This window comes from Quercus lobata, chromosome 1, assembly GCF_001633185.2.
Source record: "Quercus lobata isolate SW786 chromosome 1, ValleyOak3.0 Primary Assembly, whole genome shotgun sequence".
NCBI lineage: Eukaryota > Viridiplantae > Streptophyta > Magnoliopsida > Fagales > Fagaceae > Quercus > Quercus lobata.
Genome location: NC_044904.1, coordinates 49,693,963 through 49,754,910, shown reverse-complemented (window position 1 = coordinate 49,754,910; position 60,948 = coordinate 49,693,963). Strand labels below are relative to the sequence as shown.

The 60,948-nt window shown below is 35.7% G+C and overlaps 1 protein-coding gene and 1 long non-coding RNA gene across 3 annotated transcripts; one reads left to right on the top strand and one right to left on the bottom strand.

The window, feature by feature from the left end:
• Positions 1–6,169: 6,169 nt before the first annotated feature.
• LOC115991635 (thioredoxin F-type, chloroplastic-like) lies at positions 6,170–13,063 on the bottom strand. Of its 2 annotated transcripts, none has more exons than XM_031115471.1 (3): positions 12,671–13,063; positions 6,618–6,717; positions 6,170–6,499 (listed from the first exon to the last, which is right to left on the bottom strand). In XM_031115471.1, the coding sequence occupies exons 1-3, from the start codon at positions 12,967–12,969 to the stop codon at positions 6,362–6,364; spliced, it is 537 nt and encodes a 178-aa protein (XP_030971331.1). In that variant the 5' UTR covers positions 12,970–13,063; the 3' UTR covers positions 6,170–6,361. The 2 variants fall into 2 exon arrangements, with proteins under 2 accessions (XP_030971331.1, XP_030971341.1); XM_031115481.1 differs by having other exon boundaries at positions 6,170–6,496; positions 12,671–13,062.
• On the top strand, positions 6,724–11,415 carry LOC115991641. The gene is made up of 2 exons (XR_004092262.1): positions 6,724–9,277; positions 9,393–11,415. It is a non-coding gene; the product is annotated as an uncharacterized LOC115991641 (long non-coding RNA).
• Positions 13,064–60,948: the final 47,885 nt, after the last annotated feature.

Sequence of the window (60,948 nt, the reverse complement as noted above, 5' to 3'; positions counted from 1 at the left end):
TTAAATGCTCCATGTGGCGCCTTGTCCCCCACGTCTTACGGTGAGATGGAGATCCTACAGCTAATATTTTTCCTCGAAATTTGGGGCAGGGTAACTCCCGCCCAACTCCGCCTCCTATATAAGGCGCTTAGGGGATTCATTTGTCCCACTTTCCAAATCTTTAAACTTTCAAAAAGCTCCTGAAGTGACCCTTACCATTATTTTCGTAAGTTCCCTTATTCTTAAGTTCTCTTATCCTTGACCAGTCTCCTCAACCTTCTATTTTTTGTTTCTTTCTTCACAAAAATTTCTTTCCTTTCTCCTTAGTTTGCTTAGATGGGTAGGTTTGCTCATTTTGTAAATACCTCCGCAGGTATGGAGGGGTTTAGGGCCCTGTATCACATTCCCCGGGGTGTCTCTTTGCGGTATTGCCTTCTAGGTGAGTGGCATGCCCTCAGAAAGGAATGGGAGATCGTTATTCCCATTATTGGCTTCATAGAAGGGGGAATGAGGCTCCCCATGGGTAGAGTGACCATGGACTACTTAATCGCCCATAGGATCTGCCTTCACCAATGCGCACCCAACCTATTTAAAGTCTTAGGTAGTGTAGACGCTCTTAACGAGCAAATGAGATTGGGCCTTACCTGGCACGACGTTGTCTGGATGTACGAGTGCTATCTGCTTGCAAACTCTAGCTATTATCTTCAGTCTAGGTCTTCTGATGTTAGGTTTATCTCTTATTTCCCCAAATCCAACAAGGGCATGAAAGATGACTTTCTAATCGTTTTGGGTGAATGACATGACGGTCTTCACTACCCAACCTAGAAGAGAGCACAGGGATGACTCATTTTTCTAACTGTGGTTTTGCTTCTCGGCTATTTTCCGCAAATAAAAGATATGTGACTCCTAATCTCAACTTTGTCAACATTCCAAATCTCAACAGGGTGCTAAGATCCGAGGTGTTTGTGAGCAAAGACAGACAACTGAGAGTTGTCCACCTTATCCTCGACTTTAAACCCCTATCTGATAAGTTTCAGGATGTGGGCAACGCGATCAGAGCGGGTGATCCTCGGCTGGCTCGGATTGACATTTCGATGCCAGGATTCCTACCCCGAGAAGGCACCATGCAAATCGAGCTATCTTCCCATCGTTTTCCTTGTGAAGAAGCAGTTCTGAGAGAAAAGACAGCTTCCTCGCGCTTGTTACTCGAGGCAGAGATAGACCAATTTCAGCTCAAGGAAGGGAGAGAGGAGCAGGGAGAGCCTATGATTCAGGTCTCGGATTCGAAAGACGAGCTTGACAGATTTTCAAGTGTTCGTACTTTCGGATTCATTGTTGCACGTATAGCCAGCGATTCAGAGGAAGAAGAAGAAGAAGAAATGCCGTTGGAGAGGAAAAGGGGTTTCCGTGAACTCCTTGCGGGCAAGGCCAAGGGGTCGGCGCCCAAAGACGCCTCGGGGTCTCAACTCCCTCCTCCTCTTCTTCCTCCTTCTCCTTCTTCAGTTAACCCTTTCATGCTTGCCAATCTGAAGAAGAGGAAGAAGGACAAGGAGGTGGAGTTGGTCCCTTACAATGAAAAGGTTCCTCCAAATCTTCCAAAGAGGGCTAAGGGCAAAGGGAAGGCCTCATCGGCTGAGAGTAAGGAGGATCGACATGTGGCTGAGGAGCACCCTTCGAATCCTACATGAAACCCTCAGTTGGAGCTAGACGGCGCAACCATACCATGGAACTTCATCATCAGGGAGTTCTAGAGAGGAAATGCCCACTACCTTGCTAACGCTCTAGAGTAGCCCCTCCTGTTGCCGAAGGACATGGCTACTTTGAAGAACGTGAGGCAACAAGATCTCTTCCTGTCCCTGAAGAGGGACTTGGCCTTGGTAAGTTTCTCGACACGCTTTACTAACTTCATGCTAGGTTATCGTTTTTGTGCAAGCCATCTAGGAGGTATTTATGGTCGAGGAGTGGGTGAAAGATGCACGAAACGAGGCTAAGCTTGCGAACAATCTTCGCAAAGAGACTAGCAAAACTTTAGGCGCCGCCGAGTAAAAGAATAATGAGCTTGGTACGAAGCTGGCTGCTGAGCAGAGGGGTAGGAAGAGCGCTGAAGCTGGCCTTAAGAATGCTCAGGATCAAGTTGAGGAGCAACGTAAGAAGCTCCACTACGTTGAGATAGAGCTAGCTACAGCCAAACAGGAGGTCGTGGATCTGAAGGCAAAGTTGGAGAAGGCCAAGGAGGCTGCTCGGGCAGCTAAGGCAACTGTGGATGCTTTGGAGCAGAAGTTCTATGATCTCGGGGTGTAGGAGACCGAGGCCCGCCTGACTGAGGAGTTGGTTGAGGTTTGCAGGGACTACTGCTAGGAGGTGTGGACCAAGGCGTTAAACCTGGCTGGAGTTCCTACTGCCTCAGAATGGAGGAGGACTGAAAATGTTTATTACCTTCCAGACTTCCGAGAAGCTCCCACGGCATTTCTGGGCCCCGAAGTAGATGCGGCCCCTGCAACAACTGCTCCTGAGCAGCTTCCAAGCACCCAAGCCTCTCTTCCCCCTTTTGAGACCTCCAAAGGGCCTGATAAGGCTGGTGACCAAGGCTAGGGGGTGGAAGTGGCTAAGGGCAAGGAGGCTGACTAGGGTAAAGTTCAACCAGAGGATAAGGGCAAAGGCAAGGAAGCTAAAGCTCTGCTAGAGGCCAAGGGCCTAGAGGCTAACCGAGGCAAGGAAGCTGCTCCCAAGACAAAGGAGTCTAAGCCGGTCAAGCCTTAAGTCATGGCCCAGGAGAAGAAGGCCAGCTCGGGCAAGGCTGCTAATCCTTTTGTCTCCCAGCCAGCCTGTAAAAAAGACCCTCCTCTAGCCAAGGCTTAGCTATAGATTTTTCTCCTTTTTTTTTTTTTTTTTACTTTTCTTTTGTTGTGGTAGTTTGCCACAGTTTATGATGTATCTTTCCTTTTGTTCAATGAAAAGACAATAACTTTTGCTTTTATGAACTTTTGTTTTTCCTGCAATATTTATCTCTGATTGACTGTAGTTATTGTTTTGTCTTTTGCTGAGGTTAGATTGATTATGCTTCTAAGGGTGAACACCCATACTAATAGTAATGAATTGTTGTTAATTCAAATAAATTAAGCCTATGTAAAAAATGAGAAAAATAACTATTTGTTGGTACTAAAAACTGTATAATCAATAGGAATGTCTAAGTCCTTAGAGACAAACAAAACACTTAGTAGAAAAATGGGGTGTTTGAGGTCTCTCATTTTAAGAGTACCTTATGAATGTACCTTTAGAATCCTTTAACCAAAACCCAGGGTAAGTCCTTGTTTTCACATGATGATGCATATGCCGAGGTCCCATCCTTGGTGAATTTGTGAAACATTAATTTACCCAAGGCATATGGTCCAAGGGGCCAGGCATAACCGATGTTCTGTTTAACACATGGATATTTGCTCAAGAAATATTAATTTACCCAAGGTATGTGGTCCGAGGAACCAGGCATGACCAATATTCTATTTAATATCCAAACAAGTAATCAAGAATATTAATTTACCTAAGGTATATTATCAAATTATAGACACCCTATTTTGCAACTCTCATTTAACCTCATTTACATTACATCTTGCATCCTATTGCATATTAAATCATATGGATAAACTATAATTTACTAATTTTGACCATTCAATTCCTAATTGAATTGCATGATATAAATCTTGAACTTTCAATTTCTAATTGCATTACATGATATAAATTTTGAACTCATAAAGACTAAAACGACAATTCACGAGCCTTAATTAAACAATTGGATAGAAAGATATTAAATAAAAAAGTTTTAGTGGTGAAGTAAACTTGCAAGAATTAGGTCCCAACGAGCATTATCGAAAAAAGATATATTGATCATAGATACCAACGTTATCAAATATATCTATATATATTTATTTATTTATTGATTATAGATACCGGCAAGAGCGAATTTCAATTTTTTTCTATCATTTTGCTTTCTTATAAGTCCATGTTATCTAATTTACAAGGTTCAAATATGTAAGTTTTAACCCCTTTTTTTCCCCAAAAGAAGCGTGAGCAGATCAAAATAAAAAACAATGAACATAAATTTTTTTTTTTTTTTTGGATAGGTAAGAAAGAAATGTTATTGATAATAAACAGAAAAAAGAATATAGAGTGTTCACAATAATGAACAAATAACAACACAAAAACAAAGAAACAAATGAATCAAGAAACCAAGCTAAGAGACAAAATAAATTTAGTAAGAGAAGAATAGTCCAAGAGACCCCAACACCAAGACCAATCAAAAGGAGTCCACTGGCACATATCAATCAACTGAGCCAGAGAAGCCTCAGTATCCTCGAAAGTACACCAACTACGTTCAGTCTAAACAATCCACTACAAACAGCCCGAAACCAAATTCCAAATATTAAAATTATGTTTCCAAGCCATTGTTGCCAACTAAAAAATAAGTTAGTAACAGAACCTAGCTTGACCTAATGAATCCCAAACAGCCAAAGCATATGCACCCACAAAGATTGAGTTAACTGACAAAAAAGAAGAAGGTGATTCACAGATTTCTCATTAGAACAACACATACAACATTGATTTGCGAAAGGGCGACCTCGAAGTATAAAATTATCCAATATAAGAATCTGGCCATGAGTTGCTGTCCACATAAAAAAGGCCACCATTTTAGAAACCTTCACTTTCCTAATGCCCTTCTAGGGAAAAATGGAAGTAGAAGCCTCCCAAATCTTATGGTGGAACAACCAAGTATCAAACTTCCCACTACCATCAAGGCCTCGACAAAGACTGTCACTTTTATCACCCCCAAGAATCCAAGATTGAATCAAGTGAAGAAAGGAGAAAGAAGCCGCTAACTCCCAATCATTGAACTCCCTAAAAAAATGTAAGTTCCACACTCTAACATTTCCATCCCCTAGAATACACAAAACATCATAAATACAAGCTTTCTTATTGGCTGAACATGCAAACAACTCAGGGTAAAGAGTTTTGAGAGAAGTATCCCCAATCCACTTATCATGCCAAAAAAGAATACAAAAACCATCACCCACCACAAAAGACAAGTGCTTGGAAAAGCTTTCCCATCCTTCTTTGATGCTTCGCAATAAACCACACCTATGGGTCCTTCTACAAACTTTAGTACTCCACCCCCCTTTCCCTTCCCCATATTTCATGGCAATCACCCTCTGCCAAAGATGATTAGCTTCGTGACCATACCTCCATAGTCATTTCCCTAATAAAGCCTAATTAAAAGACACCAATTTCCGAATCCCCAATCCACCCAACTCAAAAGGTAAGCAAACTTTTTCCCAAGCCACCAAGGAGTATTTGAAACACTCCTCTAAGGATTCCTTCAAAAAATTCCTCTAAATTTGTTCTAATCTAGCGGCCACAGTTTTAGGAACCATAAATAGACAAAGATAATAAGTTGGAAGACTAGAAATTGTAATTTTTAATAAAGTGAGTCTACCACCCTTTGATAATTGGACAGTTTAGTCCTACACCCGTACTCATAAACATTGGGTGATGTACTACCGAAAGAGCAAACCAAATAAATTGAAGAACCATTAGAGCATCTCCAGCAGATTAGACAAATTTTTGTACTGTTTGGAGAATGAACAGTGACTTTTATCTTTTAACTTCCCACTTTTTCAAATACATTTTCCAACAGATTCTCTATCCCATTCTCTATCTCATTTAAATATTATTTTTTCATTCATTATTTATTCTTTTTTTAACAACTACACATTTTCCAAAATTTTTTTAATCAATACCTGATTATTATAATAGAAAAAAAAAACATTTGAAGAATAAACATTAACCCATCAGACTTGATGAGCAACTGTTCATGAGCCAAAAAATATTCCGGGTATAAAGAGTCCATTGGAGACCTATTTTGTGGGTTTATTCTTTATAATAGAGAGAATTTTGTGTTTAGCTTTCTTGTTGGAGATGCTCTTAAAGATGTTTTTGGTGATAACCTGATATAGCTAAATCCACTCTGCTAATTTTTCTAACCAGAAAGTTATTCCTACAGCTACAAAGAGAATAAAATAAAGTTATTAAACTTGCATTTTTATTCAAATATCTTCCTCCACTTGGCAAGCATATCAATTTTTTTATATCAGTATTTTTTTTTTGTTGAGAATATATTAATATTAGTACATCTTTCAAATATAAAATAAGGACCATTTTGGTCCATTCTCTTTTCTGAAAGCAGAATGTGATTACATTTCTCCTTTCAATACTAATTTCATAATAAAAAGAAAATATATCATCAATACATACAAGTACAATTAATTGTTTGAAGCGGAAGCAGTTCTATGTATTATGAACATTTTACTGGGAAGAGAAGAGAAATGGGTTACTAGCTAGATCTAACAGCATCGATTGCAAGGACTAGATCATCAAATTTGGCCCCTGTGACTTCTTTTACAACCTTGCTGTCCTTGAGAATCTTGAAAGTAGGAACAACTTTTATCCCAAGCTCCTTTGCCAATGGCTGCTAGCAATTAAAAGATATACCACATAAGATAGAGTGTGGATCTATGTAAGTGGATGTGTGTATGCTCTAGGTTAAACCAATGTATTGTAAACTACATGAGTTCATGGTAACTACAGACCTTATTTTCTTGGTTGCAATCAAGCTTTAGAAATACAACGTCAAGATACTTCTGAGACAGTTCCTGAAACTTTGGAGCCATCACCTTGCATGGACCACACCTGCAGAAGTTTGGATAGAGTTAGAAATAAAGGGAAAGTTATTTACTAAAATTTATTTATAGATTGAGAACTGGACAAGAGGGACATAAAAGCTCTATAACCAATGAGGTTTCAATATTGAGACACGTTAAATAACTCCGGTTGTTGTGCAGAAGAGAACCATCAAGCTTGTTTCAATTGGGTCTCTCAGTGGATCAGATCATGATCCATGTATATCCATAGTACAGAACCAAGGAAAATGTACTCAGTTTAAACTCATTTATATTTACACAAACTACACGCAATTTAAAGTTTTTTTTTTTTGAGAAGCCAGTATAAAAGTACTGCGTCTCTGTATTCAAGGAAATACCATGTCAGATTAGTTTATCAGTGTTGATATAATTTTGAAGAAGGTATAAGCAAACCTCTTTTACTCCTTTTTGAGCCGCTGATGACCCCTTGTTTCCAATGCAGATTAATTTGGATGAACATTACTAGTTCATCTGTACAGGATCCATTCATAATAACTAGTTGGAAACCCATGCAATGCACGTGAAAATTTTGACTAAAGTATGTTAGTCTCAAGATTTGCATAAAAAGTATAATTATATTATATTGGTCTCAAACTGAAACAATAAATACTAAAAGAAGACTTAAAAATAAAAATAAAAATAGTGTTCATCTAACTAAAATTTTTTGTAGTCCTCTCTAGTTTCTATCATATGGGATACCAAATGTATTTTTGCATCATAGATTATATGCAAAATATTTATGGCTAGAATTCTATAAATTGTTTAGATTTTCAGAAGGGACAAATGCTATTAGAATCTATGATCGTAGTATCTCAATTGTTTGTCAATATCTAAATTTATGATCATCTTTATGCTTATGATGGACCTACCACTTTCATGAATTTGTGAAAAATAAAATAAAATAAAACACACACCAGTAATTCGAAGGCATCACAAACAGTTTGGTCCAACTTCTTGTGAATTTCTTAATCGGCTGTAGGAAGTCATTAACAAATTGGTTTTCATACCTAGTACCATAGCATCACAGACGCCTCAAAATTTAATATGAATACAGTTGAATGCAATATGACTATTGGTGACTATGCCATATTGCATACCATTTGACATTTTCTGTAACACAGCAAGAGAAACATTCGTTATCTTAGTAGATAATCTTTCCAATGTGTAGCACATTGATAAGATTGAATATTATCTTCTATTTGGGAAATTCTAATATACCACTCAAAATGAGAGAGAGAGAGAGAGGTTAGGCCATACATTTCCTTTTTTATTTTTATTTTTTAGAGTGATTGTGTATCTTCCTTGACTATACATCTCTATTAGTTTATGCAGAATGGATGAATTAAGACTTGAAAAATGAGCAAGAACGTTGGTTTGGTCAAATCGGATCACTGAATCCAGTCTACAAACCATTGTTTGCAAAAAAGTTAAAGAGTGTGTGTAGTCTGAAGGGAAGCTTAGAGGAAGAGAATTTCTAAGTGAGTTAAGGTCTTGGCTTTCAAGTTTCATCAATACGTGGGGAGGAGAAAGAGAGTTTGTAAGTGGGTTAGCTTTCATCTACACATGGGAAATGATCATGCTTAGGTCATAATATGTAAGGGAATAAGTGGGCTTGGGCTTTTCATAAAGTTTGGTTTGATTTGGCCTAATTTTCAACAACAGCTCGTCTTTTAGATGATAGTAAAAAGAAGTTAACTTGATCTTTTGGGTAACAATAAAAAAATTTAATGAGAAAAGATTAAAGAAGCTAAATACAAATTAGAGTGCCATATGGCAAAACCTCATGTGGGAGACCTCATGTTCTCCCATATGAGGTTTCTGCTTATATATATATATATATATATATATATATATGTATATATTTTGATAAATAACGATATTTCATAAATCAAAAGCCCCATGTACACCAGGAGTGTGCATGGAAAGGATTACATCAAGATCGGAAATTACAATGATCAAGCATAACAAAAAAATTAGAGCAAGAAAAAGAAGTGAAAATAGAACACCAAGCAAATAAAGAGTGGAGGAGGAGAGATTTAATCTCAAGAATCGACCGTTCCGTCCCCTCAAAGCATCTACTGTTCCTTTCCCACCAAAGACACCATAACACACAATGTAGGGCAGCCTGCCATAAGTCTATACTGCGCTGTCTACCAAATGGACCCTGCCAAGATGCAAATAAACTTGCAACACTTTGAGGCATCACCCAAATCACACCAAAAAGGTTTCAAACCATAGACCATAGCTTGAAGGCAATGGGACAATGAAGAAGAAGATGGTTTACTGACTCCCCACTTTTTTTACACATATAACACCAATCCATGATGGGTACAACCTTATTCCACAATCTATCAAGGGTCAAAATCTTGCATAAGGTGGCAGTCCAAGAAAAGAAAGCAACTCTAGGAGGGATGTTTGAGTGCCACACAGGTTTCCACAGAAAGAGGTTGTCAGGGGTCAAGAAGAGGGATAAATAGAACTCACTAACCTTAAAGCCCTTATTCTTTGTCGACTTACAGCAAAGTTTGTCTTGCCCCTCACCAGTAAAGGTCATAGAGGTTGTTAGGGGTCAAGAAGAGGGATAAATAGAACTCACTAACCTTAAAGCCCTTATTCTTTGTCGACTTCCAGCAAAGGTTGTCTTGCCCCTCCTCACCAGTAAAGGTCATAGAGTGTATAAGGTTCCAAAAAATATCAAATTGTTCTATCTCCCAATCTTGGGGCTCTCTATAGAATCGAAGATCCCAAAGTAGTCTCTAATTAGGAAAAGACATGACATCCGCAAGATAGAAATCCTTCCCAAAATAGTTTCTGCTTATGTAACCAAATGCGAATTATACCTTTCATAAATCAGGCATGAGTTTAGACAAATTTCCACAACAACAAAGCTGCCCCAAAATTTGGGATCGTCAATGGATTCTCAACAGATTAACTTTGGAGAATTACAACACTAAACTGTATTCTAGCCTATGAAGATGATAATGATTACACCAGGAACAGGAGGTATGATTTATAATCAAGGTTTCTAAAAAACACTCATCAATGTAAATAGCAGAAAGCGGTGTAGAGAGCACCAGTTAGTTAATAGGATAAGGCTACTCTAATCTTCCAACAGAAAATACCACTTTCTTAGCAAGTGTAGTTAGTGCAAAACATAGAGGCTATCTGGAGCCTTCATCAATCTGTAAAGACTAACAAGCAATTCAGTCACACAAAACAGGCTGAAAACTAGGGAAAATGGGTTAGAACATAGATTGTGACAATCCAATAACCTAAGCTTTCCAAGACATACAATATGGCAAATCCTATAATCTAAATAAAATTACACAGTGATTGCAAACTTAGCTAGTTTTCACATCTTAGTCTTTGAGCACTCCAGGATTCAGACAACAGAACACGGACAAACAGAAAAGCAGGACACACTACCTTGTTTCTGTTATCAGGTACAAGTAGAGATAAGAAAAAAATCATAATATAGGCAGACAACGATTTTTTTAGGTTGAAGAAACTTTTACAATTCAATCCTCATAAAATTCTAAGAGGAAAATTGGAAATTGTGATGTTACATGTGTCATGAGAATTTGTTATTCTTTTAAGCAAAGAAATTTTTGATTACCAAAAAGAAGAATCTTCTTCAAACTATATGTCCTTAGGCATGACCATACGTAACATACAAATCACGTTTGGAAAGGGTGGACAATTATCTATAGCTTCAGCTGACGTGGTAAAACTGCTTATTAAAGTGGGAAAATCAACCACTATCATTACCCTCTAAAGAGGCCGTTTGATATTAAAAAACTCCATGGTAAGGTTCTTAACATATAGAGAGAAAAAAAATGATAAAGTTTGAGAGCACCTCCAATCTTTAAGCAATATCAAGAACTAGTATAATTTCCCAGCAGAAAAAACTAAGCAGCATAGATTGCACAATTACAATTCACATGGAACATATTCAGGTCCAAAGGCAGTTCAGGTCCAAAAGGGAATTAGGTAAACTTAGTTTGAAGTAACCTACTGAATAGGTGATTGAGTTTGGATCGAAGATTACTTGTAAAAATCATGAATGAAATCTAGCATTCCCTTCTGATACTGTCAACCTCCACTGATCTTCAAGTATGCCAATTAATTTAACTTCCAACATTTGATCCTAAATGTGACAATAACTTTATCTTTGCTCAAACCGAATTCTATAATTAAGTACATGGAGTAATACACTAGCTTCTCCATCTAGAACATAGATCTAAATCCAAAAAACTAAACTCAACAATAACAACCAAGCCTTTTAGTGTCAAAATTTTGGAGTCATCTATCGATCCTCAATAGACTAGTCAGAGTTGGCCATGTGTATTCTTTGCTATCATTCTATTCTATTGAAGTTATAATCCCAAACCCTTTTCTACCCAACACCAAGACACCCAAAAACTGAAGCTGAAGATCAAAATCCAGACAAAATTCATAGAGTAAAAATCAAATTCAAATCCAAATAAATCAAAGTTTCAAATAGGTCACTTGATTCCTGGTTAAACTCTTAGCAAAAAATGCATTCTAACAATACACGCGAATACACCCCTTATATTGCTTCCCATTTTCTTTCCATTTCTCTCCTCTAATTTTCTCGAGAGTGATGCTAATTGCTAAGTATACTACAAATATTATTACATAAACCTTATAAATTGATGTGTATGTGTCACCAGACACAAAAAAGCAATTCAAACATTTATTTATTATGTTGCTAAAATGGTACTATTGGCATTCATTACCTTTAGAAAATTGGTGGTAACTTTAGCTTTTTCCTTTTCTAAGAAATTAATCCACAAACAAACAAAAAATCATACCAAAAAAAAAACATTAATATTTCCTCCTTAAGAAGAAAAATCCGTCTTTTCCTTTCCCTTCCCATCGTTTTTCAGTCTTTTCAGCAACCAAGTAGAAACTCATAACAAACTCAGTTTCAGAAACTCCCAAGCCAAGTTTAGAACATCAAAATCAACTGAAAATTACACTTACAAAACAGCCATGAATCGAGGGGAACAGATATTCTTATTGATAATATTAAAGAGTACATATAGAAAATAGATATTCTTTAATATTATCAATAAGAATATTTATTTTGTTCCTCAAGTCGTATTTTTTTTTTTTTTTGGGCACTTAAGTCCTATTAATACCCCCTCAAAAAAAAAAAAAAAAAAAGTCATATTAATAGGCAGTGACCGAGCCAAACCCTTTTTTCGCAAAGTGTAAATTAGTGCGAGGAGCCGTAAAATTTAGAGTGTACTACAAACATGCTCATTCACATTTTACTTTTTCTTTCCTTTCACCCAAACTAAAAAAACTTTAAAAGAAAAAAATATATATTATTTTTCTTCACCAACCCAACTAACATACCAAAATTATTCTCTGATGACTATCAATAAAGTATTTATTCAGAAAAAAAAAAAAAAAAAATATTAACTCTAGGGGAAGTTTGACATAATTATTTGACTTATGTATGTTGTTACTTTTAAGCATAAAATAGGGGTGCACAAGAGGTAGAGAGTCAAGCCACTTCAACTTTAAATCCATATTTTTATTAATTTTTGCATGCAGTGGATTGTTTTGAGCCTCCTTACTTATAACCAACTTATTTTTTTAAAGAAATAACAATAAAAATATATATAAGTAAACACTTTTTTTCTTAACTATAATTCTACTCAACTTATTCCCACTAAATATGTCCCTATGAAACAATTATTTTTTATTTTTTTTCTAGAAACCACTATGAAACAAATTGAAATAAAAAATTGCATGCACAAATTTTCACAAAATATTTTACATAATAAAAATACTAATTTTAATAATAAGTGCAAGTGACAGTGAATATGTGATCACACCACTGACTCATTTGTTTATTTATTTTAGAAAAAAAAAGGAGTACAGGTATGTAAATAAGAAGAAGAATATACCATTGGGTGTACATATCGAGGACGACGGTCTTGTCGTCGGCGGCCTTAACGAGGGGCCAGAAGGTGTCCTTGTCGACCTCGGTAACTTGTCCCACTTTGACTGTGGGTCCCACAATGTCCAAGCTCGACCTCACTCTCGTCACCACTCTTCTGCTCCTGCTCCTACTCCTACTCACGGTGCTCTTTGGGTATGAGAGTCTGTCGGAGGAAACCACGATCGTGTGCTTCGCGGAGTAGTGGAGAAGAGGTTGTTGCGGGGACCGAATGGGTGGAGCTGAGAGAGAGAGGTTCAGAGCCATTTTGAGAGTTAGAGTGAGAGAGAGAGAGAGAGTGTGGTGGAGAATTGCGCACAGAGTGTTCAGCGGGGTGTGTTACCCCCTTTTTTTTTTTGGCTAAGAAAAAAAGCGATGGCATGGATACAAAGACGGATTCGACCTTGTGCTACCGTTGGATTGTGAAATTTGATGGTATTTTTATTTATTTGTTTTTTTGTCACTTAAAAAAATATATGTATGTCGGTTTGAACGGAATGGAGGAAATGAGAATACAGGAGAGATGGCCAAAACATAGTTTATTTTTATTCAATTTTACTTTACTTCGTTTCACTCTTCATTTCTTCTCTTTTCAATCCAAATAGACCCTAAAAGACATAAATATCCCCTGCCTTATCTATATATATATATATATATATATAAAACCGAAGCTTTTGGAGCTTCCACAATTTTCCACGTCAGCACATCATTTTAAAAAAAATAATAATAACAAATAATAAAACAAAAAAAAAAAAAAAATAAAACCATAACCACACGAATACCTTTCCCTTACACGATACCGGACAACAAACTCCATAACCACGCGAATACCTTTCCCTTTCCTCCATGGCCACACGAATAGCTTTCCATTTCACGATACCGGACCTTCTGCCTTCTCCGATTCTCTGCCACGAATACCTTTCCCTTTCCTCCATGGCCACACAAATAGCTTTCCCTTTCACGATACCGGACCTTCTGCCTTCTCCGATTCTCTGCCATTTCCTTTCCACGGCAAGACCCAACGATCCGACCCAACAGACCGATCCTCTGCCTCTCCCTTTCCACGGCAAGACCCAACAGCCCGATACCGATCCGACCCAACAGACCGATCCTCTGCCTCTTCCTTTCCACGGCAAGCCCATGGCCACAGATCCCACCATACCCATATCCAATTCGCTCAGTTTCCACTCTTCCCCAGCCCAATGTCGGTCGGCAATGCAACCGACCCAGCCCGTCGAGACCGGCCCAAAGGTATTATCTTATAAACCTAATATATATATTAATTTTTTTTTTCTGAATCCGAACTCTATATAGATTAGGACTCTATAACTATATATATAAACCTGTCAAGATGCTTTTTTTTTTCACGGCTATTCAATTTCTAGGTATGTTTTTTTTTTTTTTTTTTTTCACGGCTATTCAATTTGTGTGGAAACTGAGCTATAGATTATTTTTTTACCCCAGCCTATTTTGTATTCTATAATTGATTGAATTGTAGTTTTTGTGCACACATAATCAATTTAATTTTTTTTTTTGAATTTTAGTTATATGTTTTTGTGTTAAAATTAGTGATTGAATTGTTTTTGTGTGGAAACTGAGCCACGGGTTTGAATTTGTTTAGTGGAAACTGAGCGAGGTGGAGTTATCTACTTGCTTCCTGATAATCTTAGCGAAATTGGTGTGGAGTACGTTGAGGTTAGTTATTCATTACATTGTTCATACTGAATTTTTTTTACATTGTGTTATCATAGTATATTGTAGTGTTCTGTTCACAAATTTGGTTGCATCTTTTGTAGTACCAAATATCAATCCTTATATTTTTAATATAAGAATTCCTAAATAGTGTTCATATGGTTGCTGTTTTAATGAGTTTTATGGTTGCTGTTTATTATGGTCTTTTTTTTGTTTTTGTTTTTTTACCCAGTAGATACACATTGCATTAACAGTAAACACAAGGAAAGGTTGGAAACACATAAACCGGAAAACCAATTCTTGTGCTGCTGCAAACTTCAAAATTGAAACATTACAGGATTCTGCAAAAACAATTTGCAGGAGTAAGCTTATCATTAGAGTTAGTTAGGTAGCTTAATGCGTGTAAGCTGAATTTTAATTCTGTTATGCTACATCTGATGGCTGTTAGGAAGTTTGTTATTTTATTATTTTATCTTTCCCGCCAGTCTGTTGCTTCATATGTAAAACAGAGCAATGTAATTCATTATTAGCTTAATACAATCAGTTTTCCAATTCACTCTCTCAAACTTGATACAAATCATCCCAGACCAGTTTGGGCATAGCAATCAAACAGTTATTCTGAACCTCTCTAATGAGAGAGGAAAAAACATTGGTACTTAGGAAGCAACACTGTATAGGTGCCTGCAATATAAGCTACCAGTAATGCTCTGATAGACCAATTTATGAGGAGAGGTACGTCGTGCCACTTCTCTGTGAAAAACGGCTTCCGTAATCGTTGCTGAAGCCAAAAGTGGACGAATACTGAGGTAGTGGATAGACCAAAAGCTAAAGTATTGGCTATTAATATCTTTTTGGAAAAAATTATTGCTTTATGCAGATTGGAATTTTAAGCCATGTTTTCTTAACGTCACAACTAATAAATTATTGCATGGATTCTTGACTATATCTATCCCCATTTGGATTGTTCCTCCTTTTTTATTATTTTTTAATTTGCTTCTTCCTTTACAGCGGCTCAGCTTTCTCACACACAAACCTCCTTGACCAACGCAATCATTAAACCTACATTAGTATCTGTAGGAGCGTTTCTAGGTTGTTTGTATGTGATCCTCATATCTGTAGGCCCATACCCATTTTCTTTTGGTGAACTTATACAAACCGAGCATTTGGTTGACTTTTATTGACTCAGCTAAGGACTAATCTAATTAATTAGCAGTAATTTACACAATCATGGTCAATTTTTTTTTTTTTTTTTGAGGGGAAAATCATCGTGATCAAATTAAATTCAAGTTTTGATTTATGAGAATTTATTCTAACTTTCTATATGAGGATATATATATATATATATATATATATATATATTTGGGTGAGAATCTTCTATCTGAGAATTTAGCTCAATTACTATGTGGATCCGTAATTTTTATAAAATTACGGATTAGGATCCTCTATAGTTTAATGTAATTTCATCATAATGTAAATAAACTGGACTGGGCTGTAATTAATCAAAAGGCCAGTCATACTCTACTGGCTACTGAGCTCACTTTTAAAATGAATTTCACAAAACTTATGCAGGTCGGTCATTACAATCAAAGGCCCTTAACATAATGAAAGGTATCATAAGATTTTGTTAAGTGAGATGCATTTATGTCGCATTCAAATAATTTCTAGCATCATCTACATTAAAAAATTACATGATCTCCCTAAAGGTTTTTTTAAATTACATGATATTCCTTCTTATTTCAAATTGATCAATATCCTTTGAATTGAAAATTATTATTGACTAATCACCCTCAATGCTCTAAAAATCAATGCTTTGAAATTATTTTAACGAGTTACTTATAAAGAATTAAATAAAATGTCTGTTTTTTTTTTTTTCATAAGAGTTGTTATCCTTATTTTCTATTATTTCTAATTTAAAAAAATTATGCTCTCTCTTACAGGAAGTAGGGTGCTTCAAAAACTCTGAGTTTACTTTTAATATAACAAAAAACCAAAACTTAATTACTGAATGATGAACAATGAGTTCATGAGAGATAAGTGCAATTGTCAAACCGGTTGGTAACAAATTTTCTTGAGAGGTGAGAAAGTCGAAGATAAAATTAGCATTTAATATTTACTACTTTACTTCAGTGTACAATTTGAAAAATGTTACTTTTGTTAGGAGCCCAATGAAGTCATCCTTCCCGTGCGAATAGAAAATCTGAAAGGAAAACAATTTGTTTTCCAAATATAACTAAATAACTATAATCTCAACTATGGATGGGAATTCTTCACTATCAAGAAACTTTTTGACTCTTGAAGAAATTGACAAAGCAATTCAGCTTGATAAAATGACAGAAGTAAGTATTATTTAATTTAGCAAAATTACAAATATGATATTTAAGATGTATATGTTCTAATACATTCTTCAACCTGTTTTATTGCTAGGTTTACATCAGTGATACTTCAAATGAATGTAGCAACAACTTATCAATTGAAAAAGATGGTGATTGTACAAAATTTCAAAAACTTGATGTTCAAACCAATGTGCAACTCACACCAACATCTGTACTCAAGGAAAACAAAAGAGCATATTCAGGGACTACTACAAAGCAACAAAGGAAGAAGATACAAAAAACACTTTAAAGTTGTCTTCCAATCTCTAAGATTTTCTATGCACAATTTGGTTTTAAAGAATTTGTGATTTTGACACTAGAGATGTATTGGAACAAAAGAAATTTTTTTGCTTTTATGCACAATTTGGTTTTAAATTGAAATATAGAGGAATTAAACTCTTATATTTAGTTATTTGAGGATTTCTTTTAGTATAGCGTTAACTGTTTGTCTATATACATTTAATTTCTAAATATTGTAGTATTCTCTTTACATTTAAAAAACTCATGAGACTCAATTTGAATTGTAACTTATCATGTTTAAATAATTTATTTTGGATTTTAACTAATTAATATTTGCATTGGTATGTTGTTGAGATTCAATAGTTGTGTCTTTAAAATCAAGAGGAATTCAAAAACAATATCTAAACTTCAATGTTTTTTAAATATAATGAATGCATTGAATATTTAGTGGAAGACATCAAATAAATGAAATTGAAAAATAAGAATGTGCTACCAGAGAATCGATGCTGAATTCCAATAGCTAATGTCACATCATTTGGAAAAAATTGGTAGCTTTCCCGTGCATCGCACGGGTTAGCGACTAGTTATTACTAATTTTTTGGTTTGGGTTTCCCCTTTAAGATTTGGGTTTATTAAAATAGAAAAAAAGAGAAGCTTTTCTTCCTATTCCAAATTCAAAAATACCGTACCAAATAATTCAATCAATTAAAATTTTAAGAGTAATGAAAAGCACCCAATTTTTTCTTTTCTTTTATAGAAAATTGTTAAAATTATAAGTTGTAATTAGTGTGACATCATCCTTAGAGTCTATTTGGCATCAACTTTAGTTTTTAGTTTTTATGTGCAACTTTTTCAAGGTACAAATATATTTTTACACACTTTTAGCAAACATTTCTAGCAAAAAGATAGATAAACTGTTCCCAAACGGATACTTATTCTGACTGACAATCTATCTATCTAAGTCGGATCCCTAAAATTGGTGAATGCACAAAATAGTGATACGTGTTCCTTTAACAATGCATAAAACAGTGATACATATCACTATTTGTAACTTCCTCCATTTATTAGGTATGATTTGGAAAAATAATGTTATGTGGCAAACAATTATTGGTACACATGTCAATCTTTTTGCCATGTGCTAACAATAAATAAAATTAAAAAAAAAAAAAAAAGGTTCTTAAATGAACACTATAAATTCCACAATTATATATTATAAATATCCTCTATAAGAATTTTTAAAATAATCCATCATTTTTTTTTTCTCTCGGTTTCTTTTTTTATTGGGTAAAATTGTTTTTTAGGGAAAAGACATCAAAGCTTTCTTAATGCATAACAGATATATCAACCTAAATTACAGGTTGGGTGTGTGGAGGAATATCCTTCATCCACACTGCATAGTCTAGCCAATCTATGTGCAACTTCTTAGTATGAGAGTAGAGTAATTTAGAATAAGAACTAGAAAAGGATACTACATCATTCAACAACAAACTGTATAAAGCTAACTCAAAATCTCCCTGAATTAAAGCCTTCCTACAACCTCCGAGTAACCTAAAAGGCATATTTTAAAATGTGTCAAATTTGTGTAATGCAGTACCATGATAAATTACAAAAGCTATCATAATACAAGACTCAAATATATTTCATTGACATCTAACTATAATATATATATATATATATATATTTATATATTTAATTGTATTATCTTGGCAAACAAAGAGTCATTTTTAGTTTTATGGTAAGAATGGCTCTCTTTTTTCCAAGCTAATACCAACGTATGACTTTATGAGTGTGATATTTATATAATTTTAATTACTTTAAATGACAATCAATTGCCTAGTTTCCATTATATTAGGAAAAAAAGTTTTAGGTTTTATTTTATTAATTACTATCAATAAATTACAATAATCATTCAAACAATAGTTACATTTTTTCTCACCTATATATATATGAGCAAACCATAACATGGAGTCCACAAGTTTGGGAGTAAGATTCAACTGCACAAAATTTTTTACAAAGGTTGTATTCTTTTCATTTTTCTACTTCATATTATTATTATATCAATTTGAATACATTGTTTTTGTAAAAGCCATGTTTACAACTATGCCATGTATTAGATGGCTGATTTAAATAATTTTTTGACAAAATTTTGTTTGAATAATTTGATAAGTTATGTTATATATCTTTGTTTATTTAGTTAATATTTTTCTTTTGGTCATTCATAAAATGAATATTAACCACTTATTATTATAAAATTTTAATTTTCAAATAAGTTCAACCAATAATTAATTTGGATATTTTCTCCAAACACCTATTTACTATCTCTATTTTATCTCTCTAAATTTTTCAAGCTTTCTTCTTTATTAATGTCACCCATCTCTACATAAAAATCCTCAAGTTTATGGCTAAGCAAATGGACATTGAAAATCAAAAACAAAATCTCAAGATAAACGTAGATCTTATTTTACTTATTGTTGATACCCATTTTCGCGACACATTTTGTACAAGCCTGATTCAACCATGCTCGACTTCCCTATGGGCTTAAATCATGTATTATATTTTATTTTATTCTTTTAAGCATGACCCAAGTCTATGCAATTTATTGGGGAAATTGGAAAAGTGTGGTTTGGAGGGTATGAGTTGGTTCCTTTTAGACCTTTTGCATGAGCCTAATGCATACGTGCTACCAAGTGGGCAAGGGACACTAGTAGCACATCAGGCTCATGGAGGAGGTCTTGTACCAAAAATTTCCACCCCAAAAGAGTTTTTATGCTCTGGTTGTTTGTGACCCAAAGTTTCTACTCTAAACCATTTTTGTAGTTAAAACATCGTTGGCTCTCATTGGCCAACTCCAGCTACTAGCCCTCACTTAGGTGACTATTCCAATAATTTGAAATGGCTATCAAAAGGCAACCAATTAGAGCAAACCCCCCTTTATTTCCCAAATCATGTTAAAAGCATGTCAAACTCTTCCTTAAACAAAAGCAACCCAAGTCCAAACACCAAATTAGTGTTGATGGTGAACCAAAAAATTGAACTATCTCCAGTTCGTCCATCATGTTATCCAAGACCAAGAAGGTCGTCCACCTGATATATTAAATGTTCAAAATTGCAATAGAGATTTAACCTATGAGTGCCTCCGAATGAGGTCGTTCAAGTGCAAGAAGGTCATCCAGCATGGAGTCACCTAGACGACTGTCCAACACTTAATAATTTTTAGAGTATATCTCTATCCAAAAGCTTATAATATGGACCACGTTCTACTATTCTGAAGTGGGAGCGCAATCTTATTCATCGCTCTAACTTCCTACTAAGTTTTTAACCTCCAATAGCAGTTGTAGAAATTAAGTCTGAACCTTCTAACTTCCACCCACGTTGGGGAAGTTACTAAAAAAGTAACCACTCCAAAACTCACTATAAAATGACTCAACCATATTAAATTAAGGTAAGTTTTTCACCACTTATAAAGTTGGAATTCTTGAGTTCAAGAGAGAAAACTAACTTAAGATTCGGAGGGTTCTTGGCTGGTTCACCCCGGTCACCTTTGATCTTGTGCTTCTTTCTTTTCATGCATATGTACCTTCAATTTTTTTTATTCTTCTATATTATGTTGTTGGTACTTTTCTTATTGTCTCTCTCTCTCCCTCTCTCTCTTTCTTGCGTTAGTCTGCACTATGGCACCCAATTGCAAATCCACTCCGTCCTAGAACCCTCTTCGTTCTGGGGCATCCGCTTCTTCTTCCTCTGACCCCACTCCATCTCACGTTCGGTTCCGTGATGAGAAGGCCTATAAGGACTTCTCGGAGAACTTTTGTAGATAAGGCATTCATTGTGAACGCCAAGTCATCTTATCGGACTTTTCTGATACTGACCTACCCATTGTCATCTACAGTAGAGGTTGGGAGTCATTGTGTGGTGCCCCGGTTAAGTGCCATTCCGTGATCATACAAGAATTTTACTCCAATATGCATGGAATTGATACTTTTGTACCTCATTTCTTCTCTCAGGTTCAAGGTACGCGCTTCGTAGTTACTCCGGAGATTGTCTCCGAGGTACTACACGTTCCTAGGGTAGCGCATCCTGACTACCCTAGTTGTGATCGTCTAAGGATAGTGTCCAAAGACAAACTCTCGTCTCTCTTCTGTGAGACACCTTCTTCTTAGGGTGACTGCCAAAACACCCCTTGCTCGGCTTTTGCAAAAGGTACGAGGTTCCTGAACATGGTGATGGCATTCATTCTTCATCCTTTGTTTCACTATAACATTATCACAACACCTCGTGCTCGATTTTTGCTATCCCTCTTAGAGGATATCTTTATCGACTTCCCATCTCACTTCATTCTTTCTCTTATAGATGTTTTCAGGGATACGGTGACCCATGATAAGCTCATTTTTCCTTCATCTATCATGCAGATTCTTCACCACTTTTCTATCTCTTATTTTGAGTCTCCTCATTTTCCTGTGATGTGTGCCATAGATGCAGTTACCGTTTGACAGAGTGAGGTGCAGCTCAGATGGAGGCGGCCCCGGATAAAGACAGCGACTCCTCCTACTTCCACCACTCCATCCACCTTTGCTGCTTCGTCTTCTACGGGTGGAGTGGCACTTGAGGCCATCATGGCATAGCTTGTGCGCATGGATGCTCGCCTTGACACTCTTAGTGATGAGTTGTGTCAGGTGAACACCTATGTTGGTCGTATTGCATGACGACAAGCTGTCATGGATGGTTTCACTGTTGCTTCTTCTCCATCTCCACTGGCGTCCAAGGATAAGAATGACGATGGCTTCAACAATAATGATGCTAATGAGGATGATGGTGCTAGCTCGCCCAGTAATGATGAGATGTCTACTTGATGTACTTGCCCTTTGTCACTCGTGACAAAAAGGGGGAGTAGTTTTGAGATGAGAATAGTCATACTCATAGGGGGAGGGTTAGTATAGGAGATTTTGTGATAGTGGGAGTGTACATGAGGGATGTAGTGAGGATTTTTGTATCATTTCTTTTCTTTCTATTTTTAGATACATTATCTCTTATACATTGGTATTGTGACCACTTAGTGATAGCAAACATTGTACTTATCTTTGATATATATTTGATGATGTTGTTATCATGTTTCACCTATCTTTCCATGTGTTGTTTTTTTTCTTTCTTTATACACATGTTTCTTATTTAATGTATGCAATCTTATATTTCTATTTCACACTAAGATGCCTTAATGAGTTATATTTAAAGCGTTTCAGAAATACAGGTTGTCAAAGTCTTTTTGTCATAAACTCTCTTCTTGCAAAGTTTTTTAAGAGTTTGTGTTAGGACAGATTTTATTGTATTCAACAAGTGAGTATAAGTTAAGTGATTTATTACTTCTCTCATATGTTAATTTATTTGTTGTGGTTTTGTCACAGATTGCCAAAGGGGGAAATTATTAAGACATATGTGAATCATGTTAGGAACATATATCAATATTTTATGTAATTAGCTAATCCTTTGACAAAATGTACTTTACTTGTAATTGGGTAGATCTAGGATGTGTTTAATGCTTTAAGAAATAAGGTTTCAAGTTCAAGTGTTAAAGTCATGCAAGTCTATCTAAGAAACAAGTGAAGAAGTGCTGGATTTTAAAACTCGATAGCTAGCTCGATAGCTAGTATCTATCGAGGTTTAAAAAGCTGCTGAAGCCCGAAGCTCGACAGCTAGCTCGATAGATATCCTATCTGTCGAGATTTATGAAAAACAGATTTTCAGTTCTGTTTTGCATCCAATCCGTGTGTAGATGTTTTGGTTTTCTTTTCTCACAATCCTAAACATATATAAGGATTGTTTTGAGGGCCGTCAAAGCAAGTGTGAAGCAAAGTTGTGTTTATGCAAATTGTGACCGAAGACAGAATTTGCCCTAGTTCATCTTCCTATTGAAGAAGCTTCTGTGTTTGTACACCGTAGGGTTTTGTGACCAAGGAGCTTCTTAATCTTCATTGTGTGATGAACTGAAGAACTTTTCAGCCAACATCTTTCTCAAGTTGGTGATTAAGTCGTGTACTAGAATCCATGCATATATTGGTTAGTCACATACTAGGAGCCGTGCATTGAATAAGAGAGATTGTCACTACAGAACAAGTCCAATTGGATATTGGAATAAGGGTTCAACTGTAGGTTGGTATAAGGTGTTGGGATTCCTTACTTGTAACCGCTTGTTTTGATAATAGTGGATTCTAGGGAATGGTGACCTTAAAATCACCCAGTGGGGTTTTTGCCGTTTAGGTTTTCTCCATTCGTAAACAAATTACCGTGTCAATTTAATTTTCACTACATTTAGTTAATTGGTGATTTGTTTGTGCTACCATGCATTTTGCATGTTAATTGAATTAATTAATTAACTTGGCTAAATCAATTGGTTAATTTATCACAAGGGGTCAATACATTCTTGACCTATCATATCCTTAGCTTATTCAGCCGCTGGAGATGCTCCTAAACATGAGACAAAATCGCTCCAACCTTTGGAAGCCATTGAAGAAGTGAAAGATTTTGAGGATGGAGGGAGAATCAACTTTCTTATTTAAGGGAAAAATTTTCTTCTAGTCATTTACATTCTCTTTTAGCTATTATTCTTATGGACGAATTATCATACATCTCTTACTTTACATAATATTTGTGAACATTTGTTGTAGCTTAAAAATGTAAAAATGGTGAACTGCAAGTCCGACCTCGAAAGGAAGGAAGGCTCTGGCCGATAATCAACAAAGCAAAGCTCTAAACATCAATTTCAACGTAAGAACCCCTAATGACAACGCTAAAAGCTCATTTTCAACATCTCTTTAGCATATGTCTCCTTTATTGTTGAGTTTGTATTGTTGTCGGGGTTAACGCTGAAGCATATGGAGGCTGCCGCAAGTGATTAACTCGTTTTGGGACGAGTGTAATTAACGCCGTGTGTGACCCTTAGCTGCTAAATATTTTTTGTGTCACCGCTATATAAAGTCTTCGCCAAATTTCTAAGGACCATTGCTAAGCCCACTGTAAGTCACTAGATATTCCACACACCAAGTCTTCAAGTAGCTACATTCAATACACCAAGTCTTGAAGTCATACAAGCAATATGCTAGCGCTAAAGCATACTTAAGCTAAGGCCCTTAAGCACTCTCTTTGATAACTAATTTTTCTATATTGTTTATACCGTTTCAATCCTTCAAATTTTTAATCAAAATTTTTGGGTTCTAAGACTTTATGTTTAAATGTATTAGAACTTCATTTTGTAATGTTGGCAAACCATGATTAAAACGTTTAGTCTTGTTTTAGACTTGCTCAAAGTATGTTTATGTGTAAAGTTGGAATCAAGTGTACTGCAGGATTTATTAAGTAAATCTACTTGGCTTGATCGATCGAGAATTAGACTCGATCGATCGAAGCTCATGTAGATTGTTTTTCTACAGAATTTTCCAACTCATCCCAAGCCCGTTTGACATGTAGGGTTTTATGTTTTTCCTTAAGCATAAAAGGGAAAACCCTAACCATGTTTTTAGGTTGTTGTTTATGCTGTGTATATGAATCTCTTCTGAGATCTCGAGGTGTTTGCCTTCACATATACTTAGGGTTATTAAGAATCAAGATTATGTCAAGAGCTTGATGATCGGTTCGGTTGCTACATAAAGAGCTTAAAGATACAAAAGTGGGAGTACTTGTGGTTGCTGTGAATCCAAGAAAGAAGTATAGTCTGTGGACTCAGAGCTATCACGTGGTCGTGGTAGTAAGTTTCCTACTCGAGGTAGCAATAGGATGTTAGTGGTCTAAGTCGCTATTGTGTAAACTTCAGTTCTTTCATAGTGGATCTGTTTTACCTTGATGATATCTAGGTTAAATCCTCTGCAGGTTTTATACCGGTTTGGTTTTCTTGGGTTATCATATCGTTGTGTTCTTTATTTTCCGCACTGTTTTCAATGATATGATTTATCTGTGTTAACCTAGATCTGCATTATTTACCTAAGTTAATCACTTGGCTAAATAACTATGTTAATCTATTTGGGTTTAAGGGGTCTAAAAACGTACAAAAATATTTTCTATAAGTCATGTGTGCTACTTTGCTTAGCAATGACTTTTGTTTACTAATGTAAATCACATTTGCACTAGGGGGAGAAGCGGAAACCTTCTTGGAGCACCCAACAATGAAGGAAATCTAAAATCAATCCCCTCACACCAAAGCCATGACATACTCATTCACTCCAAGCCATGACATGCTCATGCACTCTAAGCCATGACAAGATCACACATCTAAATTCGTGGTCGATTCGTGCATGCCAAGCCATGGCATGTTCATATATTTCAAGTTGTGACAAGCTTATGCATTCCAAGCCATACCAATGCCCTGATCATACTTGAATTCGAGATTATACTTGAAGAGAGAAACACCAACATTGCCATCATCAAGAAAATTGCTCTCGTCATTCAACTTTTGCAATTGAAATCCGCAACTAAGCCCACTAATAAGAAGAGTTTATGCGTGCCTTTGAAGAATGCTTTGCTAGACATTGCACTAGATATTGATGTCAAATAGCTCAAAAAATCACAAGCTAGTTGTTGGAAACCCATTTCGAAGACTTAGGAGTGGAATCTTAATACAGTGTGGAAGCTTGGAATAAGCAGCATAGAGGCTAAAACAAAAATTGATGTGCTAGGGATGCAACAACCCTATTGGGGTGACCGTCAAAACACCCCTTGCTCGGGCTTTGCAAAAGGTCCGGGATTCCTTAACATGGTGATGACATTCATTCTTCATCCTTTGTCTCACTATAACTCTATCATAGAGCCTTGTGCTAGATTTTTGTTATCCCTCTTAGAGGACATTTCTATTGACTTCCCTTCTCACTTCATTCTATCCCTTATAGATGTCTATAAGGATATGGCAACCTGTGATAAGCTCATTTTTCCTTCGGCTATCACGCGGATCCTTCGCCATTTTTCTATTTCCTATCTAGAGTCTACACACTTTTCTATTATGTGTGCCATTGGCATTGCTACCGTTTGATGGAGCGAGGCCTAACTTCGACCAAGGCTGCCCTGAATCGAGATGACAACTCCTCTAGCTTCTTTTATTCCATCCACCTTCGCTCTTTCGTCTTCTACGGGTGGAGTGACTCTTAAGGCCATTATGGCATAGCTTATGCGTACGGATGCTCGCCTTGACACACTCAGTGGTGAGTTGTGTCAGGTGAACGCCCGTGTTGGTCGTATTACACAACGACAGGCTGCCATGGGTGGCTTCACTCCTTATACCTCTCCATCTACACCGGCTTCAGAGGATGAGAGTGATGATGGCTCCGGTAGTGATGATGCTGATGAGGACGATGGTGCTAGCTTGCCCAATGATGATGAGATGTCTACTTGATGTACTTACCCTTTGTCACTTGTGACAAAAAGGGGGAGTAGTTAGGGGGAGTAGTTTTGATATAAGAGTAGTCATATACATAGGGGGGAGTTAGGGGGAGTGTTTATACTATGAGGGATGTAGTGAGATTTTTATGTATTTTCTTTTCTTTCTTTTACATTTACCTCATGTATATTGGTCTTGTGGCCATTTGACATATATTGTACTTATATCTGGGTTTATATATGTTGATATATGCTATCTTTTATTTCTGTTTCACACTAAGATGTCGTGATGAGTTTTGTTTAAAGTGTTTCAGAAATATAGGTATTCAAAGTCTTCTTGCCATAAACTCTCTTCTTGTAAAGTTTTTCAAGAGTTTGTGTTAAGATAGATTTTATTGTATTCAATAAGTGAGTATGAGTTGAGTGGTTTATAACTTCTCTCATATGTTCATTTGTTTGTTGAGGTTTTGTCACGGATTACCAAAGGGGGAGATTGTTAGGACATATGTGAATCAATGTTAGGAACATATTCAATACAGAATTAGCCAATCCTTTGACAAAATGCACTTTACTTGTAATTGGGTGGATCTAGGATGTGTTTAATGCTTCAATGAACTAGGTTTCAAGTTCAAGTGTTAAAACCATGCAAATCTGTCCAAGAAACAAGTGAAGAAGTACTAGATTTTAAAGCTCGACAGCTAGCTTGACATCTAGTATCTATCGAGGTTTAAAAGTTTACTGAAGCCCGATACTCGACAGCTTCTCGACAGATAAGTTATCTATCGAGGTTTATGAAAATCAGTTTTTCAAAACTGATTTCACTCCAATCTGTAAATAGATGTTTAGGCTTTCTTTTCTCAAAACCCTAAACATATATAAATATTGTTTTAAGGGCCATTACAGCTGATGCAACTCAACGCAAAAGTTTTTCTCAAGCATATTATGAACCGGAGACATATGCCCTAGTTCATCTTTCTTTTCAAGAAGTTGCTGTGTTTGTACACCGAAAAGTTTTATAACCAAGGAGTTTCGTAATCTTCATCATGTGATGAACTAAAGAATGTTGCAGCCAACATCTTTCTCAAGTTGGTGAGTAAGCCACGTACTAGGATCCGCGCATCGAATTCGTTAGTCAAGTACTGGGAGCCGAGCATTAAAAGGAAAGTTTGTCACTACAGAACAAGTCCAATTGAGTATTGGGGTAAGGGTTAAACTGTAGGTTGGTATAAGGTATTGGGATTCCTTTACTTGTAACCGCTTGGTTTGATAATAGTGAATTCTCGAGAGTGGTGACTTTAAAATCACTCGGTGAGGTTTTTGCTGTGTAGGTTTTCCCCATTCATAAATAAATCACTGTGTCAATTTATTTTTCGCTGCATTTTAACTTAGTTGGTGATTTGTTTGTGCTACCATGCTTGTTGCATGTGAATTGAATTAATTAATTAACTTGGCCAATTAATTGGTTAATTCATCACAAGGGGTCAATACATTTTTGGTCTATCAAGAAGAAAGTGTATAACTTAGCTTTAAAGCTAATGCATCCCTTCCCCTTAAAATAGAGAAGACTTTTTCCATTTTCGACACCCCATGCTCTCTAGAGAGCTAGTGAGAAAGTAGAAAAGAAAAGTTGTTGTGTGTCTTACTTTGGTTGTAGTTTAGTACTTCCTTGCTTTCTCCCTAACCCTTTAAGTGATCTCTTCCCCCTTTAATTTATGCTCTATGCTGGTAAGTAGTTAATTAAGTTCTTTAAGTTTCTGCACATGCTTGAATAAATGCTTCCAAGTCTTTATTTGTTTCTTTCATGATATGCTTTGATGAACATGCCTATATATCTCATTGATATTCCTTTTACATGCTTAGATGAACACTTCTAGGCTAATGTGCAACTTTCTCTTGAGTGCTTAGATGAACCTGTCTAGGTAGTTGTTTTACTTTTTTAAATGTTTAAATGAACATGTCTAAGTATTTTGATTTTCTCTAGATGAACATGTCTAAGGGATTTTCTTTACTTTTTTCATAATTGCTTGGATGATCAAATATACTTAAATGTTTTGTTTTTCTCTTTGCAATTGTGTGGATGACAAATAGCATGACCATTCTCTGTTTTCCTTCACATGCTTGGATGAACACTTCTAAGTTATTATTTGCTTTTCATAACATGCTTAGATGAACATGTCTAGGTAGTTGTTTCTCTCCTTTTTGAATGCTTAGACAAACAAGTCTAATTAACATTATGGTTTTTGCTTAAATACTTGGATGAACATGTCTGGGTGATTTTCTTTATTCTTCTCATGATTGCTTGTATGATTGGTAGGCTTAAAAATAAATTTTCTTTTGCAATTATGTTGATGATAAATAACATGACAATTTTGTTTTCCTTCACATGCTTAGACGAACACGTCTAGGCTAGGAATTCCTTGTTTACATTAATTTATTGGATGACATGCCATTACTTTCATGCTTTCTTTACATTTACATTGTTATCTAACAAATTTCACTTTTTGTTTCTCTTTATGTTAAATTCCCCAACACATATTTGTTTAAAATTCTTGCAAATTAACATGTTTATATGATGTATTGTTTGTATGTGTTTGACATGGCATGATATTGGCTACCTTAACCTAGGAGACCGGTTTTACCAGGCGAGATGGGTGCTTAATCCCTTCCCATCTCGTAAATTAGCCTCCGAACCAAGATCAAGGGTTCTAAACTAGGCTCTTGTATATGCAATTTTACATCTTTTTAGAATCTAACTAGGAAATAAAGCAATTTACTTTCTTAGATTGTATCTAGGACCAAAAAACCGTTGTAAATTTTTGTTACAAAATTGATGTAAATTGTCATATATAATAATACAACAGAAGCATTATATATATATATATATATATAGAAGGTTTTCTTATTTTTCCATTTAAATTAAATAAGTGGCGACTCCATGTAAAACCCTCGATCTAGGGGGAGTACATTTTACAGTGAATTCGACATTTTGAACATCATGATTCCACCCGTTCGTGCGGGTTAGGCCCAAATTAAGAAAAAATTGGTGAGCCGGGGTCAGGGTCGGGGTCGCGATTGCTCACACCACCCAAATTTCAGATGCCACAAGTAAAGGCTTACGACGACTTGAAAGATCCGCTTGACCACTTAGAGTCCTTTAAAACTCTTATGCACCTTCAGGGTGTACCGAACAAGATAATGTGTAGAGCTTTCCATCCACGCTCAAAGAATCAGCCAGGGTTTGGTTCAACAAGATTCCTCCAGACTTCGTCTTAACCTTCAAGAAGTTGAATGGTCATTTCGTCACACACTTCATTGATGGACAAAAGTAAAAGTGGTCTTCAGCAAGCCTTCTAAACATCAAACAACGGGAAGACGAAAGCTTAAGGTTTTATGTGGCTCGATTCAACAAAAAGGCCCTTTTGATCAACGAGGCGATGTAGACACCACATTTTATACCCCTTACAACTCGGGCCCTCGTTCCCCGATGATATTAAAATTCTAAAGCCAAAGGTTGGTTTAGAGCTTGATCAGATGAAAATTGACATGAGGAAAATGTTTGTGAAAAATATAACTTATTTTTTGAACAAATAAAATATTTATGGTAAAGAAAGGCCACGGAAGCCCTAGGTCATGCGTATGTATACACGCGTATGCACATGCATGACGCGTATGCACATGCATGCTCAAGCTTAGTGTGCGCATGCTTCATGCATGCATATGCATACTCATGCATGTGTACACATGCTAGGGTTCTAGAAATTATGTAAGACGAGTTTTCTATATTTAACCTAGGTTTGAAACGAATCCCACATCATTTAGGACCAAACCCCTATTTTTCAACTATATAAAGCCATAAATGGTACATTTTCAAAGAGGACGGATTCCAATGGTAAAACACATAAGATTCACTAGAAAGTAGTGAATCAAAGATGAAATTTTTTACAAAACATCCTCAAGTCAAATTTTGCTTGTTTGGGACCTTTTTTGGTCTTGATCTTTGAGTTCCAAGTTTACTAACTCATCTTTATTTTGGTTGTGAATAGATTGACTAAGAGGAACGGTCAAAATCAAGCTCTATAGAGTTCTAATGTTGAGGTAAAGTTTTTAACTTTGGTTTTTCACTTTTCTTTGTTTTTCCTTTTTTTTAATGTTTACATATGTGCTTATGTATTTATAATATGTTTGTATAGCCTAGGTTTACTTAGTGTTTATGTTTAAAGCATGTTAGGTTGTTAAATTCTTGTTTTCTAAGTTTCTGTTCTGCAGTTTCTGGTTTATATATTTTGGATGTATATGCATACGCATGTGCACGCATACAAATGATATGCGTACGCACACAACTGGGTTGCGCACACATGCCCTATGTATGTGTGTGCATATCTTTGCCCAGAAACCCTAATCCTTTTCCTGTTTGTTTTCCTTTTGATTTATTCATATGTTTTAGCCACTATCTAATCTGTTTTGTCTATCCTTGAACTTCTGTCTCTTTATTTAACTTGTTTTGTTTTGTTCTATTCCTTTTATGCTTATTAGGGTTTTAACTTGTTTGAATACAATGAACATGTATTGATGTATAGGTGTTGTGATGCAGTGAGGTAAGTTATGCATTATCACATGAACATGCATTCAATTCGGTTATTGTGTAAGATTTGGTTGATGAACATAATATGCTTGATTGAATCCCATGTATTTATGTTTAGATTTTGTAACATGCTTGTTTGAATTTGTCTCGTGATGTTTCTGCCCTTAGAAAGTGTATGTTTAAACACCATGATAGATGAATGTTAGGATTGGGATGATTATGCCATGTTTGTTTGCTTTAGATGCATGTTAGAGTGTGTGTGTGAGTTAGAATAATATGTTAAATATGCCTTTAATGAGATTAGGACTTAGAACACAATGAGTAGAAGCCAACTCACGAGTCAGGTGGGGTTGGGTGCCTAACACTTTCCCATCCCTATACTTAAACTCCGGACACGTGCTTTGGTTAAAGATTAGTCCTTCCATGAAAGGGCGCTATAGACCTAAACTAGGTGACGAATCCATTTACACCCTCTGCCACGGTCCACCCTAGGCCAACGCATAGTCACCCATCTACGAGAATGACCCCACGTTTGCGGGTACTTGCGCCCATAGTGGCGACTCCATTGGCGATAGAGAGTTTGATTCGAAATGTTCCATTTCTTAATCTTGATAAAGGCTTGTTTAAATATTGTTTGCACACACTTTCACTTGGTTCTTTTGTCCCTTTGTCACGGTTGGTGATGAGTGGGAAAGTGGAGGTTCCATTCGAGCCAAGACTTTCAGAAATTCATCCCACCAACTCACAATCTGTGCCATTGCCTATAATGTGCTTTGAGTACATTAACAGTTTGCCACCAATCCATTATAGTCCATTTAGGCCTAAGGTTGAAATCATGGCTCACCTAGTTGTGAGTGACCTATTGATCTATTACTTTAGCATTAAGGAACTATTAGGGACATATTTGATGTAATTGGTTAATATTTTGATAAAACACACTTTACTTGTAATTGGGTAGATCTAGGATGGGTTTAGTACTTCAAGAAACAAGTGTTCAAGTTTAGTATTGACGCCATGCAAGTTTGACCAAGAAACAAGTGAAGAAGTGATGTTCATTAAAGTTCGACAGATGTCTCAAAAAAATCATATCTATCAAGGATTAATTTTGAAGCTCAACAGAAGCTCGATAGAAGCAGTATCTATCAAGAATTACAAAATTAGAATTTCCAGATTTGACTTCACGCATATCTATAAGTATTTGTGTAGAGTTTCTTTTCTTACAATCCTAGACATATATAAGGATTATTTTAAGGGTCGTCTCAAGTGATGCAAAGTGATAATACATGCATATTGTGACTGGAGACAAATTTGCCTTAATTCATCATATTCTCTCTAGAAGCTACTACGTCTTTGTGCTAAGGGTTTTGTAACCAAGAAGCTTCTTGATCTTCATTGTTGGATGAATTGAAGAACTTTACAGCTAACATCTTCCTCAAGTTGGTGCATTAGTCACGTACTGGGATCCATGTATCATTGGTTAGTCACGTACTGGGATTAGTGCATTAAAAGGAGAGATTGTCACTACATCACAAGTCCAATTGGGTATTGGGGTAAGGGTTCAACTGTTGGTTGGTATTAGGTACTGGGATTCATTTTACTTGTAACCGCTTGTTTTGATAATAGTGGATTCTCGGGAGTGGTGACCTTAAATTCATCCGGTGGGGTTTTGCCTCGATGGTTTTTCCCATTCATAAATAAATCACCTGTGTCAAATTTATTTTCCACTGCATTTAACTTAGTTGGTGATTTGTTTATGCAACCACGCCTATTGCATGTAATTGAATCTAATTAATTCACTTGGATAATTAATTGATTAATTTACCAAATGAGTCAATACATTCTGGGCCTATCAAGAACTTACCTACACTTAGAGAGATTCTAGACCCTATTAAAGGTCTTCTAGACTTTTATGATCACTAAAGTACCTTTAAACAATGTTGTATTAATATTCTTAAATCTATGGTTAGATATTATACAAAAATCTTATATATGTAGCTCTTTTGTGCTAAAAAATTAAATCTGATTTTTTTTTAATTATAAAAAAACGATTTTTAAAGAAAAATTTCAGATTTGACCTTAAATTATAAAAAAGAATAATTTAAAGAAAAGTTTCAGATCTAATTTTTTAACTAACAAAAAAGGAATAAGTTTTAAAGAAAAAATTCAGATTTGATTTTTTAATTTACAATCAGAATAAATTTTAAATAAAATTTCAAATCTAATTTTTTTGGTTGGAAAACTGAACGGATTTTGAAAAGGATTTTCAAATCTGATTTTTAAATTAAAAAATGGAATGAACTTCAAAGAGAAATTACAAATCTGATTTTTTTAATTAAAAAAACTTGAAATAGGATTTCAGATCTGAATTTTTTGTTAGAAAACAGAATGGATTTTGAAAAGGATTTTCAAATCTGATTTTCTAATTAAAAAACAGAATGAACTTCAAAGAGAAATTACAAATCTGATTTTTTAATTAAAAAAACAGAATGGACTTCAAAGAGAAATTGTAAATCTGATTTTTTTAATTAAAAAATAGAATGAATTTTGAAATAAAATTTCAGATCTGATTTTTTTTGTTAGAAAACAGAATGGATTTTGAAAATGATTTTCAAATCTGATTATTTTAATTAAAAAACAAAATGAACTTCAAAGAGAAATTACAAATCTAATTTTTTTTAATTAAAAAACAGAATGAATTTTGAAATAAAATTTTAGATCTGAATTTTTTATTAAAAAATCAGAATGGATTTTGAAAAGAATTTTCAAATCTGATTTTTTAATTAAAAAACATAATGAACTTCAAAGAGAAATTACAAATCTTATTTTTTAATTAAAATATAGAATGAATTTTGAAATAAAATTTCAGATCTAAATTCTTTGTTGAAAAAAAAAAAAGGATTTTGAAAATAATTTTCAAAGCTGATTTTTTAATTAAAAAACAGAATGAATTTTAAAAATAATTTCTGTGGGGCCCGGCCCAGAAATAATGGGCTATTCCAAACTCAGGCCCGTCCGAGGAGCTTCCTATCCGAAAAGAAACCACGTATGAAGCATTACTCAAACCCATAAACGCCAGGGAAACATGTCCGAGGAGTAAATCCTCCTCGGACATCACGAAGCCCAGACGAGGAACTCTCCCCAGCCACTTCAGTTCATCCGCCCAACATATAAAATGAATAAAATCTAAAATATCCCAGGGAGAGCTACCACCACATTAATTGCGCCCCAACCACCCACTTGGCCGCATTAATGAGGAAATGACCCCTGAACAGTACCGCCTTGGCCTCTGCAACTCACATGGGGAGAGATGAAGGCGTCTGATGGGACAGCCACTCAAGTAGGTGCTTAGATAGTCAACAAGTGTAGGGTTGAGATAAGAGAAGGGAACTATATAATGTAGTGGAGTCCCTTAGAGAAGGGGACGAAAATTTTTGTATGAGAAACTAAAGAAACAAACTTATACGTGAGAGATCCATTCTGGTGTTTTTATTTTTTTGTAACAAAGCTTCCCATGTATCAGACCGAACAGACTCACTGAGACCAAGTTCTTTGACCCATCCTCTACAAATGTTTATTGTGGGTTGCGCTTTGGGCCAGGGCCTGATCAAACGAATTTGGGCCAGGAAAATCGTGCAACTACAATTTCCAAATCTGATTTTTTTACCAAATAAGAACAACAGATCTAAGATTATATTATAAATATCCTACATCTATATGATCAAACATATGAGCAAACATGAACAAAAAATTATTACATTTTTTCTATGAAATAAAGATTCAAAAACAAGGAAATCATATTAGAGATTAATGTTCACAGAGAAAATGTAAATAGATACACATGCTAACGAAAGAATAAACATGTTAATAAGAGAGTAGAGATGATACCAGCATCAATGTATGAATAAATTCTATAGGGAGGAATTACTTTGGAGTTAGAGAAAGTGAATCTCTCTAAGTCCTAAAGAATTTTCACTTTACATGATAGAAAATATTAAAGTCAGACTTCCAGAATTTCCTTAACGTTAAAGGGTAGAGGGGTGCTAAATTTTAGATTTTCTCCCCTATTTATAGAGGTGTGTCTACTTAAAAAATAAGTTAGGGTTGCTTAGAAAATTAGCTGATACGAATTAGGTTAGGTTTTGTCCCTAAAAAATAGAATCTAATAAGTCTTTACCTAAGCTAAAAGTTTCTAGGCCCATTTTAAAACCTTTTCCAATTAGCACTGTGGAAGTGCTAATTGGCACTCTTCAGTGCTCGGCCCGATTTCCTTTTCTAGTTCGTTTTGGACTCTTTTTTCGGCATTTTCTAGGCTGAGATTTGTACTTGGATGTTTTTCAAACTTTTATGCTAAATAAAATCCATTTTAACTTGATAGTTAAGTTCTTAAAAGAATAATTATTTGAAAGATAATTACTTCTAAAAACCTAATTATCAACAATTCCCACATTCCCACATTATCCATTTTATTCTTATGCAACCAAACTCATTCTTAATCAAAATCAACAACCAATCACATAAATCAAAATTAATTTCAATTATTGACCAATCAAAATTAATTTCAATTAATCACCCGTGATCGGTTTCACCCAAATGAAATGTATGCAGATTGTAAAAACTTGATCTTGTGATATCTTTCAATCTGACGATCCGATTTGGGAATCGGGCATATCGCCGCGATCATTAGAATTTCAAGATCATTTTTATGATATGTGATGAATGATTTAATGCATGAATTGCAATTATGATTTTTGCGGTACTCAGGATGATTATTTCAGTCATCCTCCAAGATTAAATTCTGGGTGCAAAATTGAGTGTCTACTATGACCAAGATGTTTTGAAGAAGATTGAAGAAATGACGGAAGGATGACTGCTCCTATCATTGAGAGGCTTCACCACCTTGAGGATGCTCAAGGAAAGAAGAAGATGGTAGTACAAGAACCTCAAGACGAAGATTCAATCTTTGATGATGATATTTTTTAGGAAAAAGAGGCTGAGATCAACAAGGAACCTAAAAAGAAAGAATAGTAGAAGGAAACCAAAGAGATGTCTCAAGAAATTGAGAAGATGAAGGGTATGCTTAAGAGGTCCCAAGGTATGAAGGACTACATGCTTGATATTGAAGGGTTGTGTCCATTTCCCGATTTCCAACTCCCCCCAAAGTTCAAGATGCCAAGATGGATTCTTTTTATGGTACTAGAAATCCCAAGAATCATTTAAAGCTAGTTCTTGCCATGAAACCTCTAGGTCTTACCAACGAGCAAATCATTTTGTGTTTCCCACGAAATCTTAGTGGTGTAGCCCTACAATGGTATCTTGAAACAACATGGCTAAAGCTTTTGCGCAACAATATTCATACAATGTACAATTGGATGTGAGCCTTAGAGACTTGGAGACTACAAAGTAATTGAGCAATGAATCATTTTCCGATTTGCTGATGAGGTGGAGAGGAAAGTCTTCTAAGATGCCTAATCATCCTAATGAGAAAGACCAAGTAAGGATGTTCATGAAGAACATTCTACCTACTTGTGGGTGCCAACTTGCACCAATTCCTTTGAAGAATTTTGTTGATTTGTATGATGCTAGTATACAAGTTGAGGAAGCTATTAATAGTGGACTTATTAAGAAGAGTGATGCAAAACCCCAAAAGAAGTTTGGGGTAGGGTATTCAAGTAATGACTTTAATGGTGGTAAGACAAGTGAATTTAATGTTGTTAATGTTCGAAGAGAGTTTACTCCATTGGGGATGACTTTATCCTAAGCACTTGAAACTTTGTCAACCAAAGGATTTATCATGCCATTGGATCTCGGAAGGTATACTCTAATAGGCCAAAAACGAATTGACCCCTTGTGATGAATTAATTGATTAATTAGCCAAGTTTATTAATTAATCAAATTAACATGCAAATGCGTGGTAGCACAAACAAATCACCAATTATACTAAGGCTGTGTTTGGTTGCTGTAAAACGTTTTCCGGAAAATACATATTTTCCGGAAATGCTAATTTTCGGAAAAGGAAAATGTTTCCATGTGTTTGGTTGCACTTCAAAAAATTTTCCAGAAAATATTTTCTGGTGTTTGGAAAAGAAGAATGAAAACACAAATTCAGAAAAACACAAGCCACAACCCAGAAAAAAATCATCCATGACGACAAATTCAGTCCGACGACCGCGCCGTCGATCGCAATCCGAGATCGGGATCGCGATCGACGACGCGATCGCGATCTCGCCTTCTTCGCGAGATCGCGATCCACGACGCGATCGCGATTCGAGATCGCGATCTCGCTGCATCGATCGCGATCTCCGCGGATCGCGATCGACGCAGCGAGATCGCGATCCACAGCGCGATCGCGATTCGAGATCGCGATCTCGCTGCATCGATCGCGATCTCCGCGGATCGCGATCGACGCAGCGAGATCGCGATCGACGCGGCGAGATCACGATCTCGCGAAGCACTGCGCCGATCGCGATCGACGCTTAGCAATCGGCGGCGCGGACTGGAGCTCGACTGGGTTCGCCGGCAATCATCAGACTGGACTGAAGCTCGCCTTCCTCACGCGCGCTCGCTCTCTCCCTTTTTTCGGAATTCATTTGAAGTGAATATAGGAACGAAAATTCATTTCCGTGGTCAAAGCCTTTTTTTTTCAATCAACGGATTTCAATTTCCGGAAAATAAAATTTTCTAGACCAACCAAACACACCTATTTTCCGGAATCACTTTGAAGTCGATTCAAACGCAGCCTAAGTGCAGCGGAAAATAAATTGATACGATAATTTGTTTACTAATGGGGAAAACCTACACGGCAAAAACCCCACTGGGTGATTTTAAGGTCACCACTCTCGAGAATCCACTATTATCACAACAAGCGGTTACAAGTAAAGGAATCCCAATACCTTATACCAACCTACAGCTAAACCCTTACCCCAATACCTAATTGGACTTGTTTTGTAGTGACAATCTTTCCTTGTAATGCACGGCTCCCAGTACGTGACTAACCGATTGGGCGAATCCCAATATGCGACTTCAATCACCAACTAGAGAAGATTGTTGGCTACAAAGTTCTTCAGTTTATCACACGATGAAGATCGAGAAGATACTTGGTCACAAAACCCTACGGTGCACAAACACAGCAACTTCTGCACAAGAAAGATGAACTAGGGCAAATTCTATCTCCGGTCACAATTTGCTTGAACAAACTTTGCTTAATACTTGTAAAACTTGTGTCCACTTTAACGGCCCTTAAAATAATCCTTTTATATGTCTAAGGTTGTGAGAAAAGAAAGCCCAAACACATAATCACAGATTGGAGTCAAAATAGAATTGAAATTCTGTTTTTCATAAACCTCGACAGATGGCTATCTGTTGAGTTGCTGTCGAGCCATAGGGCTGGAACAACTCTTCAAGCTCGATAGATGCTAGCTGTCGAGCTTTAATGACAGGCACTTTCTCAGCTTGAATCTTGGACAGACTTGCATGACTTTAACACTTGATTTTGAAACAAGGTTTCTTGAAGTATTAAACACATCCTAGATCTACCCAATTACAAGTAAAGTGTGTTTTGTCAAAGGATTAGCCAATTATATAAAGTTGTGACATATGTTCCTAACAAGTGAATCACATGTGTCCTAACATACTCTAAACACCTCTGCTCCAAACTACAATGCAAGTGAGTATTGCAAGTACCATCAGAACCATGGTCATTCTACTGAAAAATGCATTCATCTCCGTCATGACATTGAAGACCTCATTCAATCTGGAAAGATCCCTAAGTTGCCTATCAACCTCCCAAACATCAAGAGTAATCCTCTCCCTGACTACAATGTTGTGCCTCCTCGTACTTGTGGTTGATTGATTGAGAAGATTAGTCTTTGTTATTGCAACCACAAGAGTCTTTCATTTCAGTGTGCTTTTCAATTCAGAAGTATCTTTGTTATTTTAATTCAGTATATCTTTGTTGTTTCAATCTAGTGAGTCTTTTAATTCATGCACTCTTTTAATTCATCAATAAAGTGGTTTGAAATGGTTTGAGTTTTATGATAAGTTCCCAAAATTTTCAAGTTGATTTGACTCTTAATATGTGATGTTGCATGTTTGCCCATAATTGAACAATGAAAATTGGGATGAAGAGAGGCCATTATTGTACTATTCTAAACACATTTCCCTTTGTTCACCCCTTTTTGAGCCTTCAAAGTTGTTTTCTTTCAAAGTGACCCTTGTCAAGGATTACCCCCTACACTAGGGGCAAGAAGTGGAATAATGTGGTGGAAGTAAAATAATAATAATAATAAAAGTGAAATGAAGTGAATCAAAAGTACACACAAAAAAAAAAAAAAAAAAAAATCTGAAAAGTAAAGTGAAGTGAAATGCAAAAGAAAAAAAGAAAAGAAAAGAAAAGAAAATTGAAGTGAATTGAAATGCGGAAAAAAAAAGTGAAAAGTGAAAAGTGAAATAAAGAAAAAAAAGCGAAAGTGAAGAAAGTTCAAAAGTGATGAAAAGTAAACCTTGACCAAGTTGTAATCCTCGAGAAAGTAAGTTTGAGCCTTTGTTATCCATTCTTTGTGAGCCAAGAACCTAAGCCTTCATTACAAGCCCAGTAAAAGTCCTCTCTAATCAATTGAAGTTGTTTATGTGAATTGCATTAGGCTTGGTCCCTTTTGGGTACGTAGGCAACCTTGTGAGGTGCAACGACATCACATCATATAAATTGTGCAACTCATGTATTGAGAAATTGAATCAACAAGATTTTTTTGAGGATAAGTCGTAGCACTTGTTCATTGCATCTCATTTGTTTGTTTCTTGTAAAAGTGAAAGAGCCTGCTAGTCTGAAAACCCATAAGGGTTGTCTAGGCAAAAGTTAGGGCCTTAAAAAAAGCAAAAAATAGTAAAAAAATGCCTACTAGGTTGAAAATCTATAAGGGCGGCCTAGGCAAAAATTAGGGTAAAAAAAAAAAAAAGTGAATCAGTTAAGCTAGGGGCAAGGTGGACCCCATAAGGAGGATGTATCCTAATGTTTGAACATTTCAAAAGTTATCCATAATGAATCAAGCGTTCAGTTCCCATTTTTTACAATGCCTTTTAGGATGGTCCTGTTTCGTGTTTTCTTTTCTTAGAGTCTGTTTGAACTCATGTTCTGTGTCATTGTCATCTTTGTTACCCTTTGTTTTATGCGCTTATCGCTTCCTTAAAAGTTGTCATGCCCATCCTTGTCTTTGGTGCCTTCATGTTTGTTTGCAATCCTTGCAATTGGTTTTTGATCTTTGTTGTTTGTTTTTGTGTCATGTTTGTTTGTTTGCTTGTTTGTATCCTTGTTCCATCTTAGGCCTTAGGCCTATCTCATACTCCATTTGGACCTTAGGCCACTTCCTTGCTTTATGTCGGGCCTTAGGCCCATCCTCGTTTGATCTTAAGCCCTAGGACCATCTGTGTTGTTGTGTTCATCCTTTTGTTATCTTTTGTGATCACATGTTTGTTTGGTGCTTTATATGAGTCTTGTGTGTTTGTTTGTTCTTTTTCTTATGTGAGTTGTGTGGTTATGTTTTGTATTCTGGCATGTTTGCATGAATCTTGTGTGTTTGTTTTTGCAAACCTTGTGTGGTTGTGTGAGTCATGTATGACTATTTGTGTCTTTGGCATAAATTTCTCATTCTTGAATGGTCTATTTGTGTTTGGACGTAAATTGCTCACTTTAAGTGGTCCCTTTGGTTTAAATTTCTCATTTTTGAGTGGCCTATTTGTGTTTGGACATAAATTGCTCACTTTGAGTGTTCCCCTTGGAGTAAATTTCTCATTCTTGAGTGGCTTATTTGTGTTTGGAAGTAAATTGCTTGCTTCAAATGGCCCCCTTGATGTAAATTTCTCATTCTTAAGTGGCCTGTTTGTGTTTGGACGTAAAATTCTCGCTTCAAGTGGTCCACATGGCATAAATTTCTTATTCTTGAGTGGCCTGTTTGTGTTTGGACATAAATTTCTCACTTCGAATGCCCCCTCAACTTTAGGTAGAAGCCTTAAAACTTGAAAACATCCCAGATTTTCTTTTATGTCTTCATGATGTGTTTCTTGTTTGTATGATTGCTTGCATGTATGTGTGTCATAAAGGTAGAGTCCTTAAAACCCGAAAATATCCCAAATTTTTTCTTTTATGTGGTTTTTCACACTTCTTGTCGGAAGTGCAACGATCACATTTTTTGAGCACACCCCTATGTTTTCATGGTTGCTTACGTGTTTTTGTGTGTTGTGTGTAGTGTGTGTGTGTGGACTCAAAGTTTATTAACTTACAAAATGTTGTCTCTTTAGGCTTTTAACTACACTTACAGTGCAAGCAATGTTAAAAGAGGGGCATTTGTAGACTCCGCATTGTGTACCCGTTAATAAATTTTAGCCCTTGGTCCCAATGATGAGCTTGACATGTCTACAAAAGGTAATTGAAGTTATTTTGATAGTTTGGAAGTAATCACAACTCAAACGTGTTCAAATCGCTTTGAAAAAGATGCTAAAAATGACCTTTGCTCACTGTTTTTACGATAACTTTTGATCCACAAAGAATATTTGAGTGAAATTTCTTTTATTAGAAAGTCGATTTCCTGAGTTCAATTTGAACACAAACTGTGCCTAGTTTGGTTTTATATTGAGTGAGTTATGACCGTTTGAAGTCAGGTCATTTGAGTAGTCAAAATTAGGGTTTTTGGGACGCATGCATACGCATGAATCATGCATGCTTTCACATGCACATGCCTGTGTATGCAAGGCCCATTCCAAAACCTCATAATTTCAGTTTTTAGGGCCCAAAGCCTCCCTCTTTGTTGGGGCCCGGCCCCTAGACCCTTTGGAACATCCAAAACACCCTAAATGAGTCCGAAAACCCTAGTTTAAACATATAAATACAACCTTATGCCTCCAAACTAAAACCTTGGCTAGAGAAAGTGGATTTTTCACCTAAACTCTTCCAAAACTCTTTTCTAACTTTGAACTTTCTGCACACAAATCATTAAGCACGTTTTTGGCTTTTCAAAACCACACTCTATTACGCATTAGGGCATAAACTATTTTCTAATCTCTTTCAAAACCTTTTTCAAACAATCTTTTCAAGAACATCTTTTTATTTTGAGTTGTGATTACCTATGAACTATTTAATACTTTGATTCTCTTGATTATCATTCGATTTTGTTGTGTAGGCACTGAGGGGCTGGTTAAAATATCAACCAAGTTGAGTTCCATAAGCAAGGTGAGTCTCTCTTCATGGCTTTTCCTTGATTAGGGTTTTTATAACTTGTGTTCTTATTGTTCTTAATTGATTTATATGTCATATATTCTTAGAAATATGTTTTTCTTTGTTAATTTTGTTTTTTTGTGTCTCATCATGTTTTGATTGGAGAGTTGAATGATTGGATATATTAATGAACATATTTTGATGTGTTAAGTCTTGTTCTTGTTTGTTATTAGATCCAATGCATGTTTAGGAATAGATTTTGTTTTGTTTATCTTAGATATATTTATTGTTAGTTTAGGTTGTTTATTTTTATATTAGAAGCCTGTTAGGTTGTTAGATTTATCTTTTTACGTTTCTGCTCTGTTTTTCTGCATTTTAGTTTCTAGGTTAGGGTTTGAGGCGTGTATGCGTGCGTATGCTTCTACATGTGTACACATAGTCAAAGTATGTGTATGCATACAACTAGCCCGCATACACAGGCTTATGTATACGCATGCATACTTCTACCTAGAAACCCTAATTTGAGTTTTCTGCTTCTGTTTCTTTATTTCTTTCATGTAATATGCCTTTGTTTTGACCATTTCTTATGTTTTTGAGTCTCTGTCTCTTTGTTTACTTGTTGTTTGTTCTTCATGTGTTAGATTACGGTTTCCCTTTAATATTTTCTTTATTCTACCATGAATATGCATATGATATGATCATGCATTTATGCATAGGTACTGTGATGCAGTAAGGAAAGTGAGGTAAGGCAAGCATTCATATGTACATGCATTTAATTGGGATATGATCTTGTTTAGGTTTGATGAATATGATATGTGAACTTGGAATATGTTTGTGTTCTTGATGCTCTCCAATAATTCTTTGTTGCTGTCATGACCACGTGATATCTTTATTTGTTTGCTGCCTTGGATGAGATGATATGATGTGCATGATAGATGTATGTTAGGTTTGATATGAATTGCCTTGATAGATGTATGTTAGGGTTTTGGGATGATTGATGCCATGTTGATTGCTAGATGTATACTAGTATGTGTGTAAGTATAGATAACAATATTGAATAGGCATTTAATGAGATTAAAACGTAAGACATAATGAGTGGAAGCTGACCTATGGGTTAGGCAGTTTTGGGTGCCTAACATCTTCCCAAAGCCGTATCTTAACTCCAAACCCATACTCTGGTAGTAAGATCAGTCCTTCCATGTAAGGGCGTTATATTCATGGATCCTAGACCTAATCTAGGTGGCAACTCCAATATTTTCTCCACCCCGGTCCACTTGGTCAAGGCATATTCCCCCTTTCCTAAGAAGAAAATTGTTGCCCCCACAGGACAAAGTTTCAATCCTTACACCAAAGGATATCCACCTCTCAGATCCTATAAAGAGGCCAAGCACCTCAAAGAGAGACCGAAAGGTCGAATCTTGTTCCACCTCAGAACCAAGATCCGCTTGTTAATTTGAGGGCACCCCCACAACTCTAGGGATCTCAAGCATCTCCCTACCTAACTAGGGAGGATGTTGCAGCCATTTTATTTGAGGCTAGAAAGGTGAAGAGTTCTACTTTCATTGACATGAGACCTCCTTATCTTGAGGAGATGGCTAGGAAACCCTATCCCCCTAATTACATACCTCCTATCTTTCCTTAGTATGATGGTATGATTAGGAATGCTATAGAGCATATTAAGAGGTATGTGGATACTTTGACAGCTCACTCTCATGACCATGAGTTGAGACTTAGGGAGTTTTCTAAGTTTCTAGAAGGTCGAGCCTTCACTTGGTATACCAGCCTTTTCCTAGGATTGCTTTTGAGCTAGAATGATATGGCTACCCAATTCATGAAGAAATTCTTCGCTTTAGATGAAAATCTTACTCTATAAAATTTACAACAAGAGAGGCAGAGGATCTCTAAGGGGTTACTGGACTATATCCGTAGGTTCAGGGACCTTTCACTGATATGCTATAATCTTGTAAAGGAGGAAAGATTGAAGGATATTTGCATTTCTGGAATGTTGTATGAGTGTTGCCCTTATTTAGAGAACTTACAGGTCCCAAGTTTCATAAGGCTAGTGGAAGCATCCAAGAGAACAAGCATGTCGGTGAGAAAACCATTCAAGAGCTCAACTACACAAGCCACAAGCGCTCCTAAGCAATCTTGGAAGCAGGAGAGCAAAAAGACAGAAATAATTGTTGTAGAGGAGACAAAGAAGATTACTAAAGGCAGGAAGAGGGAGAGAAGTGGAATTCCTCTCCCTTTTTCTATCTTAGCAGAAGAGCTATATAGCATACTAGAGGCCTAGATGAAAGATGGCATAGGTGAGTGGTATTTCTCTCCCTTGTATGTCACCACTTTCTTAGGAGCCTCTCAAATTAAGAGGGCCTTAGTGGATACTCATGCTTCCACTAATATCTTGCCCCTCCCAACCTTGGACGCCGTAGGTATCCTGTGAGAAAGGATCATTCGAGAACCTCTTCAAGTGGTAGGGATAGGGGCGTTGCAATAATGCACTTTGGGACATGTGTCCTTGGATTCGAGGGTAGGGCCTATCAAGGCAGGTACTCTTATGCATGTAATGGATAGTGACAGTTCATACCACATTATTTTGGGCCGCCCTTGGCTCAAAGCGCACAAAGTTATGGCTTCTACATATCACCAATGCGTGAAGGCTGTTTAGAGAGGAAAACTTGTGACCATTGAGGCCCTCAAAATGCCTTATGATAGAGCAAAACTCCATCATGCAAAGGCAAATTTGTATCAGGAGTTTGAACCTGAGGGAGAAAAATGGCATAAAATCCGTGTGATAGCTGAAAGGAAAATGAGCTTTTCACGGGTTGCCGTATCCCTATAAACATCTATAATAGAAAGAATAAAATGTGAAAGAATAAAATGTGAAAGAAAATCTATAGTCATGGTGATTTGTTTACGAATGGGGAAAACCTACATGGCAAAATCCCCACTGGGTGATTTTAAGGTCACCACTCCCGAGAATCCACTATTATTACAACAAGCGATTCAAGTAAAGGAATCTCAGTACCTTGTACCAACCTACAGTTGAACCCTTACCCCAATACCCAATTGGACTCGTTCTGTAGTGACAATCTCTCCTTTTGAATGCACGGCTCCCAGTACGTGACTAACCAATTGTGCGGATCCCAGTACGCGACTTCAATCACCAACTAGAGAAGGTTATTGGCTGCAAAATTCTTCAGTTCATCACATGATGAAGATCAAGAAGATGCTTGATCACAAAACCCTACGGTGCATAAACACAGCAACTTCTACACAAGAAAGATAAACTAGAGCAGATTCTATCTCCGATCACAATTTGCTTGAATAAACTTTACTCAACACTTATGCAACTTATGCCCACTTTGACGACCCTTAAAATAATCTTTTTATATGTCTAGGGTTGTGAAAAAAGAAAGCTCAAACATACAATCATAGATTGGAGTCAAAACAGAATTGAAATTCTGTTTTTCATAAACCTCGATAGATGGCTATCTGTCGAGTTGCTGTTGAGCTATGGGGCTGGAACAACTCTTCAAGCTCTATAAATGCTAGCTGTCAAGCTTTAATGACAAACACTTTCTTAGCTTGAATCTTGGATAGACTTGCATGGCTTTAACACTTGATTTTGAAACAAGGTTTCTTGAAGTATTAAACACATCCTAGATCTACCCAATTACAAGTAAAGTGCATTTTGTCAAAGGATTAGCCAATTACATAAAGTAGTGATATATGTTACTAACAAGTGAATCACATATGTCCTAACAATTTTCCTCTTTGGCAATCCGTGACAAAACGACAACAAACAAATGAGATATGAGAGAAGTCATAAATCACTCAACTCATATTCACTTGTTGAATACAATAAAATCTATCCTAATACAAACTCTTGAAAAATTTTACAAGAAGAAAGTTTATGGCAAGAAGACTTTAACAACCTGTATTTCTAAAACACCTTAAACAAAACTCATTAAGGCATCTTTATGTGAAATAGAAATAATAGATTGCATACAAGTATAAGAAACATGTGTATAAAGAAATAAAAGAAACAACACATGGAGAGATAGGTGAAAGACCTGCAATAACAACCTCAAATGTATATATATAAACAAGTACAAGGTTTGCTATCATAAAATGGTCACAAGATCTAAGGTACATGAACAATGTATATAAAATAGAAAGAAAAGAAAAAGATAGGAATAAGCCTTACTACATCCCTCAGTATGCACTCTCCCCCTAACAAAAATCTCCTATACTAACCCTCCCTTTAACTATGACTACTCTCATAACCAAAACTACTCCCCCTTTTTGTCATGAGTGACAAAGGGTAAAAGTGTCAAATAGACATCTCATCATCGTTGGGTGAGCTAGCATCTCCATCATCCTCATCATCGGAAGCAGTAACATCATCATCATTAGCATCATCAGCACTGTCGGACCCATCACTCCCATCCGCAGAGGCCACAAGAGTGGAAGGCATGGTGTAACCGCCCATCTCAGCCTAGCGTCGAGTAATATAGCCAACACGAGTGTTCACCTAACATAACTCATCACTAAGAGTGTCGAGACGGGCATCCATGCGTTGAAGTTATGTCATGATGTCCTCGAGTGTCACTCCACTCGTAGAAGAGGAGGGAGCGGATATGGATGGAGCAGAAGGAGTGGGAGGAGCTGCCGTATCGGACCGCCTCGATCAAAACTATGCCTCACTCCGTTTAATGGTAGCGTAGTCAATGGCACACATAACGGAGAAGTGGTCAGACGAGGAAAAGGAACATAAAAATGGTAAACAATTCGCGTGATAGCTAAAGGGAAAATGAGCTTATCACGGGTCGCCGTATCCCTATAAACATCTATAATAGAAAGAATAAAATGTGAAGAAAAATCTATAGTCACGGTGATTTGTTTACGAATGGAGAAAACTTACACGGCAAATGTAACACCCTATAAATTTTGTTACCAATTAAATTATTATGCATAAATTTTAAAGGTGGCCTATAATTAAATGGAATAAATTAATATTGGGCCCAAGGAATTAAAAATATGATAAATACTAAGGGATATGAAGCCCAAGTGAGGTGGCATAAGTAAATATATGAGCCTTGAAAAACCCTAGCCTTTTTCCTCTCAAGTCACACGTGTTTTTGTTGATGGGATTTCTTTTGCTTCAGCCGACTATTTAACGTTGATTTTCTTCACTGTGGCTGTGAGTGGAGACTTCAGGTACGGTTCTTTGTTGCTCTAAACTTAGGATAGTTTATACTCATGGCTAGCTTTTGTTCCCACTTTTAGCATCTGTTATTGGCGTACCTAATAGAGAAAAAAAAAAAAAGGGCTGCCGTTATGGATCTAAAGCTAGGATTGTTATATTAGAACAAGGGTGTTTTGTGGGTTATATATAATAGTTTATATTCTCACTGTATTCACCGTTAATCTGACCTGCATCCACGCCCTTTTCTTTGTCTAAATCCTAGTCCAACGCATTAAGGGAATACTAGGCAATTGGATGGATATATTAATGTATATATTAGGTTATCACATGTCCATCTTTCTGCTGCATTAAAGTTTCATGCATGGATTATATTAATGGAAAAGGGTTGCCTTATGTTATTTGATACCTACCTCTGCATCTAGTGATACTAATTTATCATCTCTAGGCCACTAAGTATGCAGCAACTTTTTAAGCCCAAAAATCTGATTATGCAGCAATGATTTTAAGCCAAAATCTGATTAGGTAGAGCCAAAAGATATGATTATGCAGCGGTAATTGTAAGTCCAAAAATCTGATCAAAGCTGGAAGTGAATTGGATAGTTAAGTGATTAAATGGTGAATTTTGGATATATCAATATTGTCTAGGATAAAACCGTTAAGTGTGAAAACAGATTTTTTTTTTTTTTAAGTAAGAAAATTTGTGTATTGATGAACCTATTTTTGGTGTTGCTAGGTTCTAATTCTACTGAATTGTTCTGATTCAAGGGAGGTTGATTTCTTTTATTTTTGCAACTAAGAGGTAGGTGGTGTTTACTAATTTTGGGGGTTTTCCCAAACATTGTTGGTTATTAAACTATTATATATATAAGAGATATATTGTTATTCTATACATATAAATGGATATTTAATAATTTCTTGATGTGCACATTAATTATTCGTTTTATGAAAAACTTGTGGGACAACCTAAATTTATTTAAAATTGTATGTGCGATATATCCTTATATTTTCGAGAATTATGATTGGATTATTTTTGTGAGCATCTTGAATGGATTATTTATGTGAGTATCTTGTATATGTTTTGAAAACCTATGGCAAATCGTGATTAGAAGCTCAGTATGGTATTTAGTCCTTAGCAAGGGACAATCATGCTGCAGCTAGTCTTTAGCAAGGGACGGTCCCAAAAGGGGACAATGCACATTTGATAGCTCCTTAGCAAGGGAGCATACTATTGAGGATCCAAAAGAAAGCTCCTTAGCAAGGGGGTGTACCTTTAGGTTCCAAAGGAGCCATCCTTAAGAAATGGGATGAAAGGAGGTTCCAGTGCCAAAAAGGGGACAGCACAACCCTGTCAACGAGGCGTAAACGTTGACCACGAGAAAAGCCTAGGAAATTGTTTATGTGATGGTATCAATATATATATTATGATGGCTCACAATATAAAGATATTATTTTCTTTTACATGAAATAGTTGATGACAAAATATTGATGAGTTACAAGTTGTGAATTTGATTGAAAGAATTATTAATTTGAAAGGTTTGTTCCCACACACCAATGTTAGTAAATTTCACTTATTGAGTTATCTCACCCCCCTTTATTTTCCCATTACAGATACATTAGAGGGATTACTGGAGTAGAGATTCTTGGGAGACAGAAGTTATGAACTATTTTTATAGAACTGAGAATTTTATTATTATTTTATGGCATTAAACATTGTATTGGAGAATTATTTTGAGGATGTTTTGTATTTGGTAAATTAGAGCTCTGACTCTTGTGATGAGATTTAAGGTTGCTAGTTTCTTTTATTAATGTTTTTTTATGGATTATTTAGATTGATTAGACTTTTAATGCTTATGAATTTGGGGCGATACAGCAAAAATCCCATCGGGTGATTTTAAGGTCACCACTCCCGAGAATCCACTATTATCACAACAAGCGGTTACAAGTAAAGGAATCTCAGTACCTTATACCAACCTACAGTTGAACCCTTACCCCAATACCCAATTGGACTTATTCTATAGTGACAATCTCTCCTTTTGAATGCACGGCTCCTAGTACGTGACTAACCAATTGTGCAGATCCTAGTACGCTACTTCAATCACCAACTACAGGAGGTTGTTGGCTGCAAAGTTCTTCAGTTCATCACACGATGAAGATCGAGAAGATGTTTGGTCACAAAACCCTACGATGTACAAACACAGCAACTTCTACACAAGAAAGATGAACTGGGGCAAATTCTGTCTCTGGTCACAATTTGCTTGAAAAAACTTTGCTCAACACTTGCAACTTATGTCCACTTTGACGGCCCTTAAAATAATCATTTTATATGTCTAGGGTTGTGAGAAAAGAAAGCCCAAACAGTTATGAACACTTTTCCTTTATGGATGGTTATAATGGTTACAACTAGATCTTCATGTAGCCAGCAGTTGCTCAAAAAATCGCCTTCAGGACACCTTTCGGGAATTACTACTACAAGATGATGCCTTTCGAATTAAAGAACGCTGGTGCTACCTATCAGAGAACCATGACCTTGAATTTTGGTTACATGTTACACAAGTAGGTGGAGGATTATATCGATGACCTAGTGGTAAAAGTGAAGAACCCGATTGAGCATTTATTGCACTTGAGACAAGTTTTTGAAAGATGCAAGGAGTATAACCTGAGGATGAACCCTTTGAAGTGTACCTTTGGGGTATCCTTAGGGAAGTTCCTAAGGTTCCTTCTCCACCAAAGAGCGATTGATTTAGATCCCACTAAAGCTAAGGCAATAGCTACACTCACCTCGCCAGCAACCTTGAATGAGTTAAGGAGCTTCATGGGATCTAAATCAATCCCTTGGTTGAAATCTTAAAGCCTTTGGTTGAACAAACCAAGAAATTAACTACTTTTGTGTGGTGTGATCAATGTGAAAGGACATTTAAGAAGATGCAACCTATTCTGGCAGATCCTTATACCATGGTTGCTCCACAACCTAGCAAGCCTCTTTTGTTATACATAGCCAAGACAGAGCAATCTCTAAGGGCATTGTTGGCGTAGGATCAGGGAGGTGTGGAGAAGCTAGTGTATTATATTAGCAGACTCATGAAGGGACCAAAGCTGAGGTACTCCATGGCTAAAAAGGTATGATTATCCTTGGCTTTCGCTGTGTCAAAATTCAATCATTACTTTCTAGGGCATCGTATACAATTGGTAACCAAGAGTAATCCTGTGAAATACCTCCTAACCTGCCCTCACTTGTCAAAGAGAATGGCTCAATGGGCCATCTTGACATCGTGCCATGATATCGTGTGCATAAGACCATCTGCCATTAAGGGACAGGTAGTGGTTGATTTGCTAGCCAACTTCCTAGGAACAAGTGATTGCTCACTTCCTCAACAGGAAGTTTTGGTGACGGAGGAGCAAGAATGGTCTATGTACTTCGGTGGCTCATCTACATTCCAGGGAAGGGGAATAGGAATGGTGTTGAAGTCACCAATAGAAGAACACATGTTTGCCTACAAGTTGCATTTCCCCTGTTCAAATAATGAAGCAAAGTATGAAGCCTTAGTAGTGGGATTATAGGCTACCAAGAGACTTGGCATAAAAAAGTTAAAAATTTATTGGGGATTTCGAGTTAGTCATTAAGCAAATTAAGGGAACCTATGGGGTGAAGAATTCTAGCTTGGCCGCCTACAAGGCCACAGCACAGGAACTCATAAAACATTTCACCTCTATAGAATGCAAAGTGATTAATAGGAATGAGAACAAGTTGGCTAATTCACTGGCCACCCTAGCCACCAAATCTATGCTGAAGAAAGAGAAGATGACACTTAAGGTAGAGAAACAGCCTAGCCTAATCAAAAGCGGGTTGTGCCTCCTAGAATATTGGCAAGAGCCCTTATTGAAGGCAATGACCAAAGGTAGGGACATTGGGTCAAGTTTGCCATCAAATATGAAAGACTTCCTCAAGATCAATGGGGACTTGTTTTTCAGAGGAGCCGAAGAGTTGCTAATGAAGTGTATCTCAAGGCAAGAAGTGTAACACTTGCCTCACTTAAATTTAATTTAATTGCTTCTAAAGGGAAATTGATGAATTATTTAATTTATTTTGAAGGTGATATTATTTTATATTATGATCACTACAAAGAAAATAAATAAAATAAGATGTAACATGAGAGTTATTTTGTGGATTATTCATATTAAACTTTTAGTCTTCTTATCAGTTAAGGAAAAGGATAAGAGATTAAAACCTATTTGGTTTAGGAGTTTAGGTGTTATTGGAATCCTTTATAGTTCTAGCCTATCTAAACAACCTTAATTTGAGTTTAATTGAGATTTAAAGTCTTGGAAGCTTATTTAAGTTTTTTGGGTCTTAAACTCTAGCCCAAGTAGGAAACATACTTAACGTGTAAAGCTGATTTTAATTAAGAGTACTAATTGGAGTGGGATTGGTCTTCCTACATTGAATTGGAGTGTTATTTTAGAGGTGTGTGTGTGTGTGTGTATTGGGTCTTTTTAAGTCAGCCATGTGAAAGGTAGAGAGAGACTGCAAGATTCTGAAAATAAAAATAAAAAGAAAGAAAAAGAAGAGAAGAATTCAGTGCTTAGCATGTAAAGGTTTAGAAGTAGAGAATTAGGGTTTCTCTACATTAAAAATAATAGAATAATGTGGTACTACTAGAGCAGCTAGCAAGTTCATCATCTCATAGTCGCATGGAAGTCTAAGAAATTATATTTGATATATTTAAGGGAAAATCGGCTATCATGAAAGTATCTATATAAATGTACGTTAGTTTATTGATTTTGAAAGAGATCCTAATATATATGTGGATTAGTATCACCACTCTTTATAACTTAAGCCTATATAAACATCCATAGGTAGTGTTCAATGGTATATACATAGGTATAGCAGATTGTAGTATTAGAGATTACACTACAATTATATAAAATATAGTATAGACATGAGGTATATTACAAAGCTATGTTAGATTTAATATTGCGAAATCTTCACAGTGGCTAAGGAAAAGTTTTATAAGAGGACTTTTTGGTTATTCGAAACCTGCACTTATTGAGTTATTTGATCCTTAATTAGGTTCTAGTTGACATCATTCTATACAATTAAAGTGAAGCTTGGGTTAGCAACTTGAGGTAAGTATACTTCAAAACATGACATTTCTCAAGACGTGTATAATTATATATATATATATATATATACATATTTGCAAAATTGAAGTTTCAAAAACTTATATCATTGTCAATGCTTTATACATTCCTGAATTTTATTATTTCTTGTATGTTACTTTGAAATTGTATATGTTAAGAATAACTCAAAACTATATTTTTGAGAAAGTATTCATTATATAATATATGATTGGCATTGACAATATTGTAATAAAGTAAGAATGTTTTCAAATGGTCAACTAGACAGTCTGCAACCTTTGCCAACAAAAGGTTAAGTGTTGGTCTTCAGCCGAAGTAGTGTTATTGTGATGTGGTGTAGTATTATCGTTTGCTCTTGGAGCCAGTGTTATCGTTTGCTCTTTGGAGCCAGTGTTGCCTCTTTGAGGTTAGTGTTATTGTTTCCCATAAAAATCACCCACCAAGTGTTTAGCAGTTTATGTCTTTGTCTCACTAATGTTTAATGTTTTCCATATCGAACTACTGTTTTATTGTTATTGACCTTTGTAAGAGTTTTTTTATTACTATAATATATTGTTTCTACCTATTTAGTGTATTTTGGCTAACTAAAGTGGTTACTATTTTATTTACTGACTATAATGTTATAGTTAAATGTTTTCTTTTTGACAATTTTATAGAATATATTATATTAATGTTAAAACTATTTGTAAACGTTTTGTAAATATTATATTTTATCATTGATACTATTGTTTTGTTTTGAAAGACATCCTCATGTTATGTAGTCTCTTATTGAGTTTCTAGCTCACCCCCCTTTCTCCACCCTTTCAAATTAGAGCAGTGGAATTTTTTTAGGGGTAGATCATTGGAGCCTAGATTGAAGACTTCTTTTGGAGCTATGTTAGTTGATGGACATTTTATTATGTTTTCTTAGGATAGTGAGTTTAGTATTCGTGAAACTATTTAAGGTTGTATTTGGAGACTTTGTTGTTAAATTTTTAGTTTGATGGATTTTATAAGAAAGGCTTGATGGTTTGAAGTTTATTTATGGATATTTAATTACACTTTATTCCATTATAGCAAATGCTGATTATTTATAAGACAAGTCATGTAATACCCTACATATTTTTATTTGAGGTTATTATATATATTGTTATATATATTTAATTGATGGGCCATAAGTACTTTTGTTAGTAATTGCAACCCACTACCCCACTAAGCCCACATCTCTAATGCGTTAAATATAAGGTAGTTGAAAAGATAAATTAGGGTTTTTCATAGAAAGGGATTCATCACTAAAGAGGCTAGGAGGTGTATTTTTTCCTTGGAGTTTAGAACACATACGATTGAAGAGGCAACTAAATTGTTCAAGGTATGATTTTCTCACTATTAGAAACAAAGAATTAAAAGAGTTAGAATTTTATCTTAGGAACGTTAGTGATGTTTAGATTTTTCAAAAGGGATATTTCCTAGAATTGTTGTTTACACTTTTAGGTAGTGTTTACAGACTTCATTCTAGAACAAAACCATGGAATTACAAGTTCTAATCTATGTATATTGCTCACGTTTTTCTATCAGATATATATATATATATATATATATATATATTATAATAAAAGTGAATGATATTGCCCTGGCCACCGTTTTTCTTTAAGGTTTCAATTGGAGAGCTAGTCGGTTGCTCTGTGATCATATATATATATATATAAATTCTCAAAGAAAACATGGCAAATCTAATAGGACTTAATATATACATATCCGAAAGAAAACTTGATGGCAAAAATACTTGTTCTAGGGATGCACAGTGGGCAACATGCAAGCCATATACATAGAAGCCAATCATAAGACTTATTTATATATATATATATTAGGTTGGATTAACGTCTTCTTTGGTTATATATATTAGGATGGTTTAATGTGTTCTTTGGGGTTTTATATTAAATCCTAGGTCAATGATATTTTGGCTACTGCCTTCCTCATGGCAATATGAGTTTCGATTAATGCTAGGAAATATTATTGGTTAGAGTATCATTGGTTAGAGAAACTTTAATTTAGTGTTAAAAGTGTTATTAGTTCAGCAAAGTATAATCTTAGTGAGTTAGTTTGTATAATTCAATAAGATTTATATTTTGTGGAGGATATTAAATAATTTCCATGATGGATTATAGGTCCTATTTAAGAGAATTTTGAGACTATTTGGAGGGTGTTTTGGCTGGACTTTTAGAGTGATTCAAGTGCTGTAAGTAATTATGCATAATATGCACAAGTTTTGTTCTTTAGGTTCTTAGAAGTTAAAGGTTTTCAAAAGTTATGTTTTTAAGCTTACGTTTTCTAAAGTTTATCGAAAGCATTTTTACATCATTAAAAGAGAAACTTCAACTTTTAAATAATGTTTTAAAGAGAAACTTTGAATTTAAAATAACGTTTTGAATGTCCGAATCTCATTTAAAAAACGATTTCTAAACTAAACTATTTTCCGAAAAGAATTGAGTTTCAATGTAAGTTTTCTAAAAAGGTTCTTTTTGTTTAAATTTGTGTAATACCAAGTGATTTCAAAGTCATATTCATGTTCTCCAAATGGTATTTAAAATGTTTCTTTTAGCAAATTGAATTTTCAGATATACTTAAAAATTGTAAAATACTTGTATAAGCTCCTCTGTTCCTACTCATTCTCTAAGAGAGTCAAGCATCCTTTGATTTATATTTCAATTCGATATTGTAATATTCAATATGTTTTTATACTTGTATAAAATCATTCTATTTTTTATAAACTTTTCTTTTGTGATATGTGACTCAAAATAAGTGTTTTTAGAATTGATCAGGTATATGTGTAAGCCCGCTCACAGGGTTGTATGTGAGAATAAGTGTTGATCCCTCACTAGCAGGGGTTAGATGTTGGTATCCGCTCATGTGATATGTGTATATGTGACATTGTGCTCTAATCAATTATTTGTATGTGATTTCAAATGATTTTAAAATTTGATTACATATGTATTAAGCGGTTCATTATATGTTTTGGAATAATTATATTTGATATCATTGAATGAGTTGTGAAAAATCAAAATACTTGTGCTATGCTTGACTCTATTCTACTGTGTATTGTGTATAATTGCTTACTAGATGTGTGGCTCACCCCATCAATTACAATTTTCAGATTAAGGTTTAGTTGGGAAACAAAACCTTTAGATTACTTCATAAGGTGCAAGGTAAAGCGTGGGAGTTTATAGATGATGTCAATAATGCTTGAACCTTTTAAGGATTTTTGTTATTTTTATTTAGCTTAGGATTTTACAGTATTTGGAGATTATTTCTAAATTGTAGATTTTAGTTATTGTAAGAGATTTATCAAGAGCATTTTTTATTTGGAGTTTGAATTATTTTGGAAATTAATTATGTTTATTGAGTTATGTAAGATCAGCAGATTAGTCATGCATCTAAATTCATAGTCCATGGATTTAGGTAGTGACAGGTCATGCATCTAAATCCTTGGTATGGGTTTGGGGTGTTACAAGAAGGGTTGACACGGCTGCATAGGTTACACCACAATATTGTGGAGTTATCTTTGATGTCCGCCTATACAGAAGACTGCAAAGGCTAGGGGTCTTTTGGCAAGAGATGGCCAGTGATGCCAAGGAAGAGCAGAGAGACTGCAAGACTTGTTCTACGATAACCCCAGATCAAGCAGAAGTGTTAAATGGTGAAGTACAAAAAGAAGATTGGCAGGATCCATACTTTAGGTACCTTTTAGAAGGTGTACTACCTATTGATTGGTTGAAAAAGGAAAAGCTGAAAAAATATGCAACAAGATTCAAGGTGGTGGATGGGAAGTTGTTCAAGAGAAGCTTCCAAGGGAAATGGTTAGTGTGCATTTCCAACAAGGAGATAAAGGTTATTCTCTTGGATTTGCATGAAGGGGAGCCAACAGGACACCCTAGTGGCAAAAAGCTATGGCAAATGGCTTTGCACCAGGAATACTATTGGCCTACCATGCAAATAGATGCCCATAATTTCTCCAAGAAGTGTCAAGATTGTCAAAGGCGAGAAGATGAGATACATATCAGCCACCAAAGCCTCCACCCAACTATGGCTCCATTTCCTTTCCATAACTAGGGACTGGATTTCATAGGTCCCATAAATCCCCCTTTGAAGGATGCATTTGGATCTTGGTAGCCACTAAGCTATTTACCAAGTGGGTGGAAGCTATGGCCATGAAGAAAGCAACGAGTAGCTCAATGGCTAATTTTCTGAGGGAAAATATAATATGTCATTTTAGGGTATCAAGCATATTCATTTCTGATAATGGCACACCATTTTTGAACAAGGATGTGTGTTGTTTTAATAGAATGTTACTTCATAACTCACACGACATCAACACCTTATTATCCCAAAGGAAATGGCCAGGCTGAGGCCTCCAACAAAAGGTTGCTAAAGATATTGGGAAAGATGACTAAGGAGAACAGAAAAGGGTGGAGAAAGGAACTTCCTATAGTTCTGTGGGCTCAGAGAACAGCCAAGTCACAAGCTACAGGAGTCACCCTTTTCCCTAGCTTATGGCACAGAGGTTGTCATCCCAATAGATTTAGTGAGGCCAGGAGTGAAGCTAGTAAAGATAGCAAGGATACCCAGAGAAGACCTCTTGGAGATTGTTGAAGAAAAGCGTGACAACGCTGCCTCTCATAGCCGCTTTTACCAAGCAAGTATAAAGGCGAGGTATGTAGGCCAAGTTAAAGAAAGAAAGTTTCAAATGGGAGAACTTGTTTGAAAAACAATCTCTCATGTACGAGGTATGGTTGAAGCCATCAGACACAAGTTTTCACCAAAATGGGAAGGACCTTACATTATGCAAGAAGCACACCAGACCAGACATTATTGGCTGAAAAATTAGGCAGGTACCAAGGTGTATAGCCCCATTAGTGGAGCTCACCTTAAGAAGTACTATGCTTAATTTTGCAACTTGATACTTTCTGTTCCATTATATTTATACTACTATAAATAAGACCCTTTTCCATTCAACTACTTTGTATTTTACTATTCATGAAATACATGCAAAGTTTAATATCCTAACTAAATAAAAACATAATAGAGTTCACAATAATTGGGTCTCCTATGACCATAAAATATTTAAAACTTGAAAATTAAATAATGTCCTTAAGAGCACTAATATTTTTAAGAGAAAAATATGGATGCCTCAAAGCACCTAGCTCGGCTTCCAATTTTTCAATTTCTTTGTCCAAAGAATTTTGTTTTACTACAACACCTTCTAGCTGAGTCTGAAGGGCAGAACTAGCTTCTTGCTTGGATGACAAATCCTCTTGAAGTTTGGCTATGGATTCCTAAAGCTAGGTGATTGAAGTGTTGTGTGCCTTTATGGCCGACTTTGTCTCCTTTGCTTTGTTGATACAAGAGCTTCTTTTAGCTCTCAACTGTTGAAGTGAAGACAAAGAAGCATAAATAGAAGGCCCTGCCTTTTTTAGGTCCTTCAATGTAGATTAGGTGGCATTTGATATGCAAAATTAAGCTATTATCAATGCATATCAAATACCCCCAAACCTACATTTTGCTAGTCCTTGAGCAAAACAAATTAAGAGTAAAAACAAAAACAAAGAAAAAGGAAATCCTAACTAATCCATTTTTGCTGGAAATTTGGATTGCATTTAGCATATGCAACAACCCTTTAAACCCCTAGCTTACACTAGTGGATGAGTTAAAGTCTCGTGAGGGTTTGCAGGAAATATACCCATAAAATTTTGAGAATGAATACCAAAATAATCAAAACAAATCAAATAAATTTTTTTGTTTTTTCAATTGCCTTTTGCAAAGAGGATTAGTTCGAGTTCAAAAACACTACAAATGCTAAAGAAATTTCTCATGCCATCAAAACTCAATGTGAGTGAAAAGTGGTAGCCAGCCCAAACATACTCTTAGTTTTAGAATAAACTTGACTCAAATCTCTATTTGAAAGTATGCTTCAACTCAAATCTTTCCGGTGTTATCACTCAACAAATGAAATCAATCTGAAATGGGGTGTAACACTCTCAACAATATATGTGAGCGGAATTATGTAAGCAAAATAAAACACCTCACATATAAATCACATGAAAAAAATTCTTAATCAAGAAAGAACAAATAGTCTCATGAAAGGATGCCAAAAAGAATTTATACCACACTTTTTATTCAGTCATATCAATATCTAAACTACATAATCTTCAAGATCAAATAAGGACTTTATTAGGATGTAATTTAGGGTAAAAGCAAAGGGAATGAAATAAAAATGAGTGAAGGTAAATAATAAGAAGTGTTTTCAAGATTAGTTGGAATGTCAACTCATTTTGGAATTTCCATTCAACATTTCTTTTTCCAACTCTTCTTCTTCAAAGCAGTACTCTTTCCTTACATTTCACTTCTCGAAATATGATGAGAACCCTTTTTATTTTCTTCTTTTTGACAATTTTCCTTCTTCTTTTTTCTTCTTTTTTTTCTTTGAATTCTTTTTTTTTTTCTTCTTTGAATTCTTTTTTCTTTCTTCTTTGAATTCTCGCACAAACCACCACATTGAAACAAACTAATCAAATTCCATCTTGAAACACTATGGATAAAGGCTTTAAGAAAGAAAGGCTAATTAAAAGGCTCAACGAGGTGACTAGCAATAATGTATCAAGAAAGAAAAAGGAAAAACACATATATGGCTCAAAGTAGATAAAAATGGCCTAATCTCATCTCTCAAAGACTAGTATAGTTCATTCAACATCAATGACTTCAAAAGATTCAAGTGTGGCATAAATTTTTTTTTTTTCTTGGCCAAAAGAAAGAACAATGAGACTACAACAAGGGAAATATGTTTCGCACTACCAAATGAACTTTAAGACTAGAAAAAAAAAAAAAAAAACCCTCCAAAAATAATGATTGGCTCAAAACTCACAAGGGTTACAATCTCCACATTATTATCTTCAAGATTTTCTAATCACTTTTATCCTTCAACAAGAAGTTGTGTCTGAGTGGCGACGTGCATGTGCAATGAATTGAGCATGAAAGCAATGAAATTCTTTAAGTAAAAGTAGTATAATGAACTTGAAACATAAACCTCAAGCTAGGCAAAAGAATTTTTTTTTTGAATACTAAACAAAACAAAATAGAAAGAAAAAAATCTATGTACATCCCCCCAAACCTAAACCAAACATTGTCCTCAATGTTAAAAATGATATTCTCGAATAAATGGCTTGAATGAAAAGAGAGTAAAATATTAGTATGCAGCATGAGAACCAAGTAGAAACAAGTAAGGTAAGGAGAAGGAGGAAACGTACCTTGATCAAGCTGATTGTTATAAATTTTAATTTCTGTCAAATACCAGCTAGAACAAAAGAGAATAAAACTAAACAAGAAAATAAACACAAAGATTAATCTATAAGCTAAAAATAAAAAAGAATTTTTTTTTTTTTTTTGCAAAAAGATTTAACACAACTAGAGATCAATCCTGATAAGCAGGACCATCCAAACCTCAACAACACCATGGAGATAAATAATGCATATTATGAATGGACTATTCCAATGAGATTGTAACTTACCTATGTCAAAAACATGTTGGGAGGCTTTAGCAATCTCTTCCAGGTGAATTCTATGCATAACCACAAAAGGACTAATACCATTAATATCAACAATTGTCCAACCTATAGCTTCCTTATGCTCTTGAAGTATACTTATCAATTGGTGTTCCCAAAAGTTATCCAGCTTGGGTAGTTCTACAATAGATGGGAGTGGGGATGAAGAAAGTGGAAATGGGACCACTTTTGGCTGCCAACTATCAATACTTAAGAGAGGAACAAAATTCAACAATGGATTGATCCCCTCAATTGATTTTTCAATATCCAAATTGCAATCAAAAAGGGTTAAGCAAGCCTTTAGGGGATCCTCACAACTTGATTGTATGAAAGTGTCATGGACTAGGCTCTCAATCATGTTAACCTCACATATATCCTCATTTCCTGGTACTTGCTTACTTATGTCAAAGATATTAACCTCAACAATCATATTTCCAAAAGAAATCTTCATTACTCCACTCTGACAATTGACCAAAGCATTGGATGTGGCTAAGAAAGGGCGACCCAAAATGCCATGGATTTGTGTATTGGCATCCACGTTAATCAACACATCCTCAACAATACCTCTAGGGATTTTAACAGACCTATCAACTAATTGAAGTGTCATGGTTATGGGTTTTAACTCCCCCAAACCTAGTTGTAAATATACTGAATATGGCAATAAGTTCACACTTGCCCCCAAATCTAGCAAAGCTCACTCAATGAGACTATCCCCAATCTTGCATGAAATTGTAGGAGATCCAGGGTCCTTACATTTCACTGGATATTTATTCTGAATGATTGAACTAACTTGCTCTGTCAAAAATGCCTTTTTAGGGACATTTGTCTTTCTCTTAATTGTCACAAGATCTTTTAGAAACTTGGCATAAGTAGGAACTTGCTGA

Coding starts and splice junctions, on each gene's coding strand:
- LOC115991635 (XM_031115471.1), bottom strand. CDS start 12,969: ATGGCTCTGAACCTCTCTCTCTCAGCTCCACCCATTCGGTCCCCGCAA. Junction 6,718..12,670: donor CTCGATATGTACACCCAATG/GTATATTCTTCT, acceptor AAACTTCTGCAG/GTGTGGTCCATGCAAGGTGA. Junction 6,500..6,617: donor ATTGCAACCAAGAAAATAAG/GTCTGTAGTTAC, acceptor TTTAATTGCTAG/CAGCCATTGGCAAAGGAGCT.